The 55,843-nt window shown below is 47.5% G+C and overlaps 2 protein-coding genes and 1 long non-coding RNA gene across 6 annotated transcripts; 2 read left to right on the top strand and 1 right to left on the bottom strand.

The window, feature by feature from the left end:
• Window positions 1-5,141: 5,141 nt before the first annotated feature.
• HEMGN (hemogen) lies at window positions 5,142-10,190 on the top strand. The gene is made up of 4 exons (XM_014888151.2): window positions 5,142-5,336; window positions 7,650-7,743; window positions 8,171-8,442; window positions 9,583-10,190. The coding sequence occupies exons 1-4, from the start codon at window positions 5,255-5,257 to the stop codon at window positions 9,690-9,692; spliced, it is 558 nt and encodes a 185-aa protein (XP_014743637.1). The 5' UTR covers window positions 5,142-5,254; the 3' UTR covers window positions 9,693-10,190.
• Window positions 10,191-21,622: 11,432 nt separating this feature from the next.
• Window positions 21,623-22,579, bottom strand: FOXE1 (forkhead box E1). The gene has a single exon (XM_014888125.2). It carries the CDS (start codon window positions 22,577-22,579, stop codon window positions 21,716-21,718), a length of 864 nt encoding a protein of 287 aa, XP_014743611.1. The 3' UTR covers window positions 21,623-21,715.
• Window positions 22,580-22,867: 288 nt separating this feature from the next.
• LOC148219782 (uncharacterized) lies at window positions 22,868-50,307 on the top strand. 4 transcript variants are annotated; one of them, XR_015799486.1, is made up of 4 exons: window positions 22,868-23,190; window positions 28,321-28,438; window positions 48,467-48,626; window positions 48,715-50,307. It is a non-coding gene; the product is annotated as an uncharacterized LOC148219782 (long non-coding RNA). The 4 variants fall into 4 exon arrangements; XR_015799487.1 differs by having other exon boundaries at window positions 22,871-23,190; window positions 48,503-48,626; XR_015799488.1 differs by lacking the exon at window positions 28,321-28,438 and having other exon boundaries at window positions 22,871-23,190.
• Window positions 50,308-55,843: the final 5,536 nt, after the last annotated feature.

The raw sequence follows: 55,843 nt of genomic DNA on the forward strand, positions 1-55,843 counted from the left end.
AATCAGATGGATTGTATCCACTGTTTTCTGTCCCAGAGGCAGCTGCAGTCATCAAAAACTTTATTCTCCTTAGAAATTTCTCTCCCAGGCTGAAAAATCCTAGCCTGGTTTCTCAGGGCTGTCCAGAGTTTTGATTTTCCCTGTTTTCCTTTCCTGGATCCTTTCCACTTCTGCAGAGGAGGGGACACCTGTCCATAGCTATTGCTATTACCTGTTAATTTGTCCCAAGGCTCTACAAGCCTGTTTGCCCCCTTCCAGTCCCCAAATAGCATGGAAGAGGTGGTTTGGCTGTGTGGTACTCTCTGTGTTGCCAGTTCTTCTCTACAGACCTTGTTGTCTCCCCTGCACCACAGGGAAAGGCTTTGGTAGGGCTACGAACCCAAAACACATCCACGGTGAAGAATACAAATGCATTGCTCACTTCTGTCCTGAGGTTTTTTGGTCCTGCTGCTGCCAACTCAGCCATAGGCAGGATTTATTTGGGCAGCTCTCTTAACATAACTAGGGCTCATTTTTCCCTGGGGTGGGCAAGTGTCACCAGCATCTCAGCCCCACGCCATGGCTCGAGCTGCACCAGCAGAGTGGCTGCAGCCCAAGAGCGTGTGTGCTGTGTATGCCCTGAGAGCCACAACTATTTATGTGCAGAGGCTAGGAAAAAACAACACAGACCATCCAGAAGCTCTTCTGAAGAGGGAAACCACATTCCTCCAGCACAAAGTGGAGTGTTTATTCAGAAACTGCAGAACTAAGACACAGACTAATAGGCCAGACCTGCAAGGTCAGAGCATGGGCAACCACAGGACTGGGTCAGTGTTGACTGTACACAGCAAATTCAGAGATACTCATCCTCCCAGGGACTTGCGGATTTTGCTGTTTATTTCGCATGGCTCAAAAGCAAGTGGCAGACCAAGGGGAACTGTGAAAGCAGTGATTGAACACTACCACAGACCTCAGGGCCTGCAAGGTCAGGTGAGACTCAGGATGCAGATGGTGGACAGCAAGTTGCCTGCAATGCCCTGATCTGTGCCAGAGAGTATGTATATGAATTTGCACTTTTGTATACATTTTTTTCTGTTCAGTTTATCTGTCTGTTTCTCATCTTTTCATGCTTCAGTCAAGGCAGGAAAAGAAAGGGATTATATGCTTTCACAGACACCACAGTTTGTCACACAGAGCAGTGAATAGTCTTGGTCCCAGAGCAGTGTGTTGAAGCCAGGCAAGTTTTTCTCAATTCAGGGAGTGAAGGACAAGCCTGCAAGTTGGTTCTCTGTCACTGTCCTGTGAGACAAAACTGGAAGAAGTGCCCTGACACCCTGTAAGAGTGGCAGCAGCATAGCTCCCCCAGCTGCCCATGTTGACCAGGGCTGCATCCATGACTGCAGGGAGGGATATGCAGGTCTCTGGATAGTGTTTTGCAGTAGTCTTGCCAGACAGGGGAACAGATACCCCTGAGGCTCATAAAGACCTTTGACTTACACATAGATCCAAAGCCTGGTGTTGTGTCTACAATGAAAGCAGTCCCACCAATGGCAGGATCCAGCCCTAGAAGTGTTTGTCCCTTGGACAAAAATTTCCTAGGATATTTGTGTGTTGAAAGCTTTGTGGGGGCATGGTGAGATGTACCCAAGGTTGGTGATGTTCCCTACTGAGCAGCTGCAATGACATTTGAGGAGTCTGTGACACTGGAAATGCTCAGGTTCCTGAACACTTGGTTGACGTCTTCCAGGGCCTCACCTAGGAAACTGGACACATCAGTGAAAATGGGCCAGGGCCAGCTGAACTGAAATGTGGAGAGAAAGGGGAGGGAAGCAGCACTTGGCAGACTGTAAAGTGTCCAGCTGAAACAGTTAATGTAGCCAGGACTGGCCAGAAAATTTAACACATTTGCACACATTTCTCTGCAGCAAAGGGGGTGCAACTTTGGCCACATCTCAGTCCCTCTTCTTCAGAGCATAGACTACTTGAAGTGGGGCCTATAATTTCCGCATTGCTAACCATTACCAAAATTTTCTGTGGGATACAGAAATTGCTTCCTTGGCATTTAAAGTAATTTACACTTAAGGGACAAATATCTTCCAGAGATTTTCTTCCTGAGAGATGCAAGTGCAAGCTCTGTAAGATTTAAAGTCCATCTATTCCATTAAACACCTCTGAAGTACCTGGGGACACAAGGACTCTTTCTTTTACAAAAGCTCCCTTCAAGGTTGAAGACAGACAAAATGGAGAAACATTGACAGTACTAGCTCTGCAGTGTCTTATGGCAATGTTTTGCTGAGTCAAGAGTCACTTATCAGTCCTCACCAGGCCTTGGGGTGACTGAGAAGCTGAGTTAGCCACAGCCTGGCCTGAGCACGTGCCCGGTTCCCACGCAGCACTGAAACACGCAGGGATTTCCACCCTTTCTTCCATGCTTCATACCACCTGCAAGCAGCCCAGAATATAGAATCATAGAATTGTTCAGGTTGAAAAAGACCCTTAAGACCATGAAATCAAGCTTAACACCCTCAGCTCCCTCAGTCGCTCCTAACAGGACTTGTTTTCTAGACTCTTTGCCAGCTTCTTTGCTCTTCTTTGAACATGCTCCAAGCACTTCAGTTTCTCCACCTGTGATGGGGCAACTCTAGATGTGTGAATAAACTGGGGAATGAGAGGCTAGAAGGCAGCTCCAGGACCTGGCCTGTAACAAGTTGAACACGAGCCAGCAGTGCCCTGACTCCCCGGAGAGCCATCTGTGTCCTGAGATGCATCAGGCACAGCATCACAGCCTGGCAAGGGATTGTCCTGCTCTGCTCTGGGGCAGCCTCACCTCGAGTGCTGGGAGCAGTTTTGGGTATAAGAAAGACATTGAGGTTTTCGAAAATTGTCATTGAAGCCATGTGAGGAGTGTCTGAGGTCACTTGGTCTGTTCAGCCTGGAGGAGGCTGAGGACAGACCTCACAGCAGTTACAGCTTTCTCATGAGGGGAAGAGGAGGGGCAGGCACTGATCTCTGCCCTGGGGTGACAGTGACAGGACCAGAGGGAATGGCCTGAAGTTGTGTCAGGGGAGGTTTAGGTTGGATGTCAGGAAAAGATTTTTAACCCAGAGGGTGGTTGAGCACTGGAACAGGCTCCCCAGGAAAGTGGTCACAGCACCAAGTGTGTCAGAGTTCAAGAAGCATTTGGACAATGCTCTCAGGCTCATGGTGTGATTTTGTGGTGTTCTGTGCAGAAACAGGAGTTGTACTCAATGATCCTGCTGTGTCCTTTCCAGCTCAGCATATTCTGTGATTCTGTGATAATGTGTTTTTTGTAATGAGGGACACAAAACCAGAAACTATGTTCAAGGTCTGATATGTTTGCCCCTCCAAAAGCAATGTCTTTGCACAGTGAAGTATCCTGCCAGGATACAGCTTTCAGATGTCTGCATGACCGGGGTGTCTCTAGCATCACACAATGCTGGAACATGGACATCGTCACCAGCTTGGGGCATCTTGCCTCCATTTGTGACTGAGCTACAAGAAACTCGGTAGCCTCACATCTCTTCATGCCATCCATGCTCCTGGCCCACCCTCCCGTATCAGAGCCTTTCCATATCTGCTCTGCTGCCACCACCCTGTTGCTTCTTTTGGGGCTGTTAGACCTACCCCACCTCTCTGGAGGTACCATGTAATCTGCTCTGGACACAGGGCAGGAGCCCTGGAGTAGAGTGGTAACTCAGAGGATAAGGAGAATGGCAGCAGAGATGACCACAGACCTCCAAGGCTACATCTTAAGAAATCTACATGCGTGAAGTTTCAAGCTCTAGAGCTTCCAGGGACCTAGAGAGAGACCCTGCTGAGAGCACAGGATGTACACTAAAAATAAAAAAAGACTGGCAAAGATTGGAGGCAGCCAGATCTGCTCATCCCTGAAGAGCTGCTTTCCCCAGGGCAAGTCCTCAGACTGCTCAAGGAGGTGGGATCATCCCTATCATGAAAGGCAGTCAGGTCCCAGAGGACTTATCAAATCCTTCTGCCAACTTTGAACCACTTTTGAATTCATGGGGGCAGAGAGGGAAGGGATTAGGGGCACTAGCACACCTAACCAGTTGAGTGTCTCATGGAGAAAAGTGCTGAGAGCAGCTGAGTACACTATAAACTGGCTGAAGAGGTATCCCTGGTCTGTGAGAGTTGTTACATACAATATAAGCGTGAGCTTTTCTGTGCTATCCTGGCATAAGAAACTCTGAAGGTAGTTTTCAGAAGAGGCGAAGATTACCCCCTCATCTCACATGCACTGATCTAGGGGCCTGGCCATTCCCACAGAGCAAGGAACAGGCTCTCAGCATTGAAGTCATTGTACCAAGCAGCAGCTTCCCCTTTGCAGTGATTCTGGCCTTGTAGATGGTCCTGCAGAGGCTGCACAAGTCTGCAGGCTGGGCAGGGCTGGGGCTGCAAGGGGCTACCAGCAGCTATGAACAGCCACTTAAAGAAATCATCCTATGGGGGCAAGGGAATGGCTGGGTCTTCCCACTGGTCTTACTGGGGCTGCCCATTGCCATCCCACTCCATGAGTGAAGTGCTCTCTTCATAGTCCAGATCTACCAGGGACTGGTCCAAAAAATCATTAGGAAGTCCTCAAAGTGCATAGCCAGGCTAGCATGGATTTATTTTTCTGTCTGAATCCCAGGAAGGTGGTGCAGCTCTTGGACAGGTAACATGACTATGACAGTCTCCATCCTTAGGGGTTTCCAAAGAATATGACAACACAGTCATCCTGACCTTGTGAAGCAGTCAGTCCTGCCATGAGGGGAGCTGAAGGATGTCCCTTCCCACCAGCACTGCTAGGATCCTATGTAAACACCTTCAGACAGAAAATGTCCCATTTCAGATCTCTGCAGGGGCCCTTAAGGACTAACAAAACACCCCTGCATCTCACTTTGGAAGGCAGCAGTGAGACAGTGCCACATCCTGCCCCACTGTGTCCACTACAAAGGAGAGCTTCTGAGTCACAGTTAAGCAGCAGTGAGTGTAAATTTCCTATCTGAAGTGGAATTATTTGCAGTATAAAAGCACTAACATGTTTTGCAATCCACACAGTAGATCCTGGACAGAGACTCACACACCTTTGCACTCCGATAAGGAGAATATTATTACCCTCCCAGTGGTCTGGCCAGATAAGAAGTTTGGGGCGGGCAGTCTGCATTTTTTTCAAGCTCTCATTATGCCGCACCAGTATCTCCAGATGCTGTTTCCAGGGAACTAAGCTGCTTTCTAATTAAAACTGCAAAGAGCAATGGAGAGTTTAGGCAAAGACCATGCTTCTTCGGACTCTTCCCTGACACCTTCTGCAGACTGTGAGGAGTATGCTGTGCCAGGTAACGATGAAAACATTCCTAACTTGAGTTTTTGGAGACAGGAGAGCATGGTTTTTGTTAGCAAGTGTTTCTCAGAAGGGAACTAATAATTATTAGTCTATGATTGGGGGTGGAGGATGCACATTTACCTGCCAATACGTGTCTTTTTGCATGTTGTGTTTCAGGTCACAAAGGCAGAAGCACATATAAGGGCTTTTCAACTAAAGTCCTTCAGAGAGCATCAGTAGATTGTCAGTGTGCAGACTGGCAGTACTGTCTCATTGTTTTTATAGCTTGTTTTTTTTTTTCTCTTTTCATTTAATTTCTGTTTCTTTGTGTCCTCTCATAAATATTTTTTTCATCAGGATATGTATGTTTTACTGTGATCTTTCCTGCTTAGTGCTAGCAGCTGACAGCTTTGGAGCTGTTGTGGGAGTGCTTTCTTAGACCAGGTAGAAGTGAATGAGGGGTGTTTTCTTAGAACGGACTGGGAAGGAGACTGATTGCACGCAGCTAAAATTGCTTTTACAGTTCACAAGACATTTTGAAAGGAAAAGAAAATTACCTTGGCTGCAAGTGGGATGTGCAAGGGATTACGTACTTCAGTAGCTGAACTGAGGCCCTGTGCAGACTTGCTACTGCAACTTGTAACCTCATTTTCCCAGGGAGTTCAGTGCCTTTTTCTATGTGGATGGCAGAGTCATCTCCTACTGGCTGAGCCCTACTGTCTCTGTTACTGCTTCATGTCAAGGAACAACCTCCCATTTGTCTTGGAGTTATTCTCAACTTCCCTGGACAGTATTCAGGGCTGTCAGATGTAATTTTAAAGTTGACTCTGCTTTGATGAGGACATTGCAGCATAGACCAACATAAATACTCCCCAAGCTAAACTTCTGTAAGATTATTATTAATTATCATAAGTGTCTTGTGTAAAAGTCTACTTTGGCTTGAGATTGACTCCTGCTGTCAGTATTGCATTGTTCTATTCTGGAGTACAATATTTCTTGCATTTAATACATACCGGGGATAAAAGAGCTATAATCCCAGCTCAGCCTCAGAAGTCTTTCTCACCTTGACACTACTACCATCTGATCAAGGGAACAACAAAATGACAATTTTTCACTGATCTCACTACTTCAGTGTGAGCTCTTGTGAAAGGAGCTGGATTTGATTATATCTGCAAGGAGCAGGTCATAGTTTTGCTTTTCCACTTGTGTGGGTTTTGTTGAAACTATGAAAATCAGTTATTTTGGGATCTCTTCAGTGTACATCTGGGAAGAATTCCTTCTCCCTCAAGGCCTCAGGGCAGTAATGTTGCTCCCTTTGTCTCCTGGGATTTAGTCTCATGCTGCTTGATTTGAGACAAGTTTTTATTATCACCGCTTAGAGTCTACGCCAGAAATCATCAGGGATTGCTGTCTTTTAGGACAAAGACATAGAGAAGTGAAGTTCAGACCATTTTTTAGGCTGGTCTTTGCCTCGGGAAGCCATCTGGAGCCCTCTGCAGCCAGTGAAATGGATACTGCTTACCTCTGCCAAAGAAAGCATTTCAGGGGGTGACTGGGATCTGGAGAGTGCTCCTCTTTGCTGGTGGCTGTATACAACCTGCACATTCTGCCCAAATAATAAAGCCAGCGTTGGAGCTTTCTCACATCAGTTAGTCTTTCTTCAGCCTTGCCATGATCTTCCTCACAGCTACAGATCAGCTTGGAGCTGTCTGTGTGGTGTTTGGGACCAATTTTCTCAACCCCAGCAGTTGTGTACTAGCCCTGTTTTGGTTTCTGGCTGCATCACCATCTCCCCACAAGGTCTCAGCCCAGTGCACGTGAGCACCTGTGTGGGTAAGGCTGTGCCCTCTGGCTCTTCCTTGCCTCCACAGGGCAAAAGTTCCTTTTTTGAAGGACTATCTGTTCAGTGGGTCAAGTCTTTCTCCTTGGTTGTTAGATAAACATCTTAATTGGCCAGTTCCAGCTGTCTGGGAAAAAGGGTAACAACAGAGCAAGCATGAAGAATTATCTTGCAGTCTGCACCGATGTCTGATCAAAGGCACCCCACCCCAGGTCCCTACAGTAGTGGAATAGGTTGGACATGGGTCATCCTGAGGAATTGTAACTGGAAGTCTAGAGTAATTGCCAGACTAGGAGCCTGAGAGTTTTGGGTGTTGTGTCATCAAATCCAACCCACTAAGGCTGTGCTGGAAGTACAGTGCTCAAGTAGTTTCATATCAAGATCCCTCTGGGACAAAAAAAAAAAGCATGGCCTCTTGCATCAGTGCTCTAGTACCAGGCAGGGAGGGATCAGAATGTCATGTTAGCACTCACTTTATCCTTGTAGATGTCATCATAACCCGTCGCTTGAGAGACCGGGAGTTGCTCAGGAAAAGAAAAGCAGAAGCCCTGGAGAAAGATTCAGCTCAGTGGGTTCTGAGGTAAATCTTGCTTTTTCTGTCATACTGCTTTTGTGGTGCACTTAACCTGAGCCTGGACCTGGCCTAGCCCCTCCATCTTCACCCAAGGACAGAGCGTCAGTCTTCAGTGGGGAAAGGTGACCTGCAGTCAGTAGCTGTGCAAGGTCTGCACAGGCACTGGGGGCAGAGATGCATGGGAGGTTAGCAAGAAAACCTCAATCATAATGTGGAGCTGAGGAAAAATTTGTTGGCCAAGCTCCTGCCCACTGGTGCAGCTGCAGAAGGCTGTTGTGCAAAGCTCAGGAGGGGGGCTGCAGAATCACAGCTTCTGCCGGGATGAGCTGGGTAACAGGCTCAACAGGGGGACCCAGCAAAGTTGCCTTAGGGCATAAGGGAAAGTCCTTTGTCCTATTTCTAAGTCATCATCCCTGTGAAACCCCCCCGCCAGAGACTATAAGAATGAAGAGCAAAAGAGAGCCAGAAGAGCCAAAAGAGGACGGGGCCGTCAGACAGTGGTCAAGGCTGTCCTGGAATCAGAGCCAGCAGTGGAACCTCAGCCTGACCCACAGGAGAAGGCTGAGCCAGTGTCTTCTGAGCCAGCACTGCCTGAACCAGTGTATCGCCAGCAGCCACCTACGCTGACCATCCAGAACATGGTCGGTGGGATGCAAGCAGTGGCAACAGAAGGGGAGCTGGCAGACAGGAGCCTGGACCCTGCTGGTGAGTTGCCAAAGAGCTGCTGGCCCCATGGTAGCCTGGGGGGCAGTGCAGCGCTGCCTCTCGAGGACTGTCAGCCAAGGGTGCCCACCTTATCCACAATGATCCCACAGCATCTCCAGGGCACGGGTCCATACTCCACAAAACTTGGGTAGCTGAGAAAGGGGGGGATGATGGGATTCTGGGGACAGACAGCTCATTCCAAGTCCAGGGGAGTGATAACAAGTCTACTATTGCCAGTCATTGGGATGGGGTTGTGGACCTGGTCCTTAATAACTCTTTGTCCCAAGACAACACTTCTGTGGCTGTGCCAAGATTCCTGTTAACACAGAGAGATATCTCTGTGAAGATCTCTTCTCTGTGGAGAGATGTGTTTTTTTGTGGTCAGAGCTGGTGAGGGGAGCCAAAGTTCAGACATGCTCTGTCCACAGTCCATCCAGTTTCAGGACTGACACTGGTATGGTGGGAGAGAAAAGTGGGCACTGGGACAAGGAGTGGGTGTCTGCAGGCAGCTACACCTTTGAAACCTGCCAGGACTGAGGCATGGAGGGCACTAAGCTGGTCTGAATGGCAGGCTGGTGTCTGGGCTCAGAAAATTCATTTACAGCTACCACAGCAGGAGTTGCTCCCAGATCTGGTGTGGAAAGAGTAGAGTACATTCACTTTAGCAGTCAGTGGGTCAAGTATGCAGGTAGCTTCAAAACCAGGAACACTTAGGATCTCCTTCAGACATAGTAACAATCCTCTCACCCTCAACTACTGCATTTCCAGCAGTATCTACGCAGTGGGGAAGAAAAGGCCTGTTGCTGCAAGGCTGTGATGTGCCCTTGTGCCATGGAAAATGGCTGTTCTGTGTCCTGGGCTCTGGGATGGGTGTCCAGCCTCCAGCCCTAAGGTCTTGAAATGGGCAACCATCAGGGTTGTGGTTATTGCTTCTGGCTTTAAATCTGTCAGTGCTTTACCTTCTCCAACTCACTTCCAAAGCTGGGACTGCCCTTGAAAAGAGGGCAATCCACCCTGAGCTGCCTAACACCTTCTCCAGGCAATTGCAGGAGACTTGCCATGGGGTCTTTGGCATGGGACAGAGGGGTAATGCATGAGAGTCCCCAGGATGAAATGATCTGTCTCTTACATGCCTTATAGGTGAAGAAGATGTGCTGAAGCCAGCAGAAGCAGATGTACTAGAAGAGTTGAATACTCCTCTGGAAAATGACCACCAGGATAACGAATACATCCCACATATTCTGTATTAACTTTCTGATTGTTTTGGGGATATTTTTTACTTTGACTGTTGCCTCACTGGCTTGATAAGTAGGGCACAGTGATTTTGAGTAGCTGCTTTCTTGGGAGTCATAAAGCCCATACTCCACTTGTTACTCTGCTTTCTATGCTTCTTCCAGGCTAGAGAGGCAGCCCCTAGGGAGTTGCCTGTGGCTCATGAGCCCCCTGCTCTCTCTGCAAACAGGCTGTTTTACTTGAGCCCATGGAAGGCTTCACGGTGCTCTGCCACACTACAGTTCAGTCATACAGTCCAGCATCCATCTGTGTTTCTGAAAGTAATTTCTTATTTGTATAAATGTGAGTGGCAGTGCAAAGCTAACACCCACCGTGACTTTTAGCTGGCTGGAGAAGCCCAGCTTGGGCTTTTTATGGCACCCCATAAACCCCACCACCCTTTGCACTGTTATTTTTAGTCTGAAAGTTATTCTCATAGCCTGCTTTCCTCTGCAATAAAATCTTGCTTTCCTAAAGCTGGAAATATTTTTTGGTTTTAATTTCTGGGCAGCTTCACTCTGACCTTCTAAGACAGACAAAAGGTAGTTGAAAACAGCTGAGTGCATGGGGCTGAAACTTGGCTGAATTATGCACTTTTGTCAGGAAAACACCATTTGGGGCAAAGACGGGAGACGCTCTGCACAGTCATTATCTTCATGGCTCCCCAGTCTTCACACAGGAGTTCTCCTGAAGCCAGGAGGTAATAGGGCACCCTGTGTCTCTCCCCATGTTTTGAGTTTTGTGGTCCTTGTTCCTGTGCATAGCAAGTGAAGAGGCTCTCTTACATTCCTGTATTATCCTGACACAGAGGATCCTCCTCCTCTTGAGGAATGGAGATCATATTGCTGCTGTCTGACTTCCCAAGGGCCTGTCTCCCACAGCATAAGGCTGAGGGTACCCTTGATTTGGGGGATTATTTTATGGCTCTGGAGCCCTCGAGGCTCTGTATCACACGTCTAACTGGTGACACCAGTAAGAGTCTCTGCAGTGACAGGATGGACACCCCTAACATCCCACCCCTGCTTTGGTCCCAGGCACATCACATGAGGAGCAAGTGCTTGCCAGCTCTTCGAACAGCCTCCACATGCTGAAATCCCGGCCTCTACAGGTACACTGCCAGAAGCTCTGAAGCACCTGGTGGGTGTCAAAGCAGAAAGCATTCAGCAGCACCATACCAAAGTAAATCCAGCTCCATTCCCCACGGGCAGCTCCTGGAAGGATGGGTTTCCCTACACAAGTATCCTGACACTGTTTTGGTCTCCACAGACTAAAAGACACGGTTTTGCACTCCCCTTGAGTCACTGATACCGGTGGCACCTGAACAAGATCACTCAGCTTCTGCCATGAACTACTCAAACCTTACCTACAACCCCAAATATTTAAGGTACAACAAGAGGGCCTCGTGGAAGCCCAGCAGCATGGAAGGAGCTTCTATCTGGGAGATTTGCTCTTAGACCAAGGCACTGGGAGAAGGCAGCTGAGGCTGCACTGGCCTGAAGGGGAGCCAGAGGCTGGAGGTCATGTCATGGTTGTGCGACATCACAACAGTAGTGCTGGGATCCTTGTGCAAGGGTGGTGCCTGCACCGTGCTGCAGAAAGGCTGGGCTGCCAGGCAGGCCAGGAGACCTTTCTACCTGGTGGAGCACACGTGTGCCGTGGCAGAGACCAGCAAGAGCCAGTGGCCCTTCCCTTCTCTCCAATCCTCTGTAGTGCTGACAGGGAGGGAGAATCAGCCATGCTGCCCAATCCCCGTCTGCAGATATTCAGACTCCTTCCAGAGCCTAAGGGCTTCCAGAGCCCTTTAGATTTTGGGGAGAATAAACTTCTGGGAGGCTTATCTTACAGCTCACATCAGTCAAGGAGGGTACAGAACAACTTCATTACACTTTCTCCATTGTGGAGCACAGTGTGTAGGAGCTGGTGAAGGCCTGAGAGAGTGAGCTGTCTATGAACATGAGGAAGCACTCACTCTTGAAACACACATGGGCAGCAGTGCTAATCCTTGCACTGGAAAGGCTGGGAGAGCTCCCAGAGGGAAGAGGTGTGCAGGAACCAGAACAAGCACCTCTGTCCATCTCTGGGGAGATGCCTTTGGTGGCTGGGAAGTCCTGGAGTCATCCCAGGTACTGCACGCTCTCTCTCAGAGTTGCTCTTGCTCTGTCTCCTTTGGCAGACAGGAAATAATCGGCACACAAACAACAAATCTTATCGCAAACTAAACATGAGAACGATTAAGTCCTCCTAATCAACACTTTAACTCACCATGCACTGCTTCTCTCTCTGTTGAGAGGACAGATAACAGAGCTCTTGCTTATACAGATGGGACTCAGGCATGAAGCTGGACTCATGGTGGTCCATGTGTACCCCAGAGGCAGGTTCTGCTGCCTGAACGGAGCTGAGACAGCCTGGCAAGGGCAGCTGTTTCTAGGACAGAGAGGCTGCTGTTTTGCAGGTGTAACAAATCACCTGCTCCCTCTCTTTCCTCCTTCCTGAGTCCAAGGCAGGACTTTACCCAGGGCCACTAACAGAGACTCCAATAAAGTAAATATTCACCCTCTGGGATGACAACTGCGGCCTGGGTCTGACATGAAGGGGAAGTCTGGGAGAGGCCAGAGACCTTTAACAGACTGCAGCCTTCTTACTGGCAAAGACAAGGATATGGGTGCAGGGAAACAGCTTCTGAGCTCTGGGGCCAGCATAGGGAGCCAGGTAAGTGCCTGACACAGAGCTGGCTCCTCTAGGATGCTCTGACCTGTTCCTTGAGACACGCAGATGAAGGCATTTTGTGGTACTGTGGTTGTCTCCTCACTAGTGAGATTCAGCAGGATATTGGATAATGTCAACTGGGCTGGAGTGAACATGCTCCTGTGCTTTTGTCAGGGCTTCAGGTCCTGTCTCCACCTCCTGCAGAGCATGGCAGGCCATCCTGCATGCTGACAGCCATGACATGACAGCTAAGGAGAGGAAACCTAACATCATATCCTGGAGAACCAGAATCTCCTCTGTCCATGCTGATTACCTTTCAATATCCTTTCAGGAAACATTCTTCCAGCTCTAAAGGACAAGGGAAGTTGTTTGGTTTGGCTTCCCACTTCTCAGATTGCTCTTCATATACAGGGTTCCCCACATATGCTGAAAGTCAGGAGTGATCTGTGGCAGACTGCTGCTCATGGGTGATGTTTTGAACCCGAAGGATCTTCCTGTCCTTAGCAGCAGTGAAGACCTAGCTAAGCTTCAGCCGAAATAAGTGGGCAAGCAACTTAGAGACAGAGGCTACCACAAGTCAGTAAAATCCATTCCACCCCATAAGTGCCTGGTCTTGCAGTGATAAGAAAATTTTCCTGATTAATTTACTAATATTGACTTTAAGCAGTAAATCCTGAATACAGCAAACACCCACTCCCTCCTTGGCCACCACTTCCTGCTCAGAGCTCGTTAGCTCTGTTCCTTCCCATCCTGTGTTCACTACTTAAATAAATACTTTAATGCTGCCAGGGCCACCACAGACTGGAGCTGTGTGTCAAGCCAGGCTCATCAGTACTCCACCACCTGGCCTGACTCTCCTTTTTCACCAGGAAATCATGTACCTGTAGAAAAAGTTAAGTGAGGAGAGATTTCTGGAGATCTTGAATCCACCCCCTGCTCAGAGCATGGCTAAGTCTGACCAGACTGCTTTGGGTTTTCTCCTATCAAGTGTTGACCTTCTCCAAGACATGAGATATCCCCCTCTTGTCCTCATCCCCGGGCTGCCCCACTTTCAAGGAAAGAATGTTTTTCCTTTAGGTCACACCAGGCTTTCCCTCAGCACAGCTTTAGCTCCTTGCCTCTTTCTCCATCTTGATACACTTCAGAGAAGACCCCAGCTCCATCTTCTCTGTTACCCCTTTCACACTGCAAGTTGGACTCCATGCTCACCTGCTCTCCATGAGAACAACCCTGATTCCTTCAGCCTGTCCTATGCACCAGCTCCCTGCATTGATGGCCCCAGCTGAGCTTCAGTGTAAGAATGACTTTCTTGCTCTGGGTTACTCTCACTGGATCCAGCATTCCTGGTGTGGGGAGAATGGCCATTTGTCTAATGCACCACCTGAAATTCGGTGCATCCAGATGGACTTGGGGTACTGAGCATGAACTGTGCCTGTGTCTACCTCAGGCAACCTGAGGTTTTCACTGGCAGGACACAGAAAACACAAAGAAACCAAGATATAGCTTGCGTGGCAAGCAGTGCGGTCTGTGCTTTGCATCCTTAATAATGACGCTTTTATCAGCTCTCTCCTCTGCAGACCATCTTCCTGGGAATTCACCAAAGCTCTAAAACAGAGCTTGGGTGCAGTATGAATCGCATGCCCCTGGACACATGCCCCCCGCTTGCTCGTCCAAACCCGGGCACCGCGGGCTGAAGGCTCCTGCGGAGCTCTGCGCACGGACGAGCCCGGGCTCGCAGGGGCCCCAGCCGGGCGACCGCCTCTGGCACCGGCGCTCCGCGCTCCTCGCCGCCCGGCGCGGCCGGCACTGCTCCCCAGCGGCAGCACCGAATAGTTCGGCTTGAAAAGGACCTGAAAGGTCATCTCTTTTCCCTCCCCCGATTGTTCACAGACCCATCCAGCCTGGCTTTGAACACTTCCAGGAATGGGACACCCATAGCTTTTCTGGGCAACCTGTGCCTGCCTCACCACCCTCACAGGAATTTCTTCCAAATATCTCATCTAAATCTACCTTCCTTCCCTACCTACCCTGAAGTCATTACTCTTTGTCCTTAGCACATGGCTCTTGTCAAAAGTCCCTGTCCAGTTTTCCTGTCGGCCTCCTGTAAATAGTGGAAGGTGCTGTGAGGTCTCCCCAACTGCATAAGGTCTTCCTGGATTTCAGTTCAGCTCCTGTTGTGGCAGAGAGGTACTATATCTTATATCCACTTAAGGCATGAAACCATTTTCCCTGGTTGCTTCAAGAGGGCTTTTCTTTTGCCTTTTCTCTAGAAGGGAAGGGTGGAAAAAAACCTCCATGAAAACAAAATACAAAAGAAAATACCCAAGAAGGAAAACATTAGTTTTTAACAAATGTTTCCTGCATAAAGGTCAAAGCTCTGAATCATCCTCTGCTTCCTCCATGAAAAAGCCACCAACATCAACAATAATACCCAGGATGCACAGCCTCTCACACCATGACAGGGTGGCACTTCCCACTTAGGCAGATTTATTCTGTGTGGCCTGACCTGTCTGTAACTCCAGGGCAACACCAGTCTGTAACTCCAGGGTCCAAGTCTATTGCAGTGATCAATCACTCATTGCTGCAGAAATGCAAGCCCATGTTATTCAAGTAAAGGCAGTTTTAGGGAAAACAATGAAAAAAAGAAAAAGAAAAAAACCCAACTAAACAAACAAGCAAAAAACCCCAAAAAAGCCTAACCACTAAAACAATTTGGGAACTACTGAAAAAGAATACACATACATACATATACTCAAATATACTCAAGTGTACCCAAAGATGGAGAAGGAAGAAATCATAGCCATCAGTATGTGCCTCCTAATGAAGAGAAGGAAATCTTCTCTGAGAAAATAATGGTCTGCCTGTTGAAGACAATCACAATTCTGATAACCTGTAAGTCTTCCTCCCCCACTATTCTCGCAGCCATAAACCTGAAAACAGGAAGAGTGGCTAGGGAGCCACTATTTAATTGGCTAATTCTAGGGCCAGCACTCCGGTGAGTCTGATGACAGGCTATGTGCTAAAACATTTGGCTGTAGAAGCGATAGGAGGCCTAGGACATCGGTTGTTAACCTCAGAAGCTGACAACCTGGATTCATGAGCACCTTTTCCCAAGTGGAGGAAACGAGATGCAGATGGTGTCCGTGCAAGAGCCAGCCATAGGGATAATTGACTCAGAGTGGTTCACGCACCATTCAAACTGTGTCTCAGTGATCGGACCAAGAGCTCTGGTGCTGATTCCAAAAAAAAAAGGTCAGACACTGCTCCTTAATCAATTAGGATCTATTTGTATAGCTCCCATCCAGACAGCAGCTTTGCAAATTCTTAAATGGCTAATGAATCTTAGCTTCCTGGCATCAGAGAAGGGAATAGCAGTGAGCTCAGTAAGATCTTCTGCACCAGCCCACAGTTAATATTCCTGCCTCCTCTCCACGGCCGTTTTCAGCCAGACATACAGCCCTGAGCATACAGTAGCCCTATGAACATCCTATCTTCAGAAGAGGCTAGGATATAGCTTCTTTTCCTCTTAGCCTAAGAAGTGTGGCCAGGGTACTTCATGTTGGCCAACTGCGCCCTGTGTTCCAACGCTGCAGGAGCAGTGGGAGCTCAGACTAGCAGCCCTGAGTTGGGCCTCCCTCACACTAAATCTGCCCACACAAAGAGGGGTTGGATGACTGCACCACATTCAAAAGTAACTCCCAAAAACAACACCAGCTTCCAGGCATAGCACATACCACCATCCCCACCTTGACTTCTTGACCTTGGACATGAGAAGACATTAATGTCAACTGGACTGGGTTATGAAATAAGCTCTGCTGTCTAGAGAGGGCTTCCAACAAATCAGGGCTTCAGGATCACACCAAGACAAGTGTGTAAAGTTCTTCCTTGTGCCAACATGGTCCACTGTATTCTCATACACCAGACTCTGTAAAGTCAGACCCCCCATCAGCCTTCCTGTGCTCACATCAGTTCACTTCCAGGTGCCACATGAGTGGGATACCCCCTCTGGTCACTGACATGGCAAGCTCTAGGTAATGGATACAGCTAAAGCCCAACTCCAGCTACATAGACTGCCCTCCAATTACAACTCACTAAGTTCTGGACTCACTCCAAGTTACTCCCTCCTGGCCAAATGGCAGCTGCCTCTCCTGCCTACTCTTTCTAGTTTTGATCCACTTCTTGTCACTTTCAAAGGCAGATAAATCATACTTGGGAGTCCCAAAGCTATTGAAGAAGATTTTCCTATCTGCTCTTTGGTAACTTGGCAGATTAAACTACCTGTTCCCATCTCATTCATTGCCTTCCAGGCAGCTTGGGCTGTTGACAGGGTAACAGCTGCAGAATTCACTATCCCCCGAACACCCTCAGCAGGAGAAGAAGAAACATCTGCCATCATCTTACCCATGTACAAGCCAGTTCATCATCCTGAGGTGTGGAGTTGCCCCTGAAGGCCTGTTACACCCCCCATTAGCTGTGGTTATTTCTTGATGAACTGTTCCCACAGATGTTGCCGTTGCATAAGGTGAACATAGTGTCAGCCTGCAGCTGTGGGAACTCCATCTCTGCAGCCAAAAAAACTAACTGGCCTGAGGTGCAGGAGGCAAGACCAAGCATTTCTGGTGCTGCTGCCACAGGACAAGCAACATGTTTCCAGTGGTAACACCTACTCTACCTGGCCCAGCTCCCTTGTTGGAGCAGTCAGAATAATTAATGTCAAACACGGTCCCTTTTCCCACCTCTGAGCTTCTGTTCCTCTCGTGGTAGCAGCCTTCCCTACCTGTCCCTTTTCCTAGCAGACATGTGGCTGGGATGGAGCTTCATGCAATGAATGTCTGGGGCATGCTTGTGGCCTGACAGGAGACCCTCAAAGCAGACTGGTAACTCAAGGTGTTGCAGAAGGTTGATATGCCACCTGTGGCATGATCTTGCTGATCCATCCCTCCTCCTTCCCTCTGATGTCTTCAGCAGTCCAGCAGACCAAAAACAGCCAAGGCAAGACAGACAGGGTGAAAAGCAATGAACAGCATGCCACGCATCTTGCTCTGTGTCTCCCAGTCTCAGGAGTACAGGGAAGGCTTGAAAGAGTAAACTCAGAGACACTTCATTACAAACAAGACAAAGATTTATTTCCATTTTGAGAGAAGTAGAAGAGTAATCATTAAAAAAAAACCTCCAATACAGAATGTAATATTCTCCTAGGCTGTACAGTCCACTTCTTTATCAAAGTCTGCTCAGGGCCTGATTATACCAGAACTTGGGCAGAACAGAAACCAAGAGACCTTGTCCTTTGAGGAAATAAGCACTTTCAAGGCCTCTCTCTTCCCATCAGTGCTCACATTTAAGAATTTCCTACACGTTTACATTCCAGATTTATTGGACTCTTCTGACAGAAATCAAAAGAGTAGTTTGAAACTTAGACTAACTTTGCTAAAAGGAAGGCTCTCAGATATTTACAATAAAACTTATAAAAATCAATTTTTTTTCTTATTCTTGCTGGTGTCTGAGAATAACAAGCTACGTTCCAGACAAAAACACATTGAGATTCATGTGTTGAACATATCCCCATGGCACAAGCATACACTGAGATCCAATTGTCTAACATATCCCCTTGGCATATCCCCATATGCTCCCAGAGAGACCCAACCCCATGGATCCCCAAGGACACAACAAGCCTATCTTCCTCTGTCAGTGGTCAGTCAGTTCCATGTCACACATGGGCACAGGGGCAGCACACCTCAGTGCCACAAGGCACAGCCTGGACAGACCCGCAGTGCTCAGCATACCCCTGGCACCTGAGCCTACACGACCTGAGCTTGGAGAGGTTGGAACAGCCACAAAAACACAGCAGTGCTGGTGGGAAGGGATTGCTGGAGTCTTCAGGCCTGCTGCAAGCAGGAGGTTGGAGCACTGCCAGTGCTAGCAAAGGGCAGGTATAGATTTGTCTGGTTTTGCCTCAAAAACCTTGAAGCACAGACCCCACACAGATATAGAGTCCCTTGAGTGGTCCCAGTAGCTCTTCAACAGTTCTGCCCAGGGTTTCTAGCCATTTGTGGCTGAAGTTTAAGCAGATTTTGACCATGTCTCAGGTTCTTGATGAAGCAAGCTCATCACTGTACCTGCTGCAAAAAATTTACCACGTAGATATGCCCAGTTTCCCTAGTTTGTAGGTATAAAAGATCCGGAGAGAAACAAGAACAAGCACCTAGACCTTCTCTGCAAACAATACACAATTGAACCTATCCAGTCTGTGCATCCTAAGTCACCAAGATGTCATGCTTGACCTTCAGACACTGACTTTTGGTCTCTGAACTGCCAGCAGATGCTATCTGAGCTCAGAAGCATCTTCCACAAAACCTATATCATCATTAGTTACCTTTTTTTAGACTGAACTCTAAACTGGCACTAGGGCTGAAGCAGAGAATAAAATGAGAGGAACAAGGGCCAGAAGAAATCTAGGCTCTTCACTCATGACCAACGACAAGATTCATGGAGGCATGAAGGGATGGATATCACTCCAGACAGTGGCTAAGCACTGGAATAGGCTCCCCAAGGAGCAAGCACCAAGCCTGGCAGAGTTCAAGATGCATTTGGACAATACTCTCAGGCACATAGTATGATTCTTGAGGTGTCCTGTGCAGGGACAGGAGCTAGGCCTGATCTTGATGAGTCCCTTCCATTATCATAGAATCATGCTATGATTCTATGAAAATTATCTGGTCCACATTGATAACAGCTTCTACAGGAAGGAAAGAAAGGATTAAAAGGCAGGACAGTTCTTCTCCCAGCTACCCCCAAATAAGCATGGCTTGCTGTCAAAGTGACACAGTCCAGTCCTTGCAGACAATGAAAGCAGAGCCAGCAGCTCTCAGAAATACTAGAAGCTGGAACAGCTAGGTGTACAGATCCTCTTCCAGATGGAAAATGGATAGTTGGGAGAGATATTAGCACAGCTGCTGAGACGACCTGCCCTGGCTGAGACAGCTCTCTCCAGGGTGGTAGCAGCTTCTGGATGTGCAGGACCAGGAAGAACAAGGAAGATACCAACATAGCTCTTCAGAAAGGATAGGAAAGGAAAAATCTGACTGCCTTCAGCAGGCCGAAGAGTTGAGTGGTGCTCACACTTGCTGCCTGTGCCTGCACCCCACTGGCTCCGTGCATGGAGCAGCCTCCCCAGCTCTGTGTACGGACAGCAGCTTCCTGCAGTGCCACAGACAGGTCTACACAGACACAGGGCAGTGCTGTCAGGTCAGTCTCAGCCTCCCAGCCCAGGAGCTGGCTCATCACATGACACCCCGGCACTCTGAACCCTTGAATCCAAAACTCATCTCCTACCTGACAGTCCCACGGAAGACAGACATACAACTTCTCCTGCCCACCTGCCGCAGAGGGCTTTACTCTTCTCCACACCAAGCCATTCTCTGAGGACACCCAACCATCTTCCTGCTCCACTCCATTTCCTCTCTCATGTCCCCTGGATATGCAGACCGTAGTACCCATAGAAAGCAAGGAAATTATCTCAAACAAATTTCATCCTGCTGACGACCTCATCTGAAAAATGCAGAGCAGAAGGCACAGGTGTCTTCATAGGGTCCAAAACTCTTTGGAGCAAAGCACAGCAGTAGGACAAGAGACCATAAACATTAAATGAGACTAGAGAAGTGCTATATGGAGGGTACAAGGAGAGACTTCTCCCCCACAAGGACCGCCAGGTTGCCCAGAGAAACTGTGCTGTCTCCATTCTTGGAGGTTATGAAGACTCAACTACATAGGGCTGAGCTTTTTGGTCTGAGTCATAGTTGACCCTGATTTGGATACCAGATTAGAACAGAAATTTCCCAAGATCTTTTCCAACCTGCGTTATGCTATGATCTATACCCGACTCTGGTGAGAGAGACTCTCGTGTATGTGCACCCTTGTCTGTTCTTCCTGTTGAGGCTCTGGCTGCACTTTCTCACTCTCTCTCCCCATACACGGCCCTACCACACTGCAGGATCTTCTCACCAACCTCCTCCTGGCCCTGGATACACAGATTCCCCACTTTCACGGAAAAAAGGAGCTGTATAAGAAGACCTGGGAGCAGGGCTATGTCGGCTCCCTCTATACCCACAGATCCCTCTACACCCGGAGCCTTGAGTGTCTACTACTACTCCAGACTCCTTTCCAAGGTGATGGAATCTGTTGGAAGGAGTATGCTTGAGTTTCCCTGTGGATCTAGTTTCAAGCTTTTGTCTCGTAGACATTCCTATTAGCTGTTCCCTCTTCATATTTTTCTCCAGACTCTTTTCCATCCCAGGAAAGCTTGAAAGTGGAACAAATGAAGACGAAAAGGCACCATATCCTGCCTCTTGTATTCCAGAAACAAAGTTTACTTCTATATATGCCAATTTCTCTAGGCTACAGACAGAGCTGGGCTGGTCTTGGGAACAAAGTAATTTAGAACTCAGGGTCAGGTCTTCACTCAAAGCAAGTCCAAATTCAACGTTGGCTACAACTTCAGAGGCAGATCAGGCTCCGTCCAATCAAGTTGGAAAGACCTCCAAGGACAGAGGTCTCACAGCCTCCCCGTGTCCCTCTTCCAGGGGCTGGGCATGCTCATGGTAGAAATTTTTGTAGTTCCAATCCCACTACCATTCCCACCCCTGCAGCACAGAACGCAACACGTGGAAGGATGTGACTTGATGCGTTTTTCTGCAGCCCTGGCATCCAAACCTTCTCCAGCCTTGGCCACACTGTTGGTGTAAAGCCCGAGGCTAAGCAATAGCCATCAGGGACATGCCACCATATCAGTGCCACACATTCTGCTTTTAGAGCTTTGCCTGCACGGAAGCCAAGGAATGCTTCCACCTGCCTCCCTCCTTCACATCACCAACAGACATTAATTCTCTAGGAAAAAAATCATCAACAACAGAGACTTTTAAACTAAAATCTTCCTGGGTAGACCAGAAGGGGCCCAGCTGTGTGTGCTGAGAGGGTGGGAGCCTGGCAGGAAGCTTTGAGCACCTGTCCCAGGAAAGGCTGTAAGAGAGGAAGAGACTGCTTGCCCTATCCAAGCACTTGGGAGTCCCTGCGACTTTTCTGCCGAGAGTGGCCCGGGCTGGACAGGACACCTCAGGTCCCCAGGGCTGACTGCGACGCTCCTTGCCAGGAAGCTTGGGCAGATGGCAGAATGCGTAGCTGCAGCCCAAGGTTCTTCAGCATCTTCCCGGGCAGCTCCGAGAGCGGCCGTGCCGGGCGACCCCCGAAGTCCGCCGTCTCCCGGGCTCCGGTCCGCGCTGTCGGGCCTCTCTGCGGCGGGTCAGAGCGCCGGGAACCTGTCGGGGGCTCCAGGGTAGGTGCCGTGCCGCGGTGCGGGCTCGGCGGCACTCAGATGCCCTCCGGAGTCGAAGGCGTGGGGCAGCGGCGGGTAGGGTGCGGGGGAGCGGCGGCCGTAGAGCGCAGGGGAGCCGGGCGAAGAGGCGGGCAGCACGATGCGCCCCGACGGAGCGTACAGCGACCCGTGGCCCCCGGGCGCGTAGGGCCCGGGAGCGGTGGGCAGCGGGGCGTAGGCGTGGGGCAGGGCGGCGGAGGCGCAGCCCTGCGAGGGGAAGGCGGTGGCGAAGGCGCAGGAGGCGGCAGCGGGTGCCGGGGGCAGGTCGGCGGGGGGCGGCGGGAGCAGGCGGCACGGAGCGGCGGGACGGTCGGCGAGGAAGGCCGGGTAGGTGGAGAGGTCGCTGCGCTTGAAACGCTTTCTGCGGCGGAGGAAGGACCCGCTCTCGAACATGTCGCGGGCGTGAGGATCCAGCGTCCAGTAGTTGCCCTTGCCGGGGCGGCCGGGCTCCCGTGGCACCTTGACAAAGCAGTCATTGAGGGTGAGGTTGTGGCGGATGCTGTTCTGCCACTTGCGGGAGCTGTCACGGTAGAAGGGGAAGCGCTCGGTGATGAAGCGGTAGATGCCGCCGAGCGTCAGTCGCCGCTCGGGCGCCTGCCCGATGGCCATGGCGATGAGGGCGATGTAGCTGTACGGCGGCTTGCCCCGCTCCGCCGGACGCTTGCGGCGCCGCCGCCCGCCCCGCGCCCCCGCCGCCGCCGCCGCCGCCTCCTCTCCGGGCGGCACCGCGTCCGCCTTCAGCGGCGGGGGCCCCGGCGGGGGCCCCGGCGGCAGTCGGCTCTCGGCTGTCATGTGGCCGTCGGAGCGGCTTCGCGCCGGACCGAGCCGAGGAAGCGCAGCGCAGCGCGACCGCGGCTTTTATGCGGCCGCGTCCGGCGGCTCCGCGCCCGGTCGGCCGGCACTCCCCCTGCTACGCCCCGCCGCCCGGGAGGCGCGGGCAGGGCCGGGCGTGCCGCCGCTGCCGCCGCGGGTCGGGGCAGCGCCCTGCCCGGCACCCCTCTTCCGACGATCTCCGCTGGTCCCTGTCCCCAGCGCCGTCGGGGCGGCGCGGACCCGCCGCCGTCGGAAGAGCACAGCTCCGGAGGGCCGACGGGCACCGAGCGGAGCGGCGGCGTCTCTGGGATCCCGGGGCTGGTGTCCGGGCACGGGCATTTAGTACGCCTCCCCGTAGGGCTCGGCGCCATCGGGGCCGGTTGTGCTGGCGGCCGCGGAGAGAGGCGGCAACGATGAGCCGCCGCCGCTGCCGGAGGGGATGCTGGAGGGGATGCTGCCGGTCCGCGGGGGACAGTCGGCCACGAGCTACGTTGCCCAGGGAGCCCCACGCTTCTCTACGGAAATGAAGCTGTCGAAACAAATTAGTCTGGAAAAAAACACCCGGTGACAGATCTGCGTGGGGAGAGATAGTAAGTGCGGGCTTAGGCTACACGGTTTGCGTGCAGAGCTGCTATGTAGAATGCATGGAAGCTGGGGCCCTCATAGCTGGTACCCAGCAGCGATTTGACACAGGAGTAGGCTCCCGTGCCCCTGGTTTACCCCTGAGCTGACCTTCTTGTCCCTGATCCTTATGCCACAGGACCCCACAGACCCATGATCCAACCAGGAAGGATCCCAGGCTCTCCACAGGCTAATCATGGGACATACCTGCCAGCTCCCTCATGTTTGCTCAGATACTTGAGGCTGAGGGTCAGACCCCACCTGAGTGCACCAACTAGTGAGGAATGCTTGCCCAGGACTTGAGCTCCTGTGACACATATCCACAGGCCTGGGGACAGCACAACCTCCTCACCTGCTGGCATGATGTTCCTTGCAAGCCAGAATATAAAGGAGATGGCAGGGCGTCCTGGAGGTGAGATTGAAAGTGTGTGCAGGTGTGTACAGGCATGTGTGTGCATGGAAGGGTGCATGTGCATGGGCACATGGGTGTGCAAGGGCACTTCTGTGGGGGTGAGGATGCGAGTGAGCGTTTGTGGGTACATGAGTGTGCATACAAACAAATGCCAGCACACACAGGTGTGTGGCTGGACCCGAGATTTGCATGTGGGCATGTAGGCAAGAAACAGATATAGGCAGATGTGTGTGCAGAGAGGCGGATGTGCACAGGTGTGCGGGTCCTGTGCATGGCTGTACACCTGATCCTGCCCATATCTTGGTGTCTACTGCCAGTTCTTCCACAACTCAAGTCACAAGTGCACTGCTGAGTCTATCTTTGTAGGAGGAGCTTTTCCAAAGCCCTCTTGGGCATTACACAAATGATTTTTAAGGGAGAAAGGGCAGGTAAGAGCTGTTTTTCCTAGTGAAATACGGCTCCCTTGGAGATGTCCCACAGAGTTGTTGAAGTCTTTATCTGCTTGGAGAAAAATGTGTGTGTGAGGATCCATTTCCATGCAGCAAACAAACCTCAGCCCTGCTTTCCAGCTAAATAAGAGACACAGGGGTCACCGGCCACCTGCCTTATCTCTGTGGCTTCCCAGCAATCTGGGAAATAGCAAAAAGTCCTATGGAGCTAGCAGAATAAACCATGAAGTGGCATTTGCTGTGCACACTCATGTGCATGTAGTGTGTCCAGTAGCTGGATGCAGACACTGGGCAGTATTTCAAATCACATGCTGCAGAGTTTGCGTCAAGAGGAAAAAATCAACCTCCTGTACCAACACCCACGTTCTTGAAGTGCACAGCAGACTAGGGTAGTATTACCCCTTATGAACCAAAAGGCAACTCCTTCAGTATGAAGTTGCCTCACCAGTAATGCTCTGCCTTTTGGCTCGTGGGAAGCTTCAGCTGGGAATGAATTTTCCAATCAGATGTTCCAAAAGGCAGTGCTGTAGTTCAGTCACCTCTGGGGCTGTGTCTCTCTGTGCCATGCCAATTCCATGCCTCCAGAGGGCAAAGTCAGATCGTGCTTTGCTTTGCACTTGTAGAGGATGGGGAATGAAAGAGGTGTATGCTGGGGAGGGATGGTGTGCTGAACAGCTGCTTTTGCCCTCCCTGCTGGTGATGAAAATCCTTTCCTAAGTGAGCACTTTCCTTGGCAGAGCCCAAAGCAGAGTGAAATGGATACCCAAACAGCATGTGCTGGCCCTTGTCCCTTCTCCTTTCTACATCACACAAATTGTGGTGCCAATATTTGTGAGTAAAGTGGGAATTGTATAACATGGTGCCCTGGAGACTACCCTCAATCTGACATTATCATAAATCTATTTGAAAACACTTTTAAGTCTCTACTTTGGGAGCAGGAGTATGTCAAATTTTAAGCATTGGTGTTTCTTTTGAGTACTAGTTCCCATGGGGAGGGAACTATGGAGAATATGAAGCTCCACCTCACCCACTTGGATCTTAGACTGCAGATCTCCTCCATCTGTAAGTCAAGTGGGGCCTGTTGCTGGAGCAGAACAGTTGGTGTTAGTGTTTGTGAAGCATTGTTTTCTCTTTTGATTCCATCATGCTGGAGGAGGGACAAGAGTAAGTAAGATGGAAAACACCATTCATTGATTAAACCTGTTGATAATAGAGTTCATAATACAATCAAAAATGTATGATATCTGCATAGTATTACCCATACAGAATCTATCACTTTAATTTTCTTTTGGTGTCTGGGACAAAGTTTAGAGTTACCATTTTTTCTGTCTAAATTTCTCGACTCAGATCCTGCCAATACTAAGGTCTGCAGCCTTCAGCTGGGCAAAGTGATCACTGATTGTGAGACCACTGCACTGCAGAGTTGTACCCTGCACAAGGGCACTGTCCCTTGGCCTCTCAAGAATGGAGTTTGTTAGTACTGGCAGCTGCTAGGGAATGACCCCAAACAAAATCCCTTCTGTTTGGATCTCCAAGACTTATTTCCACCCATAGAAAAAAATCCAGTTACAAACCATGCCACTGAGATCTCTCAAGGGTAGACTACAGGGATACTCTGCTCTTTTTTAGTCCTATGACCTGAGCTGCTTCTTCCACTTCAAGCAAGCAAGGGAAAGTGGACACTAAATGTGTGGACAGCCCCTTCATGTGCAGCACATTGATAGTTTTGTTTCTACATTAGAATTCCTCTCTGAGGTGAGGAAAGGTTTTGCCTCTGTCCCAGGACTAGCAGGGCCGTATTTAATGTGCACCAGTTTAAGGGTCTGGCAAAATCAAAATGCCAGATCATATTGGCTGAATGCAAACCAAGTGAGAGCACCTACCCATGGCACAGCCACCACCCCAAGCTCAGTGGTATCTGTCATGGAATGGCAAGTTTGGGGTTTTATTGGCTGTGTGTTTGGTGCCAGGACCTTGCTGTTAGAAGTCTGGTAAGCATCACAGCCAGACACATCATGATACTTTCTGACGAGGATCTTAAACGTACCTGCAGCTTGTGGTTAAGATCTGAGAGGGACCTTAAGCCTGAGCCTTTTAGAATAATGCAAGTGATGGCATGACATCATTCATGCACTTTCAGAGCACATTCCGCAAAGAAATATCCAAAGTGACTGAGCTTAAGGTATTTTGCACCTAACTGTAGTTAGTGGGAGACAAGAACAGAGAGATGATTGCATGGATTTTGGAAACACTTTGTGGCTAGATTGTGATATGGGGACCAAGGTGAAACCTCTGAGAGAGAACTGATGGGGATCTTGACCACATACATTGAGTATGACCACATGACAAAAGAAAGGCTGGAAAGCAACATAACTGCAAGGATGCTGCATATTTTTATCAGCTGTTCACCTGCCTTGTCTAGTGGGGGCAAAGTTTCACTCTTCTGCAGTGGCCTGGTTGTTTAGTATCAGTGCTGTTTTTCCAAATGATTGCAGCTTCTCATCCTTTTGCTCAGTTTTTGATAGGAACTTGAGGCTGCAGGGGAGAAAGAATTGCTGAGAGAATCCCATGGATATAGCCAGGTTCATGTGGGAGACTTGATTTCTTCTGTAGAAGAAACCAAAACATCATTTGATGGCCATATCTCAGGCCAGAAATTGGGGCAAGAGCCATGGGCAGATTTAGCCTCCATCCAGCATGGTTCCACCTGGGAAGGGCGCCTGACAGCCCAGCAGCTCCCCTGGCTCTTGTTGCAAGTGAGCTGCAACAGGGGCAGGTACAGGTGGGCAGGGCAGGTTCTCTCAGAGCTCTGACATTCCCTTGGGACCCTGCCCCACTCGGGAATTTGGTGTGAGCAGCATAATGGCAAAAGGATTGGCCATACAGCATGGAATTTGTGTAGGATTGGTGCTCTGGGGTGATGGTAGCGCTGAACTAGAGGGAGTGGCTGATACAGGAAGAAGCAAGGCCCCAGCCTAGAGGGACCACCACAAATGGGAGCAAGGGACTGCTGGAAAGCTTGGGAATGCCAGCAAAGGAAAGATGCGAGTGGTGCAGAAAGATGCAGTGCCCTGTGTGCCAGTCCCAGCTGGGGCTGCTGCAGAGGCTCCGGGGAATGCCGTGCAGGGGGCTGGACACAGGCCAGGAGTGACTCTTGCAGCAAGTGAGGTACACTCCGTACTGGTTTTCCTGAGGAGCACAGCTTGTCAGGCAAACCAAGGTCTGTGCCAGCACTCCTAAACAGTTAACATGGAAACTTGCTGTGCACACTGGCAGCAAGAGCCTCATTTAGATAAGACATGGAGCCACAAAATGAAGCTAGATAGAAAACACCACATGTGATGTGGGCAGCAAGGAGCAGGCACCTTCTTGGGGGAAGCAGTTTGGATGCAGCCTGAGTTGGATAGGCCATGACACATTCGTTTGTTCTCCTGTGGAAGGAGAACACAGAGCTGGTTTCCAAGAGAATAAACTGCCCATTCTTGCCTTTTCGCCACCACTGGGAGTAGTGCAGATCCATCAGATGCATCAAAAAGGAGGAGCTGGCTTTTTCTGGAAACATGCAAAGCAGAGGCAGGCTCTTCTGTAAGCTGAAAATCACTTGCTATGCGCTTTGGGGTTTGTTTTTTTTTGGTGTGCAGGTGTTAGGAAGTTTGCATGGCTCTTGCTCCCCTAAAGCCTGTGAATTTCAGCACCTCATAAAAATCTTCCAGATGGGTATCTTTAAATAGCCGTCAGACACTGTTGACATGGAAATAAGTTCTTTCTATTTTGCCTATCAAATGCCCTCTTTGGGCAGTCATTCAACAGTTTTGAGAGGCTGAATCTCTGAACATCTCCTACTCAGTATTTCCCAGGTACCCTGCTGGGACCAGTCTGTTCTGCTGGCTCACCTGCAGGTGTCACTGGGATCTGACAGAGGCTCCTACTGAGGGCCCACAGGGTCAGAAAGACCCTGAGGTTTGTGGACAGGAAGTGTCACCTGATGACAAAATTTTTAAGACAAATTACTATTTGCCACAATAGTAATTCAGCCCTCTTCACAGCTACTAGTGAAACCTGATGATTGATAGAAAATTATATAATACAACAGTTCAGAAGGAATTATTAATTGCTTGCTTTGGAAGCTGGGAACTAATTGCCATATTGTGAACAAAATATATTTGCAAATGTCATGCTTTACTTCAGTAAGCTACGTGAAAAGAAGTATTATTTGATTTCTTTTTACTTTGTTGCAGACAGAACCACGTTGTCCTGGACACTGGCTTTTTCTAACTCACACTTAAACATGGGATGGAGAGGGGACAGGTCATTTTGGCCAAACTGTAGAGTTAAGAAGTAAATTTCCCAGTGCAGGTGAGAGAAATTTCATGGTGTTCCTTGTTGGTAGTGTTCTTCATGTTGTTTCACCCAAATATGGATATTTAAAACTAACAAATTGCAGTGAAGATGCCCTATAATTTACTAACTAATTCCCTGTCCCAAGACATGCTCTGCACTGCGGTCCTTGCAGAGCACTTTGCTCGTGGTCACAGAGAGTGCATCAGCCAAGGAGGGAGACAAAGGGGAGCAAAGGGTGTTGGGAGCTAGTATATGGGAGCAGTAGAGTAAGACTGGGAGCACACGAAGGAGGGGAAAGAGAAGGACAAGTACCGTGGAAAAGCAAGGAATGTGGAGAGGAAGGGTTGGGGGTGGAGCTGGAAGAATAAGAGCCTTTGCTGGAACACTAGTTGGGAGGTTTGTTTTGCGGAGAGAATGTTGTACGGGTAGACAGAAAAAAGCTCATGTAAGTTTTGTCTCCTCTGCGTCTTGGTCTGGAATCAAAGACTCTCAGCATCACTTTGGTACAAGCAAAAAAACCATGAAAAGTAATGTCGCAACTTTCTAGGACTGGTCAACGCATATCACGAAAAGATTCTTTTTTGTTCCTTATTTTCTTTCTTTAAACCAAGGAAAATCACTCATTAAACTGTATTACTGAGCATTATGAAACAAAACACTTGTTGTCCTTCCCTGGAAACTACAGCTTTTAGCACACTTTGTGTGATTCTACTCGATTAACAAAAATAAGCTGTTTTAGTGGGTAGGTTCAGGCGCCCAGCCCTTTTGTGTGCCAAATTTCTGACTCTTCTTCGGGGTTTTCTGAGGAACCCCTTAGTGACAAAGCAGGTCAGAGGTAGAGCTAGGGAGCAAAGACATGGGGTCAGAGCCTGCAGCAGGGATTGCAGGGAGAGACAAAGGCACGGCCACAGCGTGGCCCCACGGCTGGTGGCAAAACCCCCAGCTTGAAAATAGCTCCCAGTAAAAGCTGAATAGCCTTGGGTGCAGCCAGGTAGATGCCCAGCCTGGGGAGTACGTGTCAAGCACTGATCGAGGAAAGAAAAATTGTGCTTTAAAAGGCATAAAAGCTGCAGCATTGTGTGTGTTCAGTGCACAGTGCACCGCTGGTTGTTAAACCACGCCTGGCAGTAGGGTGAGCTGTACCGCTGCCACGGATGCATTCAGCCGTCGGGGGCTGATGCTGATGGGGGATCCGTAGGACCCAGCGCTACCCCGCTGTAATTCCATGCCTGAGGGATGCAAATAGTCTTTATTTAAAAAACAAAGTGTAAAGTGGGGATCGTTCGAGCTTATTGGCACTGGCAGACAAAATCTGAATACTTTTACAAAGAGGCCCTGTTTTTTTCCCCAGGCCTCTTTGTTCTCATTGCCTCTCTCTGACCCTTTAGCAATCACCATGGTAATTACCAAGTAATGCCCTATTTACAAGTACCTTCCGAAATCTGCTGGACTTTTGCTTGAGCCTGTAACAAAAATGTCTCCCCCCAAATGAGAAAATGGGTTATTTCTCAAATTCAAGCTTTTTTAAACAAGACTGAAAAGGCAGTGAATAGCTGGCATCCTGCTGAAGTTAAGAGATCTGTGGGGATTTACACTAGATAAGCATCTGCCCAGCATTTGCCTGAGGCAATACCTCTAACCAAAAGTGTGTAATCTGGTCGTGGTAATCTGGAGAGAAGTAAGTGTTTTTAAGTTTTGTGCTGCTAATAAAAACTGGCAGTACACTGCATGTATTTCCGGGGACAGCAAAAAGTTTCAGAAATCTCTGATTTTGAACAGTCTGATCTTACTTGTTTTGTGACCAGTCCATAGTTATCTTGTGAAGCTTGTGCTGTGGGACAGGTTTCCCAAAGAGATGGTAGGATCTGTCTGTCGGGATTTTTAAAATTCGACTTGGTCATGGCCCTGAACAAGCTGATCTAACTTGGGGTATAACCATGCTTTAAATTTTTGTTGGAGAAGAAACCTTGTCATTTCTTTACTTCTCTCTGTTCCTGTGGTAAAAACACGATTTCCAGGAGTTTCTATCAAATCAGCTCAAGTCAATGATATAGGAAAGTGATCCTAGAACACAAGCAAAGGATTTCTCGCCAGGTGCTCAGGTTTTCTTTCTTCCAGCTAGATAGTTTTTTGTTAATGCAGTTTGGGTATTCATATGTAAATCACAGATTTGCCAACCATGCTGGACCATTATAAGAAAATAGATCTTCCAAGTGATTTAACAATCATTTCCAGGATCACTTTATGTTTTGGACCTGGAAAGGGAAGCAGAGTGGCATCATTTTGAGATTCTTTCCCCTTTACTCTGCTGAGAGACAATGCAATATTTGCAATGAGCCTGATTTTGGCTCGGATCGAGTTAATTTTTTCAGTTGTGTGAAAAAATAGTATGGGGCTGTGTTTTGGATTTGCGCTGAAATAAGTGTCGGTAACACAGGAATGTTTTTGTTGCTGCTGAGCAGGGCTGCTGTTTTTCAACCACCGGACCAGAGAGGGGGCTGGGGGTGCACACGCAGTTGGGAGGGTACGTAGCCTGGATATCTGATCCCAACTGACTCAAGGGATATCCCACAGCATATGGTGTCATGCTCAGCGTAAAAAGCTGGGGGAAGAAGGAGGCAGGGGGAATTTTGGAGTGATGGCGCTTGTCTTGCCCAAGGCACTGTGAGGTGTGATGGGGCCCTGCTGTCCTGGAGATGGGTGAACACGTGCCTGCCCATGGGAAACGGTGAATTAATTCCTTGTTTTGCTTTGCTTGTGTGTGTGACTTTTGCTTTACCTATTAAACCATCTCTATCTCAGTTTCCTTGTTTTTGTTCTTCCAGTTCTCCCCCCTGTCCCACCGGGGGGAGTGAGTGAGCAGCTGCGGGGGACTCAGTTGCTGGGTGGGGTTAAACTACAACAGAGTGTCTTTATTACTTTAAAAAACAGAGAACAAAAGAGAGGTGGAAAATTAAATGTGAAAATAATTTTTAAAATAATTTTTCTTCCTGTAAGAAGTGTTTATTTAGATGTGAATATAAGAAAAGGTCTGAGGGCGGGGACAGGCTAGGATCTGCTTCCAATAAGTAAGCAGAAGACTCTCTGGTCTGGACAAGGTGCTAAACACAGGAGGTACACGAGTGACCTCTGCAGTCAGCAGAAAGAGGGGGGCCTCTGGAGGTACCTCCACCCTAAAGGCAGGAGATCACAGCTGGGCTCAGTGCAGCCTCCCTGACACTCAGAGTAAAACCAGGCCAGTGTGCCCCATGGGCAGCATGTGGTGCCCCCATTCCTTCCTGGGGCCCTCATAGGTCATTCTCAGGAGACCCCCTCGGGTGTGGAGCAAACCAACATCCCTGCGTGGACCACAGTGGGGAGGGGGAATAACCCAAAGGAGGGGGGCATTGGTGCATCCCCTTGGCTGGAGCTGCCAGCCCAGTGCTGTCAGCGACACTGTGCCATGCTGAGGACTCAGCTGTGGTGGAGAGATGGGGTGGTTCTTGCTGGTTCAGTGCAAATAGCTGAGCACTGAAAGTAATTTCTTTCATTCATTTCTTACACGTCCTGAATGGGGCGTGTCAAGTCTTTTCTCCTCAGAACTAGTCTGGGCAACACTGAGAGAGGAGTTGAAAAATCAGAGCTAATCCTGCAGGAATGACTCATTCTGGCATAGGATTTGCAGAGCAAGATGAGAAGTTCAGGTAAAACAAAAGGAAATGGAGGCTGTAGTAAAACTCTGTGGTTTGGAGCATGACAGTTAAACTGCTATGAAGTCAAAGTTGGAAACCCCCTCCCAACAAACTGCTGAACTAAAAACATTGGCAATGTCTAGAGCAAGTCAATATTCAAGCACAATAGTTGCAGAAAGTGAGGCTCATTCCCATGGGACCTGTAGGTTGGATTGCTAATTTACATGGGTCTGGAAAACAATTACTATTATTTCATTATTATTTTTAATTAAACACAAATAAAAGCAATGGCTGTCCTTTTAAAGTTGGACTTTGAAATATTTTCTGCATTTTTTAGCCGGGATTACACTGGCTAAGTCCAAACAGAGAAGCACTGGAATTTTGACAAAGGTTTAAGGTAATTTTCAACCAGATTTCTCCAACAAGGACAGTAGAGTAGTTGGGGTGAAAGCATAAGCCCAGCCTAAATATCTGAGCCCAGGAAAGGAAGGTTGGATTTCTAAAAGCTATAGTAGACATAGAAATAATTTCCCCTGCAACCTTTCGCAAGTCTTTTAACTACTTTAGCTTGCTTTCTTCACCTGGTATCTTTGCAGACACAAAGACTGACCTCCAGAGCGTGGATTAGAGAAAGCAATTTTTCCATTATTATTTATAACATTTCACCTTGTAAAATAAAAATGTTGGAGTGGTTACAGCAAAAAGCTGAAGCATCAGAGAGTCAAAGAGAAGAGGACACTTTTCCATCCCAGCCTTTCCTACTCATTAGTAGAGATGAGACACTTTCAGGAGAGTTGTACTTAGATGAGGATAAAGACTAAGTTTTAAATGAAGATATGAAATGCCCAGAACATTGGCAGGAGTGTGGCAGCCTTTCAGTAGGTGCTGCTTCTGTTCTACAAGCCAGGATGGGAGAAAACCAGCTGACCTTTATGGGCAGACCAGCTGAGACCTGCTAGACCTAGGTGTGCTTATGCCCGGCAGGCAGTGAAACGCTGGGGTCCCTGTGGCAGCAGCAGTTTTGTGTCTTGCTGCCCTTTAGCCTTCGCTGTGGGCACATCTGAGCTGCAAAAAGGTCTCTGACAGCAGCAGCAAACGGGACAAGTCTCGCTGGAGCTGCGAGCTCGCCCAGGGCCCGGTGGGGCTGGGCCAGGCCCAGGCCAGGCTGAAGCAGGCCTGGCTGTGCCTCTGGCCAGGCCGACACAGCTTGGGGCTGTTGTGCATGCCGGCGCATTCTCCCGAGGATTAGCCCTGCAAGGAATGTGGTGCCGGAGGAATGTCCGCCCGCTGCAACCTGAAACCCTCGGTCTGATACAGCCTGAAAAACAGGGTGGGTTGTGCAGCTCCGACAGCACTATGACCCCTGAATTGGAGGCTAGAGGTCATGGGAAATACGGAGAGCCCAGACTGAGCAGCGGCCTTGCATGCTGCACGGCTAGGGTGGAAGCAGCATCCCCTAAGAGCAGAGGACCTCAGGTGAGGACACTGTTGGCAGGCTTGGACTCCTCTCCCAGTACATTCTGCCAGTTTATGTGGCACCAAGGCCCTCTGCCCGTACAGAACGGGCTGGGCAGTGGTTATGGGGAAATGGGTTTTTTGTTCAATGCTGTGAGGCTTGAGGGTTCTCTCTCCTCCCTCTAACATCCAGCTGCCTGGCACAGCTGTCAGTGTAGATGCTGACCTAGCTGTGGAACCACCAGTGCCCTTATCAGTGTGGCATCAGGAGGTGTGTGCTGCTGTGTGTCCTTTCCTACAGCACCCCTTGGGCAAAGAGGGTGTAATTGTGGCCAGGAAAGCCATGCTAGTTCATGTTGCTGTTCTAAGGCCATCTGGCAAATCCAGAATAAAACTCAGTCCACATATGATGCTCATCCGAACTGATTCCTTAACAGAGTTCAGCCTCTCCCCACATTTCTTGCTCCAGAGACTGACCACAGCTGTCTTTCTGGTTCCAAGCCTTCCTCTAGTACCAGGTGTCACACAGCTTGCACAGCAGTCCGATGGTGCTGCCTCACCTCTCCACTGAGCGAGGGGTGTTTCAGCACTGCCCGAGTCTCCAGGGCCAGGGCTGGGTGTGGAGGGAAGCATATCTCGTGCAGCTGCTGTGCACAAAGCTCTTTTTCGATGAGCTCATGGCAGGGTCAGCGCCAGAACGAGGGCAAACAGAGCGTAAAGGCGGTTTGTGCCCACATGCTGGCCACATGCAACCTGTATTTGGGACCTAACTCCTGATAAATTCCTGCCAGGTTATTGCTCAACCTCCTTGTAGGCACAGGAGCTGCGTGCACTAGGTGAAGGCATTTGGCCTCATGCAGGTACATGGCAGTATCTTTTCTGGCAGCTGCTGCTTTGGATTCTTTTCCTTCTCCTTGTCTGGAGGGGCTGCCAGAGCCCCCCTGTGATGACTGGGGATCCTCTCCCATATGAGTATGACAGCACCCAGCTTTGCCTGTGGTTAATCAGATAGTTTGTCCTGCTGCATGAAGCAGAGACTTAGGAACTAGATCAGCATTAAATATGCTGGGACCCTAAAGCTCAGAGCTTCTACTCCTGCTTGATGTAGCCATATGAGATCTCCAAGATGCCCAGCCCCTGCCTGGGAAACTAAACACCAAGGCAAAATCCCAGCTAATTTTTAGGGACCCTATGAGATAGAAAGCTGCAAATTTGGCTTATGATTTGTGTGAACCTACCTGCAGCCCTTCTGCACTGCAAAGACCTGGGGGCAGGTGAGCCTGTAGAAGGAGGTTGGAAGAGAAAGAAGGAAGAAAGCTCTGAGGGCACCACAGAAAAGCCACAGCAGACTCAGGGAGTGCCATTTCTGTCATGGGTAGATAGTTGATAGTGTGGTTCTCCTTTCCTTGAAACATAAACAAAAGTTGTTGCACATGGCCATGTCCTCTGGGATCACCCTGCCCCTTGAGCAGTGAGATTAGAGCATGTGACACACTGTGGTCCTTTCCAACCTGACCCATTCTGTGACTCTGTGGAGTACCAACCAGCACAGGTAGCCCTGGGACCTGCTGGTGACAGAAGCAGCTGGACTGAGCTGCCCCCTTGCATCCCCTTACATCCGTGAAACAGGGATAATGGATTCCCTTGTCTTTGCCCTAGAAGGTCTGCTCATTGGGCAGGTTCTAGGTGGGAAACATCTGAATCCAAACCTCACCACTGACTCATTACCACTCAGGCCCTTAAAATGTTCCCTCACAGCAGACTTTTCTCCCAGAACCTTTCCCAGCCTTCTAGGCATTAAGCATAGATGGCACGGTGCCGGAGGAAGACACAGTACTTTCCTAAATGGTGCCTGAGGTTCTTCTCCACTTTTTTTTTGTTTTCATCATATTCCATTTCTTTGATTTTTTTTTCCTTTGTTTGTTTGTTTTGGAAGCCTAGCGCACTTTCAAGAGAGGTCACTTAGGGAGAGAGGCTGCAGAAAGACAGACATTTCTTTCTGATTTTATTCTGAGTCAGAGTAGAAGGTTTGGTGCAGAGGTTTATGAAAGTACTTGGGATATATGTCTGCTGGTCAAATTACTCTCTTGGTCCAGTGATGGAAGCACATGAAGCTTGTAGGCATGGCACTTCTCCCAGGCAGCTATACCCTATATTATGGTGCAGGGCAGCTCTTGGGCAGATGGAGTTACCACTATTTGAAGTCCTGGAGCTGAGGTGGGAAAGATCACCTGCTCCCAGTGCTCAGAGCAAGTTCACTGGGAGTGCCTAGAACCTTCAGCCCACAGGCATCTCTCTCCCCACCTGCAGGTAAAAGGACTGGAAGACACTTGGGTTGCCAGAGCTTCTGGCCTTGTGGGTAGCTGGGATTGATGGCAGGTCCTGTGGCCTCTGGAGTCCACGTGGACCCAGGGCACAGGGGGGTGACCAGATTAGCAGCAGCACCATGAAATGCACACCCCTATGCATAAGGATGAGTGCAACAACAGTTCAGCTTTTGCCATTTAGCAAGCATGGGAGACAGCAGCTGGCACTGCTCTGTGCACTCACAGACCACAGTGGCACTGATGGCAGGTGCTCAGTCCCTGAAGTGGCTGGAGGAGTACAGGAGTGGCTCTTCTGGCTTGGCTAGCATCATCCTGCTGACCAGGCAGGGCTAGTGTCCACAGCAGAGAAGCCAGACCACCCTACCATGGGCTGTACTGTGTGCTGCTCTGAGCCTGGAGGAGCTTCTGCCTCTTTCTGGCAGTCATAGTCAAAATAGCACAGGGCTCTGAGGGGGTCACCTGGCAGTCACAGCTGCCCCTGCCAGAAGAGATCCATTGTGCCTAGCTCGCTCAAAGGACCTCTGGAGTTCTGTAAATGAAACCGCCAGTGCATGAAATATGTAAATACTCCTCTGAGCAATGATGCTGACCCTTGGTCCCTCTTTCTGGCCCACTGATCTTTAAATAGCTTAGCCTTAATGGAAGGGGGTCTGACACCACCTCCTTATGCCCTCCCACTAAGAGGACAACATGTAGCCTGGAAGAGCAGGAATTGCCCTGTAAAGGGGGCAAGGTGGGAAAGGTTTGTCCATGGGCAGAGAAGGAGTTGGCATGGGGTTTAGGAGTGAGAGTGCCTTTAGGAGGCAGAGCAGCCGTACCCTGGGGAGAGGGTTGGTGTCCGTGGAAGTTTCCGCTGCAGACGTGTTCCTGGAGTTCTCATTGCCCAGCAGAAGCTGGCTCCACATGTCTGCTCACACCAAGAGTACCTCATGCACCAATAGCTCCAGGGGAAAAGGCCTGGTTTAGGGCTGGGCTGGGCTTTGACAGGGGAATGTATGCATAGATCAACGCCTGAGCTTCGTCTGCTGTGCTCAGGCTACATTATCAGCAAGCTGCTGAGTAACTTCTGGGTAGTATGAAACAATATTTCCCAAACCAGCCCTGCCCATGATTCATCAGAAAAGCTCTTATCTTCATCGTTCAAAAGCTTTTGTCATTTTAATGAAGAAACAAACTTCCTGCTGGCTGGATGGGCGATTACCCAACACAAACTGCAGATATTCAAAGGGAAGGGCCTGTGATCCATTAGCTGGCTAAGGGCTATTCTTCAACCCAGGAGCCAGGATAATCCTAGGTGGGAACATCCACAAAAGGGTCAGCTGTTAAAGGAATTTAAGTGCCTTTACATTGGCATTCTAGAGCCCTGCTGGGAAGCTGAACCCTATGGAAGACCTCCCGTGACCTTTTTCACAAGTCTTGGGGGAAGGCTTCTAAATCACTGAGGCACGACTGAAGGCTTCGCTCTCTGTTTTCTCCATCACTGGGCTTTCAAACAATTGCATCCTTGTCACACATTTGTCAAAGAGAAAGGGGGAGATGAAGAAAGAAATTTCAATAGTCTCAGGGCTTTGCTTAGGCTGTGTTAATGCTGAATAGCACGCGGAGGTGGAAGGGATATCCTGAACAATGTCTGGTCTCCAGGCAGAATCCGTTTCCCATGACAGTGCCTTTCTGAAGCAGGAATGCCAGCATGAAGCAAAACTTGTTAAAGTAGTAAAAGAAGAGGTCTCTATTGTGTCCTATGTGACAGAATAATCCTCCCTCAAGAGCAGACTGCTGTCTTTTTCCCTCCCATCTGTGAATTTTGGCTTCAATCAACTTCGTGATTTTCACAAGCTATAAAATTAAAATCCTACCCCTTAAAAGCAACCAGCCAACCTTGCAAGATCTTCCCACAGACATGCCCATAACTGTGAACATAGTTTTCCTGTACTGACACTAGAATGTCTTACTGCATTAACCTGAAATAGGATTTCCTGTTAGGAGATGCATTTGATAAGAAACAAACGTTTTTGATATCTCCATCCATTCCACTGGTTTAACATAATTTCCCTTTCTCAATGCTTTATTCACAGGATATTACTGCGTTCCTCAATTTTCTCCTTAAATTTCTCCAAATTTTTCTCTTTAAAGCTTTCCTTTCTGAAGTACCTGTGAGAACTAGCAGACAATTATTTAGACTTACCAAATGTTGTGTCCTGTGCTTGTCTCACATTTATGTTCTGTGTTTGTACCCCGGATAGGGTATCTCATCTCACAGCTCAGCCTCTTAAGGGTTGTATTAATAACTAATCACAAGCATCATCAGTATTGTCAATATATCTATACAGAAGCTGAATGTACCAAACTAAAATGAAACAAGGCCCTAGTAGGGAAACAGGGCTGTTCCTTTCCCCTGTTTTATTTCAAAAAGCTACGGATTGTCATGTCCTTTCCACTTACCTTCTTTTTTAATTCCAGCAATACTCATTGGAGATTATTCTTAGTATGCCTGTAATTCTGCCAGCAAAGGAAAATGGATTTGATTTGTTTTGGTTTGTTTTTGTTTTTGTTCTGGGAATGGAGAAAATCCTAGTAATGAGTCTGGTACTCATGTTGAACATGCATCACTGCAACAGAGCATCTCTTCAGGTCCCTGACCAGAAGGGAAATGATGCATGTAGGGGATGCCTAGCTATTCGAATTTATTCTCTCAGCTAAACAGACTTCATAAAGGATCCTAGAGACAGAGGTTTTTAATTTCACGTGCCCAGAGTGAGCACAAGCACCACAGAAAATGGGTGTCAGAGACAGCCCTGGGACCTGTCTGGGCTCACGTGCAGTCCCTGCCCAGGAAGCACTGGGAAGTGTGGTGCATGCTTCTGGTGTCCTCACATTCCTGTATGTGAGATGGGTGCAGGATCCGTAGCCTGGCAGATTTGGAGGGAAGTTACCATGTCAAACACCAGTGCCAATGTTGGTGGGACCTTCACTTTGCTGATAAGTGCCATTCAGATTTGGCTCTGACACTTGAGGCTTAAGTGACTTGTTACAGTCTTTGCACACAAGCAAAACAATTCCTCCTAAATTTCCAAGTTACGTATCTCCAAATCTGATAACAGCTCTGCACTGTTTACTTAGGGATTTCTTATATTTTTGAAACAGTGCTCTGTCAGCAAGCACTCGGACTATGGATCTTGGTTACTAGCTCATCAGTAATTTAATTATGTAGCCTTAAGAGTCAGACTGGCTCTTTCTGAAAGGTATGCTCTAGCTGAAGCAGGTGGGTTTGGTAATCCAGTACCGCAGTCAAAAGTGGTCATTGAGCTCCACATATAGTGATGCTCATAAACAGCCCTCTTGCTGCACACAGGAACACCATGATGCCAGACAAGCAGGGTCCACACTGCCACTGGAGTTTCCAGTTGCACGCCTCGGACTGTAAAGGTGTTCTTTGGTGGCAAACTAAATTATTTCTTGAATTTGATCCAAACTGACAAACAGCTTTAATTGAAAAGAGGGGATTAAAAGTTCCTGAAAGTGGAAACAACACATTTTGACATTTTCCAAAGGAATTCCTTGGCTTTCTTGTTTCGTGAGAAGCTTTCAGTTTGAAACTGACCCTGAATTGGTTTTTGGGTTTTTTTGGGGGGCAGGGGTTGTTTTTTCTTTTGTTTTGTTTTGTTTTTGTTTTGGTTTGGTTTGGGTTTTTTTTGTTTTTGTTTGTTTGGTTGGTTGGGTTTTTTTTTGATTAGTGAAAAAACCCACAACCCTCTGAAAGGAAGGTTTCTTTTTGGTCCAAGTGAAGTGAAACAAATAGTCTGGCTCACCTACTGCCATGCACAGTCAGAAACTTGCCCTCCGTAGACATTTGTATGCTGAGAATTAAGTGTTCCCTTCACAGGGAGAAGAGAGTTTAGGAGAAGCAGAGTGAGATGGGTGCACCATCTCTCAGGCAGGGTGTTGCAAAAATTGTTCTTTAAAAGCTCTTTAATTGCCAGTTCCTACAAAACGTGAAGGGATGCAGTTCCTGGTTGTAATCCCACCACTATTGTACAGTTGTTACAAGTGGGCTGGTCTATCTGTAATGAAGAGCCCATCCATGATACCCTCTTAATTTAGAGCTGCTCAGAGCAGAACACGCACTTCCATGGCTCACCTGTGGGCTGAAGTGGTTTCACTGAATCCTTCTTATGCATTTCAGTGAGTCCCCACTCTCCAAAAATTGCTGACAGTGGTGCATCCTCCATGTGTAGGAAGTGTGACACAACACAGTATTTTTGCAAAGATACCCGTCCACTTGTGCTTCCATCAGCTGTAAACTTCACAAGAAACAGCATCTTCTCCTACCTAGATCTTTGGCTACTTTACTTCGAGCAATGCACCAAGAACAGATGTCTGCTGGATCTGTGTCAGGAATAGTCAGAAAAAGAACTTTCCACAGAGATATTTTTTATCAGTTGCTTGCTTTTTAATCCACGTGACAAGTTGATCACAGATCGTCAAGGGATACTTATTAGGCACTTAAAATGAGATTAAGTGAACTGGCAAAGCCATTTGGCTGCTGTAATTATCCTCCTCCTATTTACATTTAGCCTTTAACTGAAGTTTGGACAGGACTGACGAGAAACCAGGATCACTCATGGGTGTGAGTTAGTCATATTTCCCTGATTTCTGCATGGCTGCTGCAGATTTCAGGTGGGAGCCAAGTGATAAGGAGATGAAACTTAGTGCTGCTTCCTCCATCCCAGGCTCTCTTACACAGTCAGGATGTTTCAGCACTTTTGGGATGGTCCATATGTCATTTGGGTTGTTGTAAGTCTTCATATGTGATCTCCTGGCCACCTTCACTGCACTATCTGTGGTTCCTGCAGTTTCTTTTCAAAGGATGGGGAACCCATGCCCCTCTGAGGAGTATGCTGTGGAGAAAAGCTCAGATAGCAGTTGCTTGGCTTGGTTTATGTGAGTAAAATGATATGCATTGTGATAGAAGAGATATCAAGTAGAATCTTCTTAACAGAGTTAGTCCACTTTGACAACAAAGTCAGGTGATGAGATGAAAAATGCAGTACTGAAACTTAGTTATAGCATACAATTTCTTTCATGCTAAGACAGTTTTGTTTGAAAGGAGATTGGGTTGCAGTGCATGGACACAGTCCCTATGCTGCCATCCTAAGGGTGAACAGTAATGGGAGTTCAGTTTGAGAGGGAGTTCCTAAAATCAGTGGGTTTACGGCACTTAGAATGGCACAAAACTGGTGCCAAACTCCACTTTGTTAGCCTTGGATTCAATAGATAGGTACAAGAGTCCTCAAAATTTGTCCGGAAAAATTTGCATTTGGAAACAGTGGTCTTGACTGGAAAAACTGAGATGTCTGACAGAGAGTATGTCAGCAAGCAGAAGGGATGACTGCACATGCGTGGGGGTGTGTGCATAAATTTTCCATTTACATAAGGATGGTTGGCAAAGGCTCTCTGGGCTCTAGAAGGAGAGAGGCCCAAAAGCTCAGATGACAATTGCTGGAGAGAAAGGACCTTGTGGGCAGGTCTCAATCACATGCAGTGTATTTAGCTTGCCATCATCATTTCCGGTGTGTTTTGGTTGTGAGGGGAGAAATCCTGGGGAGAGGCAGGCAGCTTTTGGTTGTGATACCAGACAAAAGTGAAAGACAGTTAATGTACTGAAGTACTTGTAGGTGGGTCATCACCCCTAAATAATATATCTTGGGTGCAAACTCCCTAAATTTAAAAAATGAAAGAAATGAAACAATCTGTTTGATACACACTTTGTAGCAGCAAGGGTTACTGTGTGTGTGTGTGTGTGTGTGTGTGTGTGTGTGTGTGTGTGTGTGTGTGTGTGTGTTACTGTGCCAGGAGAGCCCACAAAAAGAAACTGGCAGCAAATCTGCGGTGACCAGCCAGAGCAGCAGCCTGGGATAAGACAGCATCCAGCCCCGAGGACTCTGGGAGAGCTCTGAGAGCTTAGAGTTACTACCCTTCAGGAGAGGACTTGTTACTCATTGTGTCCTGTCTCTCTGTGGTCCACTTTCTTTGTCTCTTGTGGGACGTGACACCATAAAGACTTTTGAGTTTAATACTCCTGAGAGAGAAGCCAGCATAACTTCAATGGTCCTAAAATCTGATTTTTGTTGGTGTTGTTGCAAGCAAGAGATGCCAGCTGCTGGATACTCCAAACACCCACGCAAAGCACTGGTCTAGGACTGACTCTGCTGCTAGAGAGCATGTGAGCCTTCCTGACAAGGTCCTCAGATACCCATGCTCCTCCAGTGTTGTATCACCTATGTCTGCTGCCCCCAGGAAACCACAAAATGATCCTCAAACTCCTTCCCTCCAGTTTCTGTCTCATAGGGCTGAGATTAGATGTTTCAACTTAATATCCTGCAACTTTGCCTGGCTTGCCTCCCAAGGAAAAGGTGTGGAACAGACATTTAGAGAGGTCTAGGAAAGGCTCAGGCAGAGGGGGAGCAATCCATCCCTTTGTTGAGAGGGGAGTTCCTCTCAAAAATGGCAAATTCTTTGTTAAAAGGTGATAAACTTCAGGTGTGGGGTTTTGTTACAAAAAGGTTGCAAAGTTTTGTGAAGAATTTGTTAAAAACTATTTACAGTTGAAAACCAAATGTTTAAAGACTAATTAAAGTTAAACAAATCTTCCACTGAAGCTTGAATTAATGGAGAGCCACTTCCCAGTGGACTGAGCTACCTGCAACTAGATACTGCCAGGTGACATCCCAATGGTGCTGTGCTCCATTGTTTCACAAGGACAGCTCAAACACAATTCTGCGTGGGGGGATCCTTGTCTGAGCTGTTCCTCCAGCTTGCTGATGACTCACAAGCATGAAAGACAAAAGTGAGAAATATGCTGCCAGTGACAGCCCTTGTTACCTCCAGACTATGTCCACAAGCCTCCAGAGCCTACCTTGATCATCCCAGCCATGCTTGATCTCTCGCTTGTCTATTTACCTCCATCCTTCCAGAGGTATACAGCAATGCCATCACTGGCTGAAGCCTTATCTTTTTCCCATCTGGGTTTCTCTTCCGGGAAAAAAGATTGCACCCAGTTCCTTCTTGAGGAGGCAAGGAAATCCAGGCCCCTCTGCTAGTGCCTCTCACACCACATAAGCCCAGGAGGAGGCCATCTCTGCTCTGAAGCAGTCTGTGGGCTCAAGACCTTATTAAATAGTAGAGGAACAGAAGCACACACCTACCACAAGGTTTCCTATTCAGCCAGTTAGCTCTGACAACAGCTTCTACCTGTGCTCTCTGCAGCAGGAAAAACCTGACTAGGTTTCCTGATTTTCATTTCATATGCAGCCCGTAGTGCAGCATCCTGCTGCAAGCTCAGCGCATCATTTCCAAGTCAATGGAAACTTCCAGCTGAGCCATGCTCAGCAACTTCGCTGCTGCCTTTCCTGCTCTGCAGAGCCCTTGTTTCTCTGTGTTTTCCTGCCTCTTCTCACCTGCGCAGAGCATGTAGAAATCACCAGCAGCTGAGATCTAAGGCTGTTTTGGCTGCTGCGTCATGGCTGTTCAATGTGACAGGCTTTGCTATGTAGAAATCAAACACCACTAGCATGCATGACATAATTTTTTAACATAGGGCCATGAGGCACCTGTGATGAAAGGTTTAGCTTTGCTTTCCGAGGCCTTTGTAACAGTCATCAGGGGGATGACAAGAAGGACAGCAAAGGAGGAGTGCGTGGCACTTCCCTCCTCAGCAGGAGGCATGTACATACATTCATCCTTACATTTCCCCAAGGTCCAGTCTCTATCCTCTTACAGGATTCTGTGCCACATATTGTTGCTGCTCATGGGATGGAGAGATGCCCCAGAAGGATCGCTGTGGGGTTTCTTGAAGAATTGCGGAAAGGTTTGCATCTGGTGGTCTTAAGCCAAACTACATGATCAAAGCAGTGCTCGTGAAAGCTAGGTCATGTTTACCAGGGCCTTACTCTGTCTGTCTGGAGAATCTCCAAGGATAGAGATCTCACCACCTCTCTGGTGCCTGTCCCAGACCTGCACTACTCTCATAAAAAGAGTTTTTTTCCATATCTTCAATGAGAATTTTCCCTGGGGTAACCTGTGCATGTCATCTCTTGTTTTTTCCCCATAGACCTTAACAATAGTCCATGTCTCTCTCGCCCATGAAACCCTGTGGGACACTGGACTGGATGACAGCACGTTTTAGTACCCTCTTGACCTTCTCCTTTCCAGGCTGAACAAGTCTAGCACCTTCCCTTCTGCCCCTGACTGTTTATTAAGCTGTGCATACCCTCTCAGACATCAAAGTATTTTCTTTCATTTTTTGCCACTTCTTCCTTGTGTAGTTATCTCCTAAATGCCTCTCCTGTCATGGGTCACTCAAGTGCAAAAGGATTGTGTCTGACCACTTTCAACAAGAAAGTGAATCATCCTGAAGAAGCAGCCCAGATACCCAGCCAACATCCCACCATCAAGATCAATGCAAATGTGTTGCAGGGAAGTAGTAATCCCCTAAAAAAGCCCACTTAGACTCCCTGTAGGTCTGTTTGGTCTTTTATTTCTGTCCTTCTCCAATTCCTCTTGCTGGTGCTTAGCTCTGAAGAGACACACTGCTCTCAGGGCAGCAGGCTGCATTAGCATCCTAAGAACACTCTGTCTCCAGCAGATCCTTTTTCCGGTCTCCACTTGCATGAGCTGTTGAGTGGTTAAGTGTGGATTCAAGCCTTCTTGTCATAGCTGTCTAGGCAGGCATTTCACTGGCGACACTGGGTGCATCCTGCTGGAGAGGTGAAGGCCCTTGAGTCGACTGGAGTGGGAGCACGCAGACCTCAGGGACTTTTCCACTGTGCTTGACTACAAAATGTGCTGTGGCCTTAATCACACACAGCTTTAGTCTGTGACACAGTAGGATACAGTGTGAGACACAGCCTTTCCTGAACCACAGAATGACTGCTAAGACTATATCTGCAGCTACTTCTCCGGGATGAACCACAAGATATACGTTAGTTAGTGAACAGGAAGATTTAGCTGGTTTCAGTGCTTGAGAGCAACTCGTTTTTGCTGAAATCATTGGAAACCCCCGTTGCCACATGGATCAGGCCTCCAAAGGCATCGTTCTCCATGCTAAGATGTTATAACAAACTATCCTCATGCATCCTTGCAGCCTAGGTACCAGGCCTCTAAAGACTGCATGCCAAAAAATTCCAGGTAGTTCCTGATGTCAGTCTCATGTCCAAAAGCTGACAGACAAATCAGTGGGCAAACCTGAGAAAGACATTTTTATGTAAAACTCTTGCCTTTCTCATAACTTTTTTTTTATGCAGGCCACATTTTGTGTTGCTTGATTGTCTAAGGAAAGAAAAGCACTGAACATTCAGTGTGTAGATCTAATGTGAAAAATGGGATTTGGGGCGTGCTTGAATAAAATTGAATAGGGAGGCAGACATGCTCTGCATCGTGTTGTGGATGTCAGAGGCAATTGCTGCAGGTTTCTTGCACATACTGCAGAAAAGGTGATGCAGAACTGCAATGCATTACAGAGGAACACAGCTCTTCTGGCTTCTCTGTTTCCTAGGCTCTGTTGTCTTTTCTGTGGTTTTTTTTCGTTTTGTGACTGCAGGAAAGAAACTTCCTTTGAGAAGGTCTTGAAAACTCAGAAACATGGATCTTTCTAAACTTTCCAGTTAAACATTTACTGTCCCAGACAGAAAATGCTTCATTCATCAATTGTCTGAATGCCCCCACCTGGAGAAGAGTTACAGAACCTCCAAGATCTTTCAGCAAACAAATTCCTTCTCACTACTGACTCTGTGGGCATGACTGCTCTCAGAAAACTTGAAAGTCAAGCTGCTCAGGAGTGCTGCCCGTACATGTTTACCTTGTACTCCAGCTTCCCTCTTCAGACTAAACCAGGTACTTTTTGTCTGGTTTGCCTAAACAAGTACAGCCGAGGAACAAATGCTGAAGCATTCCTGGGGGCTCAGCCAGGCTAGCCCTGGGTATCTGACACTCATTTCTGTATGATTCCTGTTAGCTCCAGCAACACCTGCATGCTCCTCAGCACCACACAGAGATATCGGAAATGCCTGTATATGTATATTCTTTATGTGTACTTGACCTTACTGCTACACTTTGCTTCAGGCTTGTTCTCTCACATGAATTACAGCTGACATCTGCAAAAAACTACTTTTTAACCCAAGGTCAGATTGTGGGCTGCCCTGCCTGGGTAAACAGGCATTTTAGGCCTTGAACTTGAGCTGCCTGTCTCTGAGAGGCCATGGGGCTAAGCTGGAAGTTGCAAAGGTGGCCGTGAAGGGCAAACCATTTCCACTGCAGCCTGGACTGGTCTTGTCAGAATTTCACAGGAAGGAGCACAATCCCATGATGTTCCACAGAGGTCTGGTCACCATCCCCTGAGCATAACAGGCTAAAGACGCTACATTCAGCAGGAATAAATAACTTTACAATGTGCTGGGTGGAGGACATGACTGCAGTGTGATGAGAATATTTAAAATATTGAATGTGAGAACTGAAATCAGTGCAATAGGCTAAAACAACCCATACCCCAGTTAGTGAACTTGTGAGCAGTGAGTGTGCTGTGTGTTAACAGTTTCAGTGAAATTTCTAAAACTGATACCAAATGTTTTTCTCTCTCAGAAATTCAGTGTATTTCATTCCTCAGATATTAAGTTGTACTGAGATATTTCAGAGTATCAGAGAGAGCCTGTGTATACTTTTGCTCAAATGGTAGTGTGAATTCATACCTGATATGATTACTGTGCTGTTAGCTGGCTGGAGCAGTCCTTGGGAAAGATCTGGCCTGCTGATTTTGCATAGCATTGCTCAACAGATTTTGCAGCATTGCTCAACAGTTAATGTCTGGAGCTTGTACCTATACTGGAAAGCAAATGGCAATACTGCAAGCAAATTTGCCTAAGCCAAGCAGGTTTCTGTGCAGCTGATCAGTACTTGGAGCCACAGCATCATGACTTCCATGGTCAATGCCTATTGAAAAAATGTATGAAAGATCATTTTGTCAGTAAAAAGAAAATTAAAGGTGGGGGGAAGAGTGAAGAAGCCAAACTAATAAAGCAGAGAGTGGACATGTAACAGAGAAATAGCATGCTTTATTTACGTATTTGTTCAGTACTGGCATGGGAGGGGGTCAGATGAAGGTGCTGCCAAAGTGCCAGGATGAAATCCTGCCTCTAGGTATCATTCTCTAACCTGTCCAGAGTCCAGATGTCCATCACCAGTTCACCACAAGGTCCTGCACTGCCCAGACTCCTGCTGCTGAATGCCTTGCATGGCAAACAGTACTTCTTTCCCATGTGGGCTCCTGATGTTCCCTCTTTCACATGGGAGAGGACATGAGCCATCATTGCAGGGACCAATTCTAGTCTGTGTGAACAGACTGGTACATACAGCCATAGAACCATTGGAGTATCACCAGAAAAACCTTTGTGTTCTCAGGGTGACCACAATTCCTGTGTACACATCAGGGATGGAAGCAGACATGATTTATTGGCAGATTGAAGAAAGATCAGTGCAAGGCCATGGAGATGGTGGGTGGGTCATTACACCTGATGGTGAGAGGACAGATGAAAGGAATAAAGCTTTGCTAGCATGGAGAAGGGATGTCTCAGGGAAACCCTAACTGCAGGTGTCCACTGACTTACAGATTATTACCAACCTTCTCTCAGAAATTCACAGGGATGTCTTGTTTTAAAAAGTCTTGTTTTGACCTTTGTCATTACGGACAAAATGGACACATTGCAGCACAGGAAATTCTGTTTGCATATAAGGAGTAAAACAACAGTGGTGCAGCCCTGGCACAGGGCCAAAAGAGGTGGTGGGATGTCCACTGGTGGACATGTTAAAAATGTATCTGGTCAGGGCACTGACCAAGCTGACTTTGTTTTGAAGGCAGTTGAGCTTGGAAAGGAGGATGGGAACAAAGACCTTCAGATGTGCCTCGCCACCTGAATGTTCCCATGATTCTATATGCACAGCCCGCACCTCCAGTCATGTGTTAATCATGTCTTAAAAAATAATTTCAGAGTAATCCTGAGGATTATTTACATGACCCTGGGGCTCACTCATGTGAGTACCAAGTGTAGGACTTGCTCTTAATTGAAGAGCTAAATATACATCAGCAGGCCAACGGGATTACTCAGTCTGCAGCAGTGTCTGTCAAATTGGCATGTGTGCTTTCCATTCATTCCTTTCAAATGTTGCTCTGATACAGCATTTTCTGCAACATTGTCTAGCAACATAGAAGAATGATTGAAATAGACAATTTTCCATGTGTTCCTGGTATGAAGGAAGGTCAGGTCTACTTTCAATGTGTGTTTCAGGTCTGTTTCATGACAGGCTAGAGAAGTGCTACAAATCAAATTTTACACCACTGACCCCCTGTTGATCTCTATGATCACAATGTTTGTATGCACACACAGGAAGCCCTAGCTCACCTTTATTGGTACTTTGTAATTTCTTGGGAGTGGGTCTTCTCAGCACCTCTGCAACCAGTTTATCTGCCTCAGCTTTTATGGACCAGGAAAGCCACTTTAATATTAAGCAAGCTGATTTTTCTCACTCTTCTTCATTCACAGATCTTCCCTTACCCACTTTCACATATGTGTTCACAGGCAAGGAGAAGTCTATGCCTAAGCAATCTGGTCGGGTTCATTTGGGATGTCACAGTGGATGAGGGACACCACGTATCAAGTTTTTAATTGAGTCTCCTGCAGCCCCTATTGGGAGTATCTCTTGGTAAGTTGGGTTTTGGGCAGGTCTTGTATACTCTCTAGGATACTGCTACAAGGGGACAGTGTTGCCTCAACCCTCTGTTTTCTTTCAGCATAATTCCTCCTTGGTTTGGGTTTCATGAAGTATCAGAAAGAGGCAAGACAGAAGTGTATTCTGGGCCCTGGTTGCCATCCTCCTGTTGTCAGTGCATACGGTCTCTTGTTTGTAAGTAACCACCTAATCTCAGCACAGGCCTCCTGGGCATGGCACAAGAAACTGCTTTCAGTCAAAATAAATTCTCCATTTCAACTTTAGGCCTGCTACAAGAGTCCTGTGAAATGCAATTAAAGGGACTAAGAAAAATTCAGATTGGAAGGCATCTTTGGACGTCCCTGTTCTAACAATCTGCTCCAAGCATGACTGACCACAAAGCTAGATCAGGTTATCTCCAGCAATGGAGACCCTACCATCTCTCTGGACCATGTCTCTGGATGGTGCTTGTGTGATGATTTCATCTCTGTTTTCTCAAATTCTCCTGGTTTGAATCTAATTAGGGATGCTGCCTGATCAATGCCATGAAGCAGTGGAGAGGCATTTTCCTCCACTGGCTTTCAAGGACCACCCAGGCCCTGATCAGGCAAGAAGTTGACAGCTGACATCCCTTGCTGTCCACCAGGACTGCAGCCCTTCTGTCCAGACTGAGGCCTTCATTCACTGCTGGGCTCCTCGTGGCCATGGACAGGACACATCCTTTGCTCAGGCTGTGCTCCAGGAGGTTCATGGCACCCTATTTCTGCAGCCTGTTGAGGCCCCTCTGAAGGCCCCCCCACTGCTCTCCCAGTGTGAAACAATCCCCAGCTGAACATACATCCCCTCTTCCATGTTGTTGCTAAAGATTTTAAAAATATTGGCCTGGCATTAACCCCTGAGAAATGGCACATGTAGCTGACTGCCAGTTACTCTTACTCATGGAACTCTGTCCTTGAACCTGACAGCCCATCCAGTGAATCTGACAGCCCACTCATTTAACAGTTCACCTGTGAAATCCATAATTTCATGTGTTTAGCTTCAAAAGTAATGATCAAAAACTCCAAACTAACTTTTGCCAGAAGATTTCTCTTCCTAAAATATCATCATGCAGACAGATACTTTGTTTTTGTCAGTTTGATCCTTTGGTGCTGGCCCAGCCTAGAGATCAGCATATTGGTTTTGTGCCTGCCATCTGAATAATTGTAATTGCCTATTATTGTAATAAATTACACCCACTCATCATTTAATACTGGCACCAGCAAAAGGGGTTTGTCATATGTGAAAACTAGCAGGGGAATCCGTCTTTTGTGAACTCCTAGAGTTAGAAGTTCATGCATTGTTGATCAGACAATAAAATAGATATCGTGAAGGAAAGGGACTGACAATGCCCTGTAAACATAGTTTTACTAATTAGGAAAAAAAAAGCAGCATTGATGGTTTTATTATCTTGGGATAAAAAGTGAACTACTGGAAGGAGTTACAGGCAGCAAAGAAACATGGCTTTATCTTCAGGTTGGGTGTGCTTTAATCTGACATCCTGACAATGCTATATGGTGAGTAATACCTAGAGTATGTCTGCCAAAGCTCTAGAGCCAAAGCACAGAATCTACCTGTCACTCCAAAAAGGCCCAAATGAATAGCAGGACGCTAATCCCTGGGGCACCTCATCGCCTAATGCATCTGTTTGCTTCAGGAGGGAGGAGATGATGCTTCCTTTCAGATTACTACAGGTGTGGAGCTCCCACACACAGAGAAAAACCTACCACTTCTAAAGCTTTCTGGTAATGGAAAGTAACATGTTTAAACTCCCAGGAAACTTGCAATTCATTGTTTCAGAACTAAAACTTACTCATCTTTCTCAGGATGACTCCATACCTCCATGCATTTCAAAGTTTGCTTTGCTGTGATGAAGTATTAGGTGAGAAGCTTAGACATTGTTTCTCTGCATGCTTCCCTAAAACCTTACCTGTTTTTATAGAAAAAAAAAAAATTAACTAACAAATCTCTGAACAGCTCATATAACTAGTGAACGCCATTAAGTTATTAGATCTGAACAAAAAAATGCCTTTTCCAAACGATATAGATGACATTTTTAATTTTTATTTTACAGGAAATATATCTGGAATTGTTTTTACACCACAATAAAAGTTAAGAGAAGATGCTACCTCTGTATTTGGTCTTTTCTGTAAGTCATTGTGTTCATAGTGGTGCTTACTGAGCAGGAAGTAGTACTTACCCTCTCAATCAGTACTTCAAAGAATCCTCTACAGAAGTTCCTGAAAACACCCAGCATCACCTTCCTCCTGAAGGGGTTGTTCAGCTGGGCTTTTTCTCTATCAGCTTATCACTTAAATCACCTTTATTTCCTTACCTAGCTGTGAGCACTGTGTGATTTACCTGAACAGCCTGGAATCTCTGATAGTAGATAAAGGCTGTGGATTTCACCTATTTTAAAAAGACAAACACAATTGTATCTAGAATGCCTCCATTGCAAACTAAACAAGGAAAAGAAGCACTTGTCTGTGAGTACTTTCGTAGTTATATCACCTTAGACAGGTCTTGTCCTATCAGTTTTGCAGCTGAGAAAAGAAGCACATTTTTGGAAAAGTGTCCACAGATTATTAAAATGAAACAATTGGCTCAGTCACTGCATGGGTACAATAGATTTCAAACACTTTAAAAAGCAGTGGGGAAGTTTTCCCTGCAATTGTTCTCAAGGAAAAAAAAAAAAGTTGTTTTAGTGCACAGTCAACTTTTGATCTCTGCTTCTTCCACTGCTTGGATTTGTTTGAGTCATTTACTTATTGTCTTGTGTAGCAGAAATGGAAAGAATTGCCTTTCTGGAGTGTTCAGGCCCATATTTTAAACTAAGTCCTTTTTACCACCAAATCGATCAAGTGTATATGCTATTGCAGTGCAAAACATTTCAGTGAAAAAGATGAGGCCAGAACATTGCACCTGCCATCAGGAGGAGCCACCCTGACTCTCCCTAGTGAACCCACATCTCAAGAGTACAAAAATTTTGAATTCTGTTTTTGGTGTCATGGATTTGAGCTCTGCTGGCTCAGCTGCAAGAGGTGTGAGAGGGGCAAAGCTGAGGGTCATCGGCAGACACAGACCTTGAGTGGCTTACCCTTAGTTAACCAAAAGACCTCTCTGTTGAATACTTATCTAGTAGTGACAACAGGGTACACAGGTTTACTGATCAGAAGCCAGCGCTGGAACTCCACCCTGAAACCAGCAGCATGCTATGCTGTCACGTGCATGCAGAAAATACCCAGCCTAGCACGGAGATGCCATATCCTGCCCCAGCTTCAGCTTTCAGAGTGATTTAAGGTGGAGCTCATGTGGAGTGGTGGTGATGTTGCATCTCCAGGTGTTAACTGCCCTGTTGATGAAATTCAGTGTCAGTACCTAAAAGCTATGGCGGCAGTCTGTTGGGCAGTTGGAAGGAAAAAAAAAATCTCTTCTACTCAATGCTACTCAGCCCTCCAGGAACAAGAAACACAGCTCTTTTGCCTGGAGAGAGCTGCAGCTGCAAATGCAGACACCCCTCAGCTACAAAGCTGATAGGCTTTATCCCTGCTTTCAAGGAACCAGCCAACATCACAGCTGGATAAAGCTGGATTAAGCTTTTACTTGTTTACTTGTTTCTCTCTTCTGGCCCCCAAGCTCATCCCTATGCCTGTGTTTGGCAAGTGAGCAGAGCTTGGCATTGCTGGCAGTACCTGGAGACAGTGCTGAGCCATGCAAAGGAAGAAGTGGGAGGGTAAGGGGGGAGAGGCAGTGGCTGCCTGGCTCTGCTTCACCGTGACTCCCTGCAAGCTCTCTCTAACAGGGATGCCATCAGCTCTCGTGGCCAAAGAGGGATGTGACAACCCGTTCAATCATTGGCCTCTCGCAGATCTGTGTCTGCACATGGACTGTGATAACTTCTGGGGTTACATCAAACTTATCACATGCAACAGGTTTAATTGTTGCACTGGAAATATGTCTTCTGCTTATCTCTGGAAGCATTCCCCCTCCCCTTGCCCCACCCTCCTCTTCATTTTGAAGACTTAAGTTTCAAGTTCACATCTATCAGTACAAAAAAAATAGTAGGACATGCCCTATCATGTCCTGGACACTCTAAGCCAAAAAAAATGAGGGAGCTGCACCCTTTTCCCCGCATTTAGATTCTTTTATGTGCACTTAAAATGTTCACATAAAGCTTTATCACGCCCAAACCATTTCCGAAGCAATGAGCACTCACATCTACTATTAGAATTTTTGAAGGACTGTAATTCCATGGTAATTTTACCACTCCCTCTGACAGTCTTTTGTATTTCTGATACTATATGTGTCTCATAAACAAAACAGCTCAGTACGTATCAATCACAGTATCAGTGCAGAGAGGATTACTTAAAAAGGCACTTAGAATTTGCTCTGCACTCCTGGCAAGTCCAATATAGCAAGTAGCCTGTCTTACTGTGTAATAGGATTAACACTAATGGAAAAAGTATTAGTACCTTTCTGGTGTTCATATAACTCAATCCTCCTATGAAGTTAGAAATACATAAAGTAATAGATACTTAAGTTGGATATGTATTTAGAAAACCTCACAACATTACCTTAGAGTACCGAAACCCACCCATTCTTTCTGTAAACTTCAAAGTTCAAGCTGAAATGGCATTTTTCCCTTGAGCAGTCTTCAGGACAGTATGCTCATCTGGTTTGTGAGCCTAGAGGTTTTACTATTTCATGGGGGTTTTTTTCTGCCAGAGTGAAGTTTTATTTCGGTGTATTTTGGAGCATTTCTTAAAATGGTTTCGTACCTTTGAGGCTCAACACTTCTGGAAAGCGTGCTTTGGGTGCATATACACTGAGGATTTCAAGCACCAGGGAATTCAGTCCTTTCTCAATTTTGTAACCACAATGCAAAACAGCCAATTGAGCTTTAACTCCAGGAGCTAAATAGTTGTAAGCAAACATATGGAATTTGGTTTTTCCTGCCTAGTTATCTCCTCAGGCATGTAAATGTGAGCACTTTCACAACAATGAAATTAGGCTGAGACAAAAAATCAGAAAGACTGTGTGATTATGGAATAGTTAAAGTCAGGAGAAAAGCATTACATCCCTCTCTATATACAGGCAAAATACTCAAAACCCATGGGAAGTATTTTCTTAGAACATGCCTACAATATTGCTAGACACAAGTCATATCTCAGAGACAGAGACATGTTCTTGGATTGGGAAGTCATCTTCAAGTCCTGAAGAGCCCACAAGGTCCAGCTAATTATCATCAGGTTATTGTCATCAGACAACTATGGCAAAAAGGCATGACAAAAGATGTTTCTTGACTGTGTCAAGGACAAAATCTTCAGGAAAAAGTCTTACAGATTTTTAATGTTGATCTGGAAAGTCCAATCCAAACAGGAACAAGATTTTCCTTGATGTGCAGAACCCAATATGCAAAAGTCAGAGCAAGAAGTATCAAAGGACAGTTCATGATTCCCTTTCACCTTTCGCAGTAAGAGATCAGGGTTGCAAGTCAGCTCCTTTCTGCTGAATGCCTGTGAAGTTTGTGCACTGGATCATCATCAGTGCATTTCCACTCCCTCCCCAGTGGGATTTCTCCACCTCAGGAAGGACAGGGATGACACCTGGAGCCTGACTGCAGGCAGGATCACTTGCAAATCATGTCTTCCCACATGTCACCCTGCATGCTGCTGGTACACATCTCGTGAGCTGAGTAACTCTCAGTGGGGATCAGTCCAATTAAACATCCACCAACCAAGGCATGTTCCAGCATTGTGGAAGCCAACACATGCAGGGTGTCCTGCCACCAGCTCTGATGGATTTTTTTGAGTCTTATAGTCCTCTATACTTTTCTAAAAGCCATGCTTCCATGGACATAGGAGTACATAAGGATTTCAGCTTTCAACTAGTGGTAGGGAAAATATGACATTCAAACCTAAAGATTCAGAGGAAAATTAATTTAAACTTCAGGTCCTGTCTTGAACACCTGGTGGCATTTCATGATGGAGTGACTCCATTGACTCCATCAGTGGATGGGGAAGGACTATAGATAATTTTTATCAGGACTTCTATAAAACCTTTTACATGGTTCCCCACAACATCCTTCTCTAAACTGGACAGAGATGGATTTGATGGATGGACTGCTAGACACTTAAGAAAGTGTTTGGACTGTCACATCCAAAGAGCAGTGGCCAAGACCTGAGCCCCAATGGACATCAGTGACTTGTGGTGTCCCTCAAGGGTGTGTATTTGGACCAGTATTATTTAATAGCTACATTAATGACATAGACAAAGGAGTCAAGTGCATCCTCATCAAGTTGGGAGATGACACCAAGCTTAGTGGTGCAGCTGACATTCCTGAAGGATAGGATGCCATCCAGAGAAATCTGGACAAGCTCAAGAAGGGGCCTACAGGAATCTCATGAAGATTAACAAGGCCAAGTTCAAGGTGTTGCTTCACCTGGGTGAGGACAACCCCCAGTATTGGCACAGGCTGGGGATGAACAGATGGAGAGCAGCCCTGTGAGAAGACTTAGGGGTGCTGGTGGGTGAGAGGCTGGACATGACCCAGCCATGGGCACTCCCAGCCCAGAAAGCCAAACGGGTCCCAGGCTGCATCCAAAGCAGCGTGGGCAGCAGGGGAGGGAGGGGATTCTGCCCCTCTGCTCTGCTCTGGTGAGACCCCAGCTGGAACCCTGCATCCAGCTCTGGGGTCCCAGCACAGGAAGGACACAGAACTGCTGGAGTGAGTCCAGAGGAGGGACACCAAGATGATATCAGACGGATGGAGCACGTCTCCTACAAGAAATGACTGAGAACCTAGAAAAGACTTTGCAGTGACCTAATTGCAGCCTTCCATTACCAAAAGAGCCTACAAGAGAACTGGAGAGGGACTTTTCACAAGGGCATCTAGTGACAGGACAGGGAATAATGGCTTCAAACAGAGAGTAGATTTAGATTAGCTGTTGGGAAAAAATTCTTTACTATGATGGTAGTGAGGCAACAGGTTACCCAGAGAAGTTATGGATGCCTCATGCCTAGAAGTATTCAAAGCCAGGTTGGATGAGCTCTGAACAACTTGGTTTAGTGCAAGGTGTTCTTGACCATGGCAAGGGGATTAGAACTAGATGATCTTTAAGGTCCCTTGCAACCCAAACCATTCTATGACTCAGTGATTATTTATTAAAAATTCA

This window comes from Sturnus vulgaris, chromosome Z, assembly GCF_052056855.1.
Source record: "Sturnus vulgaris isolate bStuVul1 chromosome Z, bStuVul1.hap1, whole genome shotgun sequence".
NCBI classification, from domain to species: domain Eukaryota; kingdom Metazoa; phylum Chordata; class Aves; order Passeriformes; family Sturnidae; genus Sturnus; species Sturnus vulgaris.

What these genes read in the sequence shown, in the direction of transcription:
- HEMGN (XM_014888151.2), top strand. Translation starts at nt 5,255, where the DNA reads ATGGAGAGTTTAGGCAAAGACCATGCTTCTTCGGACTCTTCCCTGACA. An exon ending in TCAGCTCAGTGGGTTCTGAG is followed by an intron (nt 7,744 to 8,170) that starts GTAAATCTTGCT and finishes CCCCCCCGCCAG; the next exon opens with AGACTATAAGAATGAAGAGC. An exon ending in CAGGAGCCTGGACCCTGCTG is followed by an intron (nt 8,443 to 9,582) that starts GTGAGTTGCCAA and finishes CATGCCTTATAG; the next exon opens with GTGAAGAAGATGTGCTGAAG.
- FOXE1 (XM_014888125.2), bottom strand. Translation starts at nt 22,579, where the DNA reads ATGACAGCCGAGAGCCGACTGCCGCCGGGGCCCCCGCCGGGGCCCCCG.